The sequence below is a fragment of the Hibiscus syriacus genome, unplaced genomic scaffold, assembly GCF_006381635.1.
Source record: "Hibiscus syriacus cultivar Baekdansim isolate YM2019G1 unplaced genomic scaffold, ASM638163v2 tig00112611_pilon, whole genome shotgun sequence".
In the NCBI taxonomy this organism is placed as follows: domain Eukaryota; kingdom Viridiplantae; phylum Streptophyta; class Magnoliopsida; order Malvales; family Malvaceae; genus Hibiscus; species Hibiscus syriacus.
The window spans coordinates 116,930-189,018 of NW_024063368.1; the positions used below are offsets into that span (position 1 = coordinate 116,930).

Genomic DNA, 72,089 nt, shown 5'->3' on the forward strand with positions numbered 1-72,089 from the left:
TTCCGAGCTAATTTTTCAATCATTTGGTCTATAAAAGGAAGAAGAAAATGATCTTTTCAAGTAAGAGAGTTCAACTTCCTGTAATCAATACAAACTCACAATCCATTTTGAATTCTTGTTCTCCTTCTTGGTTTTCGATCACTGTGACTCTCGTTTTCTTGGGAACCACATGAATCAGACTTACCCAATTAGTATCCGATATCAGATAGATTACATCAGCATCAAAGAGTTTCTGAATTTCCTTCTTCACTACTTCCATCATCGATGGATTTAATCGGCGTTGTCTTTCTCGTGATGGCTTTTCTCTTTCTTTGACTTTGATCTTGTGCATGCAAGTCGAGTGGACTTAATCCTTTAATGTCGGCAATGGTCCATCCTATGGCTTTTTTTTGTGAGAGCGCAACACTACTACCAAAGCTTTCTCTTCTCCTTCGGATAATTTACTTGAGATGATCACTGGTAAAGTTTCATTTTCGCCCAAAAAGGTATATTTAAAATGTTTCGGTAATTACTTCAATTCTACCTCGGGTGCCTGCAAAACAGAAGGTAAAATTTTAGTTTTAGAGGAAGATAAAGATTAATCAGAATTGATTGAATTAATATTTTCAAACTCCCTTTCTTCCTCTTCATGACAAAGTTCAGGATCCTCAAAAAATATCATAAGAAAAATTAGATTCAATATATTCATCAATTAAATGATCTATAACATTAACAAAATTAATTCTTTCAACATGATCAGGGCATTTCATTGCTTTGTAAATATCAGATTCAATGATCTCACCATCAAATTCCATTGTTAGTATACCACTTCTAACATCGATATTTGTATGTGTGTTGCTTAGGAAGGGTCGACCTAAGAGTACCTCAGAATAAGAATCTGACCTATCATGTTCCATGTCAATGACATAAAAATCTGCAGGAAAAAATAATACATCGACCTTTACCAAGACATTTTCTATCACTCCCGCTGGATAGATCACATATCGATCAACCAACTGTATGGTTATTCATGTTTCTTTCAAAGGCTTGTTAGTAATCATTTTATAAATAGAAAATGGCATAACATTAATTAAAGCTCCTAAGTCACACATTGCAAGTTTAATTTTAAAATCACCTATTTTGCAAGATATAGCGAACATACATTGATCTTTCATCTTTGGTGGGATTTTTCGTTGAAAAATTGCAGAGACATCTTCTCCCAAATTTACCTTTTCGTGTCCCATTAATTTTCTCTTTGTAGTGCAAAGTTCTTTTAAAAATTGAGCATACCTTGGTACTTGTCGAATTACTTCAAGAAGAGGTATATTGACTTGAACTTTTTATAACACCTCTAAGATCTCCCTTTCTTCAGCTCTTTTATCACGCTTCATCAACCTTGATGGGAAGGGCGGTGGTGTGATTTCATAAGAAGAAAGAGAAGGATGTGAGTCAGACGTACCTTGTATTTCTGAAGGTGGCTTGTCCTCTTGTTCTTTCTGATGTGCGGCTTTTTCTGCTGGAACTTCGGGTGAGATAACTTTTCCACTTCGAAGTATGATGACACTAACATTCTCTCTCGGATTTAACTTTGTTTGAGAATGTAGTCTTCCTTGTGATTCTAATTTTTCCATAGTTTGAGCTAGTCGACTTACTTAATTATCTATCTCTTGAAGATGTGTTTCAGTTTGGCTTTGGAATTTTTCTTGGGATGCAATGAACTTTTCTTGTGAAATTGCTAACTTTCCTATAAGTTCCTCCAATGATGATTTTTGTGTTTTCTGTTGAGGAGGAGGTCTTGGTTGATAAGTTGGTATTTGATTTGTCGCATAACTGAAGTTTGGGTGGTCTCACCATCCTGGATTATAAGTATTACTGTATGGGTTGTATTGTCTTTGTGGAGGACCTGAAAAATTCCCAACTGCATTGATTTTTGCATTGCCTCATTTTTATATTAGCGGACAACAATCCGTCGGATGGTCTAGATTTATGCATATCCCACATGCTCTTGTTGCTCCAGATTTTCCTACAACAAGTGAATTAACTACTTCGGTTAATTTATCTAACTTATTTTCAAGGGAAAATGTACTTATCTCGTGAACCCATCAGTTGGGTTCACTTGAAAACTGTTGAGAGTTGGCTGTCATGGTTGAAATTAATTCCCTTCCTGTTATTGGGGTCATGTTGACTAATGCTCCTCCACTGGCGACATCTACCATTTTCATCTCCATTGGTAAAAGGCCTTCATAAAAGTATTGAATTAATGTTTGCTCACTTAATCCATGTTGCGGACAACGTGCACAAAGCTTTTTAAATTGCTCCCAATAGTCATAAAGACTTTCTTTGCTCTTTTGCTGAATGGAAAGAATGCTCATTCATAATTCACTTGCTTTAGCTGCTGGAAAGAATCTGTCAAGGAAAATTCGATTCATGTCAACCTATGAATTAACTGAATTTAGAGGTAAATAAAATAACCAATCTTTAGCCAAATCGACTAAAGAGAAAGGGAAAGCTCTTCATTTAATTTGATCCTCAATAACTCCCTGTGGTTTCATGCTATTTCAAACCATGTTGAATTCCAACAAGTGTTTGTGCATATCTTCAATGGACAAGCCGTGGAAGATGGGAAGAAGATGAATGAGTCTCGTCTTTAATTGAAATGAAATCCTGCCACTAGGAAAATTGATACATAAAGGCATCTGAGTGACAGGTGTTGTGGCTAGCTCTCGGATTGTTTGTTCTTTTTCTTTTGCCATCGGAATTTGATTTTCATTGTATGTGTATGTTTTAGAGTTTGTTTTTAGATTTGATTCTATTTCTGATCTCTGCTCTTGTTCTTCTTGTCTTTTTTTCTTTTTTCTCGAAGCGTTTGTGTGTGGATTCTTCGTGCTCGTGCTTCGATCTCCGGATCTAGATTTGTTAATTATCCTGGGTTTCTTCTGGTCATAAATCAAAAACTAGAAAAATAAATCAGTTCTTAATGTTAGTCCCCAAAAACGGCGCCAATTTGATAACCGTCGTTTTGTTATCAAAATAATTTCGGCTTCTTAATTAATAAAAAGGAAAATGTAGTATAAAGAAGCATAGTCGATTCACAGAGATATGGTTTTTTGTGATTTAGTAAAATAATTTCTTGATTTTAGGAAAAAGATAAAATTCATGGTAAAGTTGAAAAGATTTAATTAAATAAAATAAATAATAAAAAAGAAAAATAATAAAATAATAAATAATAGTAATAATAAAGATAAAAAGGGGAATTTTTTAAAAGTTGTTTTTTTTAAATAAAAGATAAGAATAAAAGAAAATAATTAAATAAACAAATTAAAGAGATTGAGATAAAAAGAACTTATTGTGAAAGCAAACTTAGACTTCAGCTTTGCCTCAAATTCCTCGGATCATCGAAACAGATTTTTACTTCAAGATTCACGTTGGCTTACAAGGACAATTCTTCGCTGCCAACTCGGATTGTGTCGTTTCAACAATAACTGATTCCGATCTCAGTTTCCTCTTAGCAAATAATTTTGCTAAGTGTGTTCTCGGGAAGTTGAATATGCTTCAATAAGCAAATCCTTCTTCAAATGTTAACCATAACAAAATACGGACCAATGTCGAAATTATTTTGATTTGAAAAGTAAGCTCAGAAAATAGAGAGAAAAATCTAAAGCGATTTAAGTACCTTACAATTCTCATGCTTTGAATTGAGTATTCGCTTTAGCCCTCGGCTTAAAAGAAAATTAGCTAAGCATGACCAAAGTCATACTTAGCATAATTGTTGAAAACAAAATTTAAAAGAAAAATAAGGAAGTGTGCGAAAATAGAGAGAAATCTAGAGTGAAAATATAGATTTAATTCTCAGATGTGAGAGATATGTTTCTAGGCTTACCCTTATAGGGTACTTATAGCCTTCAAATTCTTAAAAACAAGCTAAAACATCTTAAATCCTAATTAAAACACTTAAAACTATTCAAACTAAAATACCTAAAACAAAGATAAATATAAATAAATATCCTAAAACTTAATTAAAATACTAAAACTATTTAAACTAAAATACCTAAAATAAATATAAAATATAAAAATAATACCTAAAACTTAATTAAAATACTAAAACCTATTTAAACTAAAATACCTAAAACAAAGATAAAATATAATATTTAAAATATTTTACTAAAACTTGAGTTTAATTCAAATCCAAATTCTAGAAACATGCGGCCAATTCATTCGTTCTTCTAGAAACGGTGACTAGATCTTCTAGAATGTGCTGACATCATCGCCTCGTCGGATGTTTCATGCCCGAATTCATGGCCACTAGTTCAACTCCGATTCCGAAAATAAAAGCGTTATATTCATGACGGGGTAGGTGTTAACTAAATTAAGCCACAAAAGCCAATGATTAAGGAGTAATTTAAAAGCAAAATGTTAACTAAATTATGTACTTATCAGATATCATGACGGGGTAGGTGTTATATTCATCTTTGAATAATATTTTTATCTGTATCGATTCTTTCACATGTACTAACTAATTTCCTTTATTTTGTTTTTGTACACTAACTTATTTATTTTCTTTTGTTTGTGTCATTTTTTTGTTCTTCTTTGCATTTCATTGCACTGCATCGTCATAACATAATGCAAAATGTTGATCAGCAAGGGGATATTCAAGTGAAAATTTTCTCAAGAAGATATAAAAAATTTTAATCAAGCAGTCACGTATACATACATGCTTTGAAGGCTAAAAGAAGTTCAGAGTTCTAGAACGAGACTTGCTTGAAGATCGTGTGCAATATTCGAGACTAAAATGATGATCCACTGATACGAGAAGCAATCCAGCAGTAGATTCTGATATACAACTATTTCATCGCTAGTTATCAAGGAGCGATGCACTGACTTCAGCATTATCGGGGAATAAACGGAGTTAGGTTACAACACGCTTGAGGGCATGTCTAAGCGAAGGCATGTCTGTAAAGGGTACTGTCTTGTAATGTGAATGCTTTTATCTCTGGTGAAAATTGTTCTAGGATATTCATCGATGGGATCAATATTTTTGCATCTGCATTTGCATCTTTGCATTTTGCATTTGCATTTCATTTTTAAGCATTTTCATAAAAAATGGAGTTAATTCATGGAGGATTTGAGGAAGTGGTCCTTATCACGTAACACCACATTGAGAATAGAAGCAAGATTGGAATAAATCAGTCGGTGGAAGCCTGTTCAGCTGTTGTAGGACTGAGCCTTTCATAATGATCCTAGAAAAGAGTCCCCGTTCCTTGAGGTCTCTTTGCATTTTGCATTTGCATTTCATTTTTAAGCATTTTCATAAAAAATGGAGTTAATTCATGGAGGATTTGAGGAAGTGGTCCTTATCACGTAACACCACATTGAGAATAGAAGCAAGATTGGAATAAATCAGTACGGTGGAAGCCTGTTCAGCTGGTTGTAGGACTGAGCCTTTCATAATGATCCTAGAAAAGAGTCCCCGTTCCTTGAGGTCCATGACGTCGATATCACATAGGAAGCTCCAGGCTTTCCACTGAAAATTATAAGGCACTAAAGCGCAAGATCCAGAACTTGATGGATTCAAGGGCATGAAAATTTTAAGAAAGAGGGGGCATTGCACCTACCATTTGCATCTAGAGCATTGTTTTGTTTGAACTCGTTTTTGTTCTATCTTAAATATTTGCTTAAATATGTTTAATCTTTTGATGACTGAATTTATGCTACCTTCTAAGGTTGAATAATTGAACAATTTTTAATCTTCAGTTATTTGCATATCAAATGAATTACAGATTCACTTAATTCTTCAAGAACTATATATTTTTGACATATGACAAGATTAGACCTTTATTATCCTGTCTAAAACTCCAAAATAAAATCTCTTGATTCTTTACCCGAAATAATCCATGGTCACTACCAAAGAACCAAATTTTGACATTCTCTCTCTTTCAGACCTTGAAACAATGCATTTATCTTTTTGATACACAAAAAAGTCATACCCATACTTTTATTTGAGCCAATAAAGTAACCATCATCTTCTTAGATGCAAAACCAAAAAAAATTTCTACCAATAAAACCTGAAGAGATTGAGTACAAGATTGTTCGCTTGAACATGAACCTTCTTCTGAGAAGACAACGTGGAGCATATCACATCAATTTTCTGAAGTTGATCTTGTACGATTGAGACATGCTGGGAGCAAGAATCAAAAAAGGAGAATTAATTAAAAATAATTCTATCATGCATTAATTATATTTTTTTCATGAGAATAAAAATTATTCCTGAAAATCTATCCCCTAGGGATACCTCTTCTGCAAAGACTTTTGTGTTTGAAATGATGAATGACATTCTTTCATTATCCATTCACAAAAGGAGAAAATATATATCCCTTGTGTCCCCATTTGAGACTGAAAGGTATTTTCTTCTTATTCAACCTTAACCAAGGATCACTCTCCATACTGGGGGGCAAGGTGAAGTAAATCTGCTCGCATGAGTAAAGACCATCAATTCAGATGAGATACCGAAAGATGAACCAAATGCCAAGCGCGAAGATCCAATAAAGACAAGGAGAAAAGAAGAAAAGAAAAATCAAAGAAAAAAAACAAAGACAAAAGAAGACAAAATCAAAAGAAAAAGCAAAGAGCAAAAAGAAAACAAGAAGCACATGCAAAGATTCCCTCGAGTCAAATGACGTAACGAGCTTCAAACCATGAGATTGATCTAGCACAATCATTCCAGAATCACTTCACTCGAAGATCATAGAGAATCAAGAGAAATACATACGAGCAGATATAAATTAACCAAGACAAGATTGAAGACATCAGAATGAATTGATCCTAGGTTCAATTACCCGCAAACACTTGTTTGGGACTTTATCCATTTCTTTCGTAACCGTGAACCATGGCCTACATCACGTGCCTAAAAAGTCTCTTCTAATCATACATAGATTTCTAAGCAGAAGAGACTATCTTTAGATCTCATCTCGCCCATCAGGATTAATCTTTTATTTACAAAAAGGTTTTCTAAAATCTTTAATGCATGACAGAGAAAAATAACAAAGGGGGTTAAAGACGTAAATTCTTAATAACGTCTTGAAACCAAAAGAGGATTCGAGTTGGAAACCTGAAAAGTCAGCTCGAATATGAAGATTGTATAACTATTACATAGGATACGATCACACAAATCCCTTGATGAGGCATCACACAACCCAAATAAGATCATGAGAGCTAGAAGTCGGAGAACATTTCCTATAAATGAGTACAGAAGCTACTCCATCAGATCAGTGAACAAAAAATAAATGAGAGCACCATACCCTTGACCAAACACAATAACTTGATACTTTTTAGTGTAATTAATTCTTTGATATCCAATGAACTATTGTTTTATGATTTGTTAATTGTGAAACTTTGAAAGGGGGAATATTTTCAAATCTTTGATTTAACATTTTTCAAAACTCTTTTAATTGATATTTTCAGACTTTTTGAAAATACAAGAAGAAGAAAAATGTTTTTAAACAAGATAATCTCTCTGGAGTGGATCTTGGTAGTTGAAATATGGCTCTTAGACATAAAACTCATGCTTAGAATCAGTGTTGAAGCAAGAACGATAAATGATGGAGCATCTTTGGTGATTCAACATCGAATGTTGGGGCATCTTTGGGGATACAACATCCTGATGTGAACAATCAGATCTTCTAAACGCACTTCCTCCACCAGCAAGAACAAGCAAATTATCAGTATCCTTTGAATTGTTTTTTTTTTAACAAATTTTGTCTCTTGAGACAGTTTCTTTTGAAAAAAATATTTAAGTATGCTTCTCTGGAAACAAAGTTTTGTCTCTCTTGAGGTAATTTCTTTTGATAAAAAAATCTTTGAGTTTGTTTCCATTGAAACAAAACAAACAACTTTGAGATCATTTCCCTTGAAACGAATTTTGTCTCTCTTGAGACAGTATCCCTTGAGACATTATCCCTAAAGATAGCATGTCGTCCTCATCACGTAGGAACCGTGTCATTCCCCGACCAAACATCCTCATCACGTAGGAGCTGTGTCACCTCTGATAACCAGCTGTCCTTATAACGTAGGAACCGTGTTATCACCTTCCCTAAAGATGACCTGCCATCCTCATCACATAGAAACCGTGTCATCCCCTAACCATACCTCCTTATCACGTAGGAGTCGTGTCACCCTGATAACTAGTCGTCCTCATAACGTAGGAACTGTGTTATCATCCCTAAAGATGGTCTGTCATCCTTATCACGTAGGAACCTCGTCATCTACGGACCAGACCTTCTCATCACGTAGGAGTCGTGTCACCCCTAGATAACCAATCGTCTTCATCGCGTAGGAATTGTGTTATCGCCCTTCCTAAAGATGGCCAGAACTCTTCATCACGTATGAGCCTTGTCATCCACCGACCAGATCACCTCATCACGTAGGAGCCATGTCACCCTTAGACGACTAGACCTCTTCATCACGTATGAGTCGTGTCATCCCCCAACACAAACACATCAAATTTTAAACCAAAGAAAGAGATTCGAACAATAACTGATTATCTTTTTCGTCTTTGCCCTATTTTTGTTAACACAAGAATGTGCAAAGCTGGGCAGCTGTAGACACCCATTTTTATTCGGGTCTACCAAAAATATTATTATATTATAAATATTAATTTATTATTATTATTATATTAATACAAATGTACATATTTTGTAGGCTTAATTAAAAACCCAATTACATCCCAGTACAACAGCCCACCATACCAGCTAACCCAATTACAAGACTCGGAGTCTAGACCTGGCCCGAAATTTGATCCAGTCCAAACCTAACACCCAAACCTGTTAGGGTTTCATCAGTTTCTACCCAGTCATATCAATCTCAGCCCTTGGATCTGGACCCATCCAACAGTGAACCACCTCTTGGTCTTCCAGTTCCCCGCACGCGTGAACCGACTACTGAGCCACTGAACGTTCCACCTGATGTTGTCACCAACAGCGACAGGAAACCCATCACCAAATCAGTTAGCAAAAACCCAGTTAAAAATATAAAAAAAATCAAATTAAATTGGGGATCAGAGATTTTTTCACTTACCTAAGCTTAGGGAAATGATTCCCTATCAAAAAGCTTTGTCAACTCTATCCACCGAGGACAGATGTAACATAAAAACACATAGAGAAAGGGGGATTGGGGTAGGCATTCGGGTTTACAGAGAAAAAAAAGACCAGAGAGAAATTAAGGAAAGAAACAGAAGAAAAAAAGAAAATACAGAGAGAAAAGAAAGAAAAACGAAACCAAGACTAAACCTAAACTTACCCTTGGATCTTCCCGATAACAACCTCATCAGAACTAAGAGGCCCCAACCTTGAAGGTAAATTTTTTTCCTTTTCTGTAGGGTCGGTTAGGGTTTATAATATGAATAGTTTTTAGGTTTTCGTGTAGGTTGGGGTGTTTTCGAAGAAAAGCAAAAGGTAAAAGAGAGGAGTTTTTTTGGGTGGGTTACTCCCCGTGACCACCGATCTACGGTGGCCGGGGAGTTGGGACTTCTGTCTTAGGCGGAGGAATGAGGAAGTAGGAAGAAGGGCTGCGGAGAGAGAGGGGTTTGAGAGCCTTTTGGCTCTTTGTTTTTAGAGAGAATGAGGGAAATGAAGAAGTGAGAAATCTTGCCGAGACAAGGCCTTTCAGTTGGCCTTATGTACAAGGTCCCAAACGGTGTCGTTTTGGTAGGGATCTGGGATGTAATTTCGGGGCTTGGTTAAATTACATATGGGGGTCTCCATGTTTTGTAAACTTTGTTTATGGGCACTTGTGTTATTTTATTTATGTTGTATTTCAAGCCCTACCTTTGTAAAGCTTATATTTGGGTTACTTGATTGGTTGATGTTTATATTTTGTAAGTTTATACATTGTGCTATGCATTTATGAAACTTTTATTTTGATCACTACTGTTGTATTTTGGTTTAAATATTGATTAAGGTTTGTTTATTTTACTTTCATTATATTTTAGTCCTTATTTTTAGTTATGGGTTTATTTCATTTCCAGTGCCTGTATTATTTAACATTTGTGATTTGGGTTCTACTTTAGTTGTAATTATTTTTTAGCCTTTCAAGTTTCTGTTATTTTTATTTTGGTACTTAATATTATTTTTGGGTGATTTGTATTTTTAGTAAATATTGTTTAATATTTTGTTCTTTGCTCTGGATTATTTTTATTTGTTGTTCAGTCATTTAGGTTTCTGTTACTTTTATTTTGGTCCCTTAAAATCAAATGTGATTATTTATTTTTTTTGTTTAGATCTATTATATTTTATTTTATTTTGGTTTTAGTCTTGCATGTATGTGTATTTTGTTTATTACGACTCTCGGTATTATTTTACATACATTATTAATTTTATGTGTTGTAAATATTTATTTTATAAATTTCAAATTGTATTTGTTTTCATTGTTTCTTTATATATCGATTCGTTTCGAATAATTTCAAGAACATGTATTTGTAGAACGGGCGAGGAAAGTATCGCTTGATCGAAGTGGTACAATCTGATACGACGTTCAAATAAAATGGACTTGAAATAAATCTATTTTATTTTATTAATTAAATATTTTATTTGAATGATTCAATGCATTTTTATTAATTTATTTTATTTTTATGCAAATGTCAATATTCGTTTTTATTTCGATATGCGTTATTCGAAAATAGAATATTCTTTTATGGATAAGAAATAGTCGAAATAGTTTTCCCGATGGAGGATTGCTAATTTCTAGATTTCTTTTCGAGTTAAAAAATTTTCCTTAACAATAATTAATTCGAAGCTAATTAATCAATGTTCGATAAACGGATCATATTTTAACTTTATATTCGATTCACAACTTCCACCATTACGACAACGTGTGAGTGACACAGTACTAATTTTGGGCGTTGTGGGGGTGTTAATCATTCCCCACGCGTAATCGACTCCCGAACCCGTTTTAATTGAATCTTTGTAAACGCATTCCAGCTTTTCGCCTTGAAAAACGATTTTTCTTAAAATTATTTTAAAAGGCTTTTTAGGTATTCGACCTACCTAACTCAAAGGTCGATGGCGACTCCTTTTCCATTTAATTCCAATTAATCTAAAATCACTCAATTTTCCAAATTAAAATTATAATCGTTTTTTAAAATAATATTTTATTGTTTTTTTTAAAATAAAATGGCTGTAACAGCATAAGTGATGCAGCTTGCCTCAAAATCACCAATACAGATCTTCTTCTCTAGTCTTTCAATTCATAAATGACCAATTGATTTCTAAACCTACCCTTCTTCAAACCCACAGTTCTTACACACTGCTAGGCCAGGCATTCAAACCCACCCCGGCTCTGACTCTTTTCAATATCCGTAAGTGTATGGTTAAATTCGGAACCGAGTCAAGCCAGATCGAATTCTATTTTGAATAACATGCTCTTTCGGCATTTATTTTCTACCTAATACATGTAGCTGAAATCAATTGTATATAGCATACCAACAGTTTACTATTATCATCATTAGCACCCAGCTTCAATCATTCAGCCAACATCATGCTTACATGAACACAAGTTTGAAATTTCAAACATATGTAATTGCAATCATCATTGTTTTACATCGAACTTGAGTAACAAAATTGGCTGAAATCACAGTAAACTAGATTAATGGAGAACAAGGTATATACCATGAAAAAGAAATCGTGCCAAAAGAATGATCTGTGGCCTGTGGGAGCAGTAATGTACAACGACGCATGTGGCATTAAGCTGAATCAGCCACAGGGTAACTCTCCTTTCGCAAATCAGTGCAACCAAGCTCTTGTTGAGATCGATTACTGAATTTGCATGCATGAATCACACCAGAAATCACAATAATTACCTGCCAAGTGACAGTTGCCCTTTGGCGGGTTTGCTTATTGACTGATTATATACTTGTTGAGTGCTACAATCTTTCTTGAAATCACTTGACATTCAACCGTCTTTCATATGGAGCTTTATAAGCATTCCCATAGGTGTGTAGAGAGAATAACCACATACAAGAATAGCATATGCTTGAGGGGGTTATGCTATGGGATATCCTCCCAAGTAAGTGATATGGGAATATATGTTCCTATACTTAACTTATAGTCCGTCCATGGTAACCGAGACTAGACATGGTCAAATTATCTGAATTCGATATATTTTGATTTGATTTTATAAAGTTAAAATTTTTAAATTTCGAGTTTAGGTTAAATTTTGTGAAAAACAGAATCAGATCAGATTGAATTCAAATTTATGATGAAATTTTAACATGAGATGACACTATAATTCTCCTTTATATATTTTGGAAGAATTATTACATTGCTTATCTCTCTATTTTGTTGAATAAAATTACATTAGTGTTTGGTTGGGATGAGTGTTTACTTATAAAATTCAGGTCAAATTATATTCAGTTGAAGTTTTAATTTTCAGATATGGTCATGCGGTGAAAAATCCCTCCATAGCCGGCTAATAGGGGGAGCACCCTGCGATTGCTCAGGATACCTAAATTTTTCAAAGCTTACTTTTTACCTTTATAATTAAGCCACTTAATTTTTTTTCACTATCATTATCTACATTTATAATTGAAGCCCATGATTTTTTTTTTAATCTCACTTTTTACTTTTATAATTGAGACATCTAATTTTTAATCTCGCTTTTAACATTTATAATTAAAGCCCATAATTTTTTCAATTCCATAAAATTCTCAATTTCCCATTCGTTTCTCCATCTCTCTCATTAATTCATTTAATTTTGAATTAAATTTAATCATATTTTTCTCTTTTTTCAAATCACATCCTTCAATTTATCAAATATTCTTTAATTCTTAGTATTTTTTTAATCTCAATCTACCAGTAAAATAATACACCATTCTTTAATTTTTTTTATTTATTGGTTAAAATCAAGATCCATACCATACCCACATTCAATTTGTATTTATTTATTCTCATAGTTGCGTTTAAGGTATTTTTTAACAAAACAATGAAATATAATGTTTGACAAAATTTAATTATTTTTTTTATGATTTATTAATGTAATATTAAATTAATTATTCAAAGTAATAGAATATACTTTCATTCTATAAGAGTCTATTTTGTGAGTTTTCGCTTAGATCTTCGAAAATGTCCGAAATAACTTTGTCCCTATTCCTAAGTGAGAGATGAGTAAAAATAAAAAGAGTCAAGATCATAGTCCTAAACGTCCAAACTATATCTAGAGTTAAATGGATCATCATTGGGATGAAATAACGTATGCTAATGGATTAACCCGAGTTTCACAACTCAAATAAGGCCCACGATATATTATTTAAAATCTTATTAAATTGGTCTCATTTTAAAATTATTGAAAAGTCAAAAGAGAAGCAATAAAGTTTAGATATATTATGGACTATTTTTTTAAAAAAAATACAGCTGTTAGAAAAATTATTTTAGAATCTAAATCATTGTTAAAATTATTTTAGGATCTAGATAATTGTTATAATATATGTGGAGTTCGTCGTGTTTACATAACGAGTTTCATAAAATATATTAAAAAATAAAACTCGTTATGTGAATTGGACGAAAATTATATAGAATTCGTCATGTTCATACGACGAATTTCAATTATTTTTATTATATTTTATGAAGCTCATCATTTCTACACGACAAATTCCCAACACATCATAACAATAACCTAAATCTCAAATTAATTTTTCAGTACCTACATTTTCCCAAACTTTAACTGTTTTTAAGTGTATTTTTCTAAAAAGTTTAAAGAAAAAAAAGACGAACAAAGATTGCACATTATGTATTTATTGATTAATGTTTTATAAAAAATTAAGAATACAATAAACATTAAACAAATACATTAATAAAAATATTAGAAATTTAAAATTATTAAAAATCATAAAATATTCATTTTATTATTAAACTTTTTTTAAAAAATAAATTGTTAGGTATGGAAGGATGAAAATCATGTTATCTAGAATGAATTGTGGAAAATGTACCCAAAAGAAGCCGACGGCTGCTGTAGAAAAGTGAGTCAGATTTCCATGTCTTGAAAATGACATGTTTAAATTAAAATGATAAACCATCTATTCAACCACCTATCTACTTTTATAATTTTTTAATTATCTAATTATTTTTTAAATTATTTTGAACATTATAATTTCCTTCTGTTTTAGTCACTTTCGCTAACAAATAGACAGATTTGCTGATACGGTAAATTTGTTATTTTTTTAATGATGACATGCGTTTATTTTATAATTATATGTCATTATTATTATTAAATTTTTAATAACAAATGATTAAAACATAATGTTATATATAATTTTAAATAATATCTAAATGACTAAAACAAAATTATGGGAATAGTGAGTAACTAAATACATAATTTATCCTAAAATATATTATGCATTACAAGCAGCAACAACAAAATACTATTCTCATATTTAATGGGGGTAAGGGAGAAGTATGGTAGTAGGTTGTCCCCAACATCAGATTGAAAACAGCTTTCGTGGAAGACCTCCGGCAGTCAAAAAATTAAAAATAAAAATATAATATATGTATAAATAAATAAATAAATAAATAAATACATAATTGAATCATCTTCCTATGTAATATTTATATGATTTAATATTTATATGATTAAACAGATAACGATACTGCAATTGTACATGAAAAGTCTCGGAACCTTCTTACTGCCATCGTAGAAGGATTGCAATCTATTTAACCATGCCATCTCTGGATTTTTCTAACCCTAAAAGGAATTTGATGAGCAGTCTTGCTTCATTTTCTGCCTGTTTTGTCTGTACAATGTTTCATATTTTGCTTAGCTATGGCTTCCAGGAATCTCACCACCGATCAATCTTCACTCCTCGAGTTTAAAGATCGGATCGTCGGTCCTCAAACTGTGTTGGCAACCAATTGGACGATCTCTAGCTCTGTTTGCAACTGGATCGGTGTTTCATGCGGTGTAATCCACGAAAGAGTCATTGCTTTGAATCTTACAGACATGAATCTTAATGGTACAATCCCTCCTCACCTTGGGAATCTTTCATTTCTACTTTCTCTTGATTTGGGTGGCAACAATTTTCACGGCCATCTGCCTGAAGAATTGGGACAACTTCATCGTTTGAGGCTCATGGACGTACGCTTGAACAGTTTTAATGGCGAAATTCCATCAAGTATAGGCAAGTGCAGCAACCTTCAGAGTTTGGTGTTGTATTCTAATGCGTTCAGTGGGATCATTCCAAGAAGTATTGGGAATTTAACACGACTCAAAGAATTGTATCTAGGATCGAATCCCCTTGGATCAAGTAACCTAAAAGGTATGTGTTTCTCTTAATTTCTTTACTTGAAAACATGTTTTGTTGTTGTTAAATTGTTATTTCCACTATGTTTACAGGTGAAATTCCTAAGCAAATGGGTAATCTTGTTAATCTGGAGATACTATTTATGCAACATATTAAAGGTCTTACAGGTCGAATTCCGACTTCCATCTTCAACATTTCTTCTCTAATTCTTGTTACTTTTTCCAACAATAGTCTATCAGGTACTTTACCTGATGATCTATGCAGTCATCTTCCGAAACTCGAATATCTTTACTTGTATGGTAACAAATTATCCGGCAATGTTCCGTCAAGTATAAATGAGTGCAAAAGCCTTCAAATTTTAGAATTATCAGCAAATCAATTCACCGGTCTCATCCCAACAAGTATTTTTAACTCATCCACGCTTCAAGCAATAGATATTTTTGACAACAATTTAGAAGGTATGTTTTCTTTTCCTTCTCAACTTAAATTCGACTCGATATTCGATCCTGAGTCCGTACTAAAAGATGAAAATTTAACATTCACAGGCAATGTCCCCCCCCCCCCCCATGATCAAGGTTCCAAAGCTTAGGCTGCTTAAACTATGGGGAAATAAACTTAGCGGAAGGATTCCCAACTCTATCTCCAATGCTTCCATGCTGGAGCATCTAGACTTGGGAGATAATTTTTTCTCTGGTCTAGTTCCAGATACGCTTGGCAACCTAAGAACCCTTGAATTTCTCCAAATTGCAAACAATAATTTGACCACAAAATCTACTAATCATGAGTGGATTTTGCTTTCTTCGTTGGTGAACTGTAAGAACTTGTCACGTGTAGAAGTTTCAGCAAATCCAATGAACGCTGTTCTTCCATCTTATTTTGGGAACCTTTCAACATCCCTTCAATATTTTTCTGCTCAGGATTGTCAGCTTAAAGGTAATCTTCCAATGGAAATAGGTAACTTAAGCGGCATGTTGCATTTAGAGCTCCAAAAGAATAAATTGAGTGGGATTATTCCAACATCGGTAGGAAGACTGCAAAATCTCCAAGCTCTAAGTCTTTTCTCCAATAAATTAGGAGGTCCCATCCCTAAAAGCATATGTGATTTGGAGAGATTATATGCCTTGGTTCTCTGATCGAACAAGCTCCATGGATCTATACTCTCATGTTTGGGTAATATGACTTCTTTAAGGTATCTTCTCTTAAGTTCCAACAACTTGAATTCTGCAATACTCTCAACTTTGTGGAATCTTAAAGATATCTTAGAATTGGATTTGTCATCAAATTACATTAACAATTCACATGCTCTTGATGTTGGAGGTTTGAGAAGTTTGCTATATTTGAATTTATCAAGAAATCTACTCACCGGCGATATCTCATCGACGTTCGGGGGTCTTCAAACTCTGATTTCACTAGATTTATCTGATAACAAATTACATGGTCATATACCTGAATCGGTTGGGGGCTTGATTAGTTTGGAGTTCATAGATTTATCCAATAACAATCTGTCCGGAGTCATTCCCAAGTCTCTAGAAAAACTTTCACATCTAACCAATTTCAATGCGTCTTTCAATAGACTTGAAGGAGAAATTCCCACAAAAGGATGTTTCCCAAACTTTTCCAGCACATCATTCATGAAGAACTATGCACTTTGTGGTCCACCTAGATTGCTAGTCCCACCCTGCAAGAGTAGCATTCACAAAAATTCCAAGATGACCAGACTGCGTGCTTTAAGGTATGGTTTACCAGCAATTGGTATTGTACTAGTACTAATAGTCTTAACTATTACGTATGCAAAATGCCAAATTAAAAGTACAACTCTACCGGTTAAAGCTGATTTACTGTCTTTGAAAACAATGAGAAGAATTTCACATGCTCAGCTTTCACAAGCTACCGGTGGATTTGATGAAAGCAATATACTCGGTTTCGGGAGTTCTGGATGCGTATACAAAGCGAGGCTTTCTGATGGAATGGAAGTTGCAATAAAAGTATTCAATTTGCAGACAGGAGCTTTCAAGAGTTTTGAAACTGAATGTGAAACCATGCGCAATATAGTTCATCGCAATCTTGTCAAAGTTATTACTTGTTGCTCAAATACCGACTTCAAAGCCTTAGTGCTTGATTTCATGCCTAATGGAAGTCTTGAGAATTGATTACATTCTGAAAATCGATTCCTCGATTTCTTACAAAGGGTCGACATAATGATAGATGTTGCAACGGCTCTAGAATATCTCCACACTGGACATCCGACACCTATAATTCATTGCGACGTAAAACCAAGTAATATTCTACTCGATGATGACATGGTTGCACATGTGGGAGATTTTGGCATTGCCAAATTGTTAGGAGAAGGTGATGTGATGAAACAAACCATGACACTTGCAACTATTGGTTATATGGCACCAGGTGAATTTCTTATGATTACATTCTATATTTTTGTTTCATGTGCATGCTTTTATATATATACAGTAGGACTAATGATATTCTAATTATGCTTGAAATGCAGAATTTGGATCAGCACGAATTGTTTCTATAAAATGTGACGTATACAGTTACGGGATCGTTCTCATGGAAACTTTTATAAGAAAAAAACCAACTGATGAATTTTTTGCTGAAGAAATGACTATAAGACATTGGATCAAAAGATTATTGCCTAAAGGAATGTTAGATATTGCAGATGTTGATTTACTAAGAAGAGATGACAAGTACTTTGTTGTTAAAGCAAACTGTATTTCATCAATCATGGATTTAGCTTTGGATTGTTCAGCTGAATTACCAGAAGAGAGAAAAGACATGAAAGATGTTGTGATTGAGCTGAAGAAAATCAAACAAAGGTTTCTCAATATCATCGAACAAGTTATATAAAAGTGGCGAGTAATGAGTATGCTTTTGCTTACTAATTTACTCTTAATTTTTTTCATTAACTCCACATTTTGATCCATTTCAGTAAAGCTCGGCACTCATTTGCTCAGTTGTATTAGGCAATGTTTGGAATTCCAAACTCTATTGCACATTCAAGAATTATTTATATTATATTTAGAAGTTGATTTAATCTCTCTACTATATAAAAGAAATATTTAATCCATTATTATACTTTTTTTTTATTAATATGAGGTAAGTACATAGATATCGTACACACATATACTGATATTCATACTAATTAAATTTTATTTTTCATTTTTATTATTTCTTTCCAACAACATATATTACTGTCTTACTTTCATTAGGCAAATCCTCGAATACATGGTGTCAACATACGAGGTAGGATCAACTTCTCTTGTTCCTCTTTCTTTTTGAATTCGAACTCCCATGGCTTAAGTGATCAGTTTTGGTTGAATGATCTTGGTGATCTCTCCTATTTTCTAGGTATTGAGGTCAAACGTCAAGATGGGTCAGTCATACTCAGTTAAAAGAAGTTTGTTTGTTTGGATCTTCTTCATAAGACAAACATGGCTAAGGCTACCCCTACTTCCACTCCTATGTGTATATGTTAGTATTATGAACACGTGCTTATGGATATGTTGTGAGTTCTAGAATAGTTTGTAGTTCTAGAATAGTTTGTTATCTTGTAGCAGTTAAGTTGTTGAGCTACTAACAGTTTGTTGTAACAGCAGATGCTACCATTCTTATCTGTATAAATAGCTTCTCTCTAATTCAAGAGAGCTCAGCTTCTTGTTAATAAAGATTACAGAACATTTTCAGTTTCTTTCTTGCTTGCTTAGATAGCTCAAGTGCTATCTTATCATGGTATCTTTCGCCAATACCTGGGTGTTTTCTTCCGCTGTTTTTACTTCTTTCCAGTAGCTTCACGAGATTAAGCTTCCAGTCTCGTGTGATTCTTGGCATCATGGTTGATTTGACGGTTGATCCAGAGGATGTGTCTCCGAATGCGTCTTCCCTGAGTCCGGGAGCTTCGCGAGGAATGCTTGGTGTTCAGCACATACCAAAGCATGATACGGTTAAACTCACTGAGTCCACCTATCTTCTTTGGAAGCATCAGATAGCTTTGATAATTGATGGTTATGGGTTGTTGAAATTTACTTCTGCTGGTTCTGCTGTACCTGATGAGTTTTTCACAATTACAGCTGGTCAACTTGAAGAAAATCCAGGCTTTACAGCTTATCGTCAACAAGATAAGCTTCTTGCTTCTTGGATTTTAACCACCGTAAGCACTGAGGTTCTTCCCCATTTGACTGGTCTCACAACAGCCTTGTCGATATGGAACACTATAGCACGACTCTTTGGTGCTCGTTCCAGTGCAAAGATCTCTTCTCTCCGGCATAATCTTCATTCTCAACGCAAGTCTGGATTGACTATAAGAGAATATCTTGCCAAAGTCAAGTCTATTTGTGACTTGTTGAATGCTGTCGGGAGTGTAGTTACTGAACAAGAACATGTCAGTGTGTTGTTGGCTGGGTTATCAATGGAGTTTGAATCCATCATTGCAATTGCATCACGAGAAGCATTGTCTCTTGATGTGCTCACTAAGATGTTGTTAGATTGTGAAGCTCGACAGAAGGTGTTCTTGAGAGAGGGTATTTCTGCTAACCTTGTTGTTTGTTCTAGAGAAGGCAGTGCTACTGAAGTCAATACTCGTGGATCTCTAGATTCTGTCGTTGAGTCGTCACAGGGTCACATATCCCGCGGTCAGACGAATAACTATCGAGGTCGAGGCCGAGGGCGTCATCAAGGTTCGAATCGGCCGCAATGCCAGCTTTGCGGTCGCTTTGGGCATGTAGTTCAAAAATGCTATCATAGGTTTGATAGGGAGTACACGGGGGTGTTTGAATCAGATTCATCAATTGGAAATAATTCAAAATCATCTGCTGAGAATTCTACCAAGCATGTACAATCTGGTAGACAAACGTATGCTCATACCTTAACCTCTATGCCTCCACCTTCATCCTTTGTTCCCACACCATTTTATTTTCCTTCTCCGTATGTTCCTGCGTACTATCCCTTTCCTGGTACTTCTCCTGGTTTTCCTCCAGATGCTCCTTGCTTCTCTCATGGTGCATCGTATTCCTCTTTGACTCATGGTTCAGCAGCCTATATTGCTACTGTCCCAACTCCATCGGGCTCTAGCTCCTCAGTGTCTGCATACTGGAGGTAGTTCCTTGCTCATGGGTAATGGTGAGGGAATTTCAATCACGCATGTAGGCCAAGGTTTTTTGAGTTCTAGTAAGAAACCTTTGATTTTGCAGAATATGTTGCATGTGCCTAACATAAAGAAAAAGTTGCTATCTGTTTCTCAGTTCACTCGTGATAATGGTGTGTTCATGGAGTTTCATCCCTCTGAATGTCTTGTGAAGGATGCTCGGACTCAAGTAACTCTACTTCGAGGGAGGCTCACGGATGATGGGTTGTATCAGCTGCTGCCTTGTGAGAATCAAAGGCCTTCTTGCGTGGTGAATAACTTCTCGAAGCCACATGTGTCTTTGAAGTTGTGGCATCAGCGTCTTGGCCATCCATCTCTTGATACTGTTCAACGTGTTTTGAAGTCGTGTAATCTTGCTTTCAATAAAACTGAAGCAGTGAATGTGTGTTCTGCTTGTATGCAAGGGAAATCTCACAAGTTGCCCTTTTGTAAATCATTGACTGAGTATAATGCACCTTTTCAACTTGTTGTTTCTGATGTTTGGGGTCCAGCTCCTCTCTTTTCCACAGATGGATTTCTTTCTTATGTTTCCTTTGTTGATGTTTGTAGTCGTTTTACTTGGATGTATCTCTTGAAACGTAAATCTGAGGTGGCTCAGTGCTTTCTTGATTTTGCAAAATTTGTTGAAGTACAGTTTGGATATAAAATTAAAGCTCTCCAGACTGATGGTGGTGGGGAATATCAACCACTTCGAAAATGGTTCTGTGCAAATGGGGTGCAACATCGTCTTTCGTACCCTGGTACCTCGGAGCAGAATGGTAAGGCTGAGAGAAAGCATAGACACATTGTTGAAACGGGACTGACCATGTTGGCACATGCTTCTTTACGTCAGAAATTTTGGAGCCATGCTTTTGTTTAAGTTGTTTATCTTATCAATCGATTACCCACACCTGTTTTATATGGAAAGTCTCCTTTTGAAGCTCTGCATCATGTCTTGCCAGATTACTCTTTTCTCAGGGTGTTGGTTGTGCTTGCTATCCTTGCTTGCGTTTATTAATCATCATAAATGGATTTCAGGTCAAAGAAGTGGTATTTCTGGGGTATCGCACTACTCATAAGGGATACAAATACCTCGATGACTCTGGCAGAATAATAATTCGAGACACGTTGTATTTGATGAAAGTGTCTTTCCTTATGAAGTGTGTATGTTTCATCTTTTCTACAGATAATGGTGTTTCCCAGGTTTTATTCCTCTTGTCTCCCTGCACAGACAACACATGCTCCACCAGTGCATGCTCCATCACATGCTGGTCCCACGCATGTGGCTACTTCAATGCGTCCAACGCATGGATTACTAATTGCAAACAGTCCACGTGCAGCTGATTCCACGAGTGGTGCTCCACCATATTCAACACATCTAGCGCATGAATTTTTAATTGCAAATAGCCCACATGCTGCGCCATTACCTTTTGCCGTGATGCCTACCGTAGAGGACCAAATATTGGATACTGCGCATGTGAATGCTGCTTGTGATAATGCACATGGGGCCACCTCATTTGGAAATACACCAAGTGATTTTCATAATGCGCATGGGGCCATATCTTTTGGACATACGAAAAGTGGCTTTGATAATGCGCCTGGAGGTATCTCCTTTGGAATTACGCCAAATCATGCAAATAGTCAAACGCATAAAAGAGTTGGGACCACTACATTCAATTATAATGCGCATGATACTCCTAGTAATTCGAGTAGCACATCGGTCCATGGAGCTATGTCCGACCGTGATGATGTGCTTGGGACCATGGCTTTTGGAGCTATGGCCGACCACGATAATGTGCTTGAAGCCACGCCTTTTGGAGCAATGGTTGACCATGACAATGCGCATGGGGCCATTTCAACGGGTAACAATGCGCATGGGGCTGTTTCGGTTCAGAATGCACATCTTATGGTTACCATGGCTAAATATGGCATTCGAAAACCGTGTGTTATGCATGTTGAATATTGTGATGAAGAACCTCGGTCCATTAAAGAAGCTATGAAGATTCCTCATTGGAAGAAAGCTGCACATGAAGAGTTTGATGATTTGATTGCAAATAACACGTGGTCTCTGGTCCATCTTCCTAGAGATCGTATACCTGTTCACTGCAAGTGGATTTTTAAGGTGAAACGTAATGCTGATGGCTCAGTGTCTCGGTACAAGGCTCGTCTTGTTGCAAAGGGGTTTCTTCAACGACCAAGGATTGAATTTCATGAGGTTTTTAGTCCAGTTGTGAAACCTGTAACGGTATGAGTGATTCTTACTCTTGCATTAACAAGAGGTTTGTTGCTGCGTCAAGTAGATATTAACAATGTCTTTTTAAATGGGGTGTTGATGAAAGAGGTTTACATGACTCAGCCTCCTGGGTTTGTGCAAGCTGGTGATGGTTTAGTTTGCAAGCTGCATAAAGCAATCTATGGCTTGAAGCAAGCTTCTCGGGCATAGTTTGAGAGCCTTCGAGAGTACCTGGTCTCTGAAAGGTTCATTTTGTCTAAATCTGATTCGTCTTTTTTTGTTTGAAAGTCAGCTAGCAGTGTTATCTACATGCTTGTATATGTAGATTATATCATCTTGACAGGGAGTGATTCTTGTGAGGTTCAGTGTGTGATTGAAAAATTGAATTCTCAATTTTCGTTAAAGGATCTTGGTTCCCTTAATTTCTTTCTTGGTATAGAGGTGTGTCCTGATGATAATGGTCTTATTTTGACTCAACAAAAATACATTCGTGATCTCTTGCATAAGCATGGTTTTGGTGATGTCAAGAGCCTTCCTACTCCCATGGTCTCCAATTGCAAGTTATTGACTGGTGCTGGTGACCTCATTGAAGATGCAGCCCAAAATAGAAGCATTGTATGAGCTCTTCAGTACATAGTTGTCACTCGGCCAGATATTACCTTTGCAGTGAACAAAGTTTGCCAGTTCATGCAGTCACATCGCAATAGCCATTTTCAGGCTGTTAAGAGGATTTTACGTTATCTTTAAGGAACGATTGATTATGGTCTTCGTTTTACAGCATCCTCTCGCATGTCTTTGACTGGTTTTGCTAATGCAAACTGGGGGTCTGATCTTGATGATAGGCGTTCCACGACTGGCTACTGCATTTTCTTTGGTGGAAATCTCGTTTCATGGAGCTCACGCAAGCAGCAAGTAGTTTATCGTTCCACAGCTGAAGCCGAGTATAGGAGTGTTACTTCTGCAGTTGCTGAGATTGTTTGGATTGAGTCATTGCTTCAAGAGTTGTGCGTGGTTCCACATGGTAAAGCTACCTTGTGGTGTGATAATTCAAGCACTGTTGCGGTATGTGCCAATCCCGTTCAGCATTCTAAGTTCAAGCATGTTGAGCTTGACTTATTTTTTGTACGAGAAATGGTTGCTGATAGTCGTTTACAGGTTAATGAGGTTCCTGCTTATGAACAGGTGGCAGATGTTTTGACAAAGCCACTCTCTTCCCCTTCTTTTCTCAAGCACAGACAGAAACTCTTGGTAATACAGCTAAGAGGTCATTGAAGCAGGGTGAATGTTAATGAAGCAGCCATAATGCTGAGGCAAGTGTTGAAGAAGTTAATGAAGCAAGGTGAATGTTAGTATTATGAACACGTGCTTATGGATATGTTGTGAGTTCTAGAATAGTTTGTAGTTCTAGAATAGTTTGTTATCTTGTAGTAGTTAAGTTGTTAAGCTGCTAACAGTTTGTTGTAACAGCAGATGCTACCATTCTTATCTGTATAAATAGCTTCTCTCTAATTCAAGAGAGCTCAGCTTCTTGTTAATAAAGATTACAGAACATTTTCAGTTTCTTTCTTGCTTTCTTAGATAGCTCAAGTGTTATATTATCAGTATAAGTATCTTCTAAGTTGACACATGATGCAGGGAAACCTTTACAAGATGCTCGTGAGTATCGAAGCATCGTTGGAGCCTTGTTATATGTTTATCATACGAGGTTGCCTTTAACGTGAGTAAGGTTGCACAGTTCATGCATGCACCTTGTGAGGCTCATTTACTTGTTGTTAAGCGCATACTGCGTTACTTTGCAGTCACACTCGATTACGATTTGAATTTTTCAGCTGTGTCAAGCCTTAACATTACAGCGTTTGCCGATGCCGGTTGGGGCAGTAGTATTGACGATCGCATGTCTATGTCAAGCAATTGTGTGTTTGTGGGTGTAATCACTAATTTTTTACCACATCTTTATTCTAGTATATTATTATTATTATTATTATTATTATTATTATTATTATTATTTATCATTATTATCTATTTTTATTGTTATTATTGCTATTATTATTATTAATATTATTATTTATTTATTTGTTATTATTTAGTTTTATTATTTCATTAGTATTTATTTTATATATTAATATATATTATTATTATTATTATTATTATTATTATTATTATTATTTATCATTATTATCTATTTTTATTGTTATTATTGCTATTATTATTATTAATATTATTATTATTATTTGTTTATTATTATGTTATTTTTATTAGTATTTTAGTTTTATTAATTTATATTTATTATTATTTATATTATTTCATTATTATTTAATATTTTATTATTATTATTCTTATTATTATTAATTATATCATTTACAATATATATATATATATATATTGAAACTGAAATACATGAATTAACCCAAATACCGAAGCCCATTGTTTACACCAGTAGCCCATTATCTCAATCAACAAAGGAACCCTAGGGTTTCCTATCCTTTCCAGCAGCCGACGCATGTGACATTTCCCCTTCCACAGCAACCACATGACAAGTGGTCCCAAACGCTCTAGCCTCCACGCTTGCATCCTCATCAGCCCCCATTAGGCTCCACACGAGCACAAGGAGTCCCCAGGTCCAGCCTCGCACACCCAGCAGCAACATCGTAACACACACACGCCAACTAGGCCTCCAGCGATCCCCGAGCCCCCACAGTGGCAGCCCCAAAAGCTCCAGATCAACCACTCTCGTCACGCCAACCATACAGCAGTAAAAAATCGGACAAAGCAATCTGTGTTTTTATTATTATTTTTCCTTTACTTTTACACTTGTAAATGGGATATAAAATCCACAAAAATATATCATTGTAAGGTTACACACAGAGAGAGCAATCAAAGGCAAAAGGAAACAAAAAAGGTCTCCTTTTTTTAGCTCGAAAAACCTCTATTCTTTCTTGATTTTGCATGCAAGTTAGGAAGTAACCTAGAGAGGAAAATAGAAGGCGAGATGTAATATCCAAATTTTGGACGGGTGACTGGAAATTAAATTTAAAAAGTCTAGGGATCAAAATGTAAATTTGTAAAAGTTAAGGGACTAAAATATAAATTTTCAAAAGTTATATTTTGGGATTATAATTGAGTAGTTCAGCCCAATAAAAAAATTATAGTGGGTTTTAGAATTTTGATTTAGAGTTTGTATAAAAGTTTATTAAGCGATAAAGATCGGTAAAATACCCGATAAGCTTTAGAATTTAAGGAATAACCCAGAAAAATTTTGTCATCGCTTTTAGCATCAAATTTGCCAAGATTATCTTTAACGTTTTTTAAAACAAAACATTTACATTCAAAAGGATGAAAATAACTAATGTTAGACTTTTTATTTTTAAAAATTTCATATGGAGTTTTTTTTAAAAAATATGCCTAATCATTACTCGATTTATAACATAACAAGCGATATTTATGGCTTCCGCCCAAAAATATTTTGGCAAATTATTTTCACAAAGCATGGTTCTAGCCATTTCCTCTAAAATTTGATTTTTCCTCTCAACAACTCCATTTTGTTAAGGGGTTCTAGGTGCTAAAAAATTATGGCTAATTCCATTAAAATTACAAAACTCAGTAAATCCAAGATTTTCAAATTCAGTACCATGATCACTCCTAACACTAGAAATGGAGTAACCTTTTTCATTTTGGATTACTTTTGAAAACGTGATGAAATTTTCTGATGTTTCATCTTTAGTACTTAAAAATAAAACCCCACGTATATCTAGAATAATCATCTACTAATACAAAACTATATTATTTTCCACCCAAACTAGTAGTCCTAATTGGCCCAAAAAGATCTATATGAATCAATTGTAATATTCTACTAGTGGATACATTATTAATGGATTTAAAGGAAAATTTCTTTTGTTTTCCTTTTGAGCATGCATCACAGATTTTATCTTTATCAAATTTTAGCTTTGGTAATCCTCTTACTAAATATCCTTGAATTAGTCTTTGTAAAACACTCATGTTTGTATGTCCTAGTCTCCTATGTCATAACCAACTATCATGTTCATCATTAGCAACTAGGCACAAATTAGTCATATTTATTGTATCTAAATGCACCATGTATATGTTTCCTATTCTATGACCAATAAGCATAATCCGATTAGATGCAATGTCAATAACTTTATAACCATTTGATTCAAATAAGACATTGTATCATTTATCGCATAATTGACTAATACTCAATAGATTATGCTTTAACTCATTCACATAAAATACTTTTTTATTTGTATGGAAGAGGTATTATCTATACCTTCAACGTAACCTTTTGAGTTGTCACCAAAGGTTACCACTCCTCCATTTTTGTCGTTAAGCTCTATAAACCGGCTCTTGTCTCCAGTCATGTGTCTTGAGCATCCACTATCAAGGAACCATGAATTTGAACTTGTATTTTGTGCCTTATAGAATGCTCCTTTTCCTACAAACATAGATTAATTTTTTATTTTTGGTACTCAAATTCTTTTAGGTCCATATTCATTAGTCCCTAAAATCCTAGTCCCCTTGGGTATCCATTTATTTAGGATATCCTTATCTTTAGTAGTATTGAGTCCTTTAGGAACCCATATACTTATAACGATTTTATCATTAGAGGTTCTTTGGGGACCTCTATGATTGTAGTTTTAAAAACTTTTTCTAACAAAATTGGATTTTGAAATTTTTCCATTTTCAAAACGTTTTGTTCAAACTTTATTGAAAGAAGATTTAAGATCATCAATTTTCTTTTGATGATCGTCATTTACTTTTGAAAGTAAGTTATGCAAATCAGTATTTTTCTTTTCAAACTCATCTAGTTTGATTTGCAATTCTTTGACCTTACTTTCAAGATCAATGTTGGTTTTGGATTTGAGATCTTTTTCGTTTTTCCAGTTTTGAAATATCTTTCTTGTTTGAAAACAAATTTCTCATAATCCGAAGCCAACCCATTGTATTACTCTAATATATCATAAGAATAATCTTTGAAATCAAATGAGTTAGAGGTTACCTGAGAATCTTTCCCGGTGACCATCAAGCACAAGTTTACGACTTCTTGTTCCTCTTCATTAGATGATTCGTCATCACTTCAAGTAGCCACATGTGCTTTTTGTTTCTTCTTCGAAAAGACCCTTATTCTTCAAATTTGGGCAATCATATTTCATATGCCCAGGCTTCTTGCACTCATAGAAAATGATTGGGTCTTTCTCATTTATGAAGACTTCATTTCTTTTGAATTTTCTTCCTCTATTGGGCTTCATTAATTTTCTGAACCGTTTGGCAAATAATGTCATCTCTTCATCATCGTCATCATCATCAGAATCACTCTCATCTTTTGTGGATTTGAGAGCAACTCCAACATTTTTCTTTTTCTCCATCTCTTTCTTTGTCTCGTCCTTCTTCTCGAGGTCTACCTCATCTTGAATCATCATTTCATGCGTGAGGAGATAACCAATAAGCTCATCGAGAGTTAAAGACTTCAGGTCTTTAGCTTTTATAATCTTCGTTTTCTTTGATTGTCAAGCTTTTGGAGGAGAGAATAAATTATATTCCTTACAAGCTTCTCATTTGAAATGATTTCTCCATATACTTTGAGACCATTGACAATCACGGAAAATCTATTTGTCATAGCTTTGATATCTTCTCTTGGATTCATCCTGAAATTTTCATAGCTATGAGTAAGAAGAATAATTTTTTATTCTTTTACCTCATTGGTGCCTTCATGAGTGACTTGTAGTTTATCCCATATTTCCTTGGCGGTTGTACAAGATGAAACTCTCCCGTATTCATCTGGTCCAAGTGCACAGAAAAGAATATGGATAACCTTTGAGTTGAGCTGAAACATTCTCATCTCTTCTTCACTCCACATATTCATATCTATGGATGGTTCAGAGTATCCGTTCATCACAATTTTCCATGCTCCCATGTCACTAGCTTGAATGAAGTATATCATCCTATTCTTCCAATAAGTATAATTAGCTCCATTGAAGAAATGAGGCTTGTTGATGGGTTGAGAATCAAGAACGAAGTCGAAGTTTGATATAAAGGTCATTGATGACTTGAATATCGATATAACTCTTCCCGAATCGACTCAAGAGGTGGTAAAACCTTCAAATGAGTGTAGCTATGATACCAATTGTTGAGTTAATTGATAGACGAAATAGCCAAGAGGTGGTAAAACATTCAAATGTTTGCACAGCGATTTAGAGTGGTTCGACTTTCTCAACAAAGTCTACGTCCACTACCTTAGCTATCCACACTAAGGATTTTCCACAAATTCACTAATTTGTCTTTCTTTTGAAGACAAAGAGTAACCTTACAACTCCCTCAAGAATTATACTTTAAATTCTTGAGAACACTTTCTCCCAAAGAGAAAATTACAAATTTCGCAAACTTACAGAAAAACCTCACAAGGCAATATGTTTGCACAATTCTAGAACAAAGAAAAACACTCAAGAATGATTACAATTGAGTACAAATGGTGTTCTTGAAAGTAAAATGAATATTGAATGGAAAATAGGCTTGAAATGCTCAATCAATAAGTTTAAGGCTTTCTCTTTGATTCTCTAGCTTCTCTTTGTAATTTTTGTTTATCAATGGCTTCAGAACTTGTTTAAATACACCTTAGATTGATTCTGAACATTGGGGATCAATGGTGAAGTCAATAGATCTATTGTTGTATGTTTTCCATTTAAAAAATCTGTTAGGAGCGTCGGGGTATCGGTACACCTTCAAAAGGTATCAGTACACACAGTGTAAAATTCAAATATTTCGACCGTTATTTGACCAAGTATATCGGTACCTCCTAGGGGTATCGGTACACTAATTACATTCTATGTTTCTCGGAGCCAATTATGACATGAGGGGTATCGGTACATTCAGTTGTGTATCGGTACCCTTATTACATTCGAAATTCAGGGGTATTAGTACATTAGAGAAGTGTATCGGTACACCCCCTACATAAAATTCATTTTTGGTTCGATTAAGGTTCGAAATACTTTGTAAAAATTGTTTTAAAAATATGTTAAGATTGAAACACAATTTTACACTTAAGTAAAGAGTAAAATTGACATTTAAAAACTTGGAGTAATATTTTTTATATTCAATTAATTTAATCGAATATTATTTTTGAAATCGAATATAAAATCTTAAAATTCATTTACATTTTATTTGTTATATCGAAACATCAAAATGTTTTCAACAATAACTTCAATGAAAACAAAGATAATAAATAGTAAAAACGTATATGACATAAACTCATGTTAATACAAGAAAAAATATATTTGAAGAAATCATACAATCGTAAATAACATTGCAAGCATAACAAAAAGGCAAAGACAGACGCAAAGTAAATGTAAACCAAATTAAGAACTCGTAACTTGGCCAAAAGACGATACAAAATACAAAGATCAAGGTAGGCGGAAGAACAAGAAAGGGGACAAAAGCCTATTCAACGGGCCTCCCTAGAAAGAAAGCGACGCGGGCGGAACACAAGCTAGATTAGAGGGGGCATGGTCTTCCTAAAAATTAAAATATTTTAATTTTGACTCTTAAAATTAAAAATAATCAATTTGGTCCCTTTAAATTTTAAAAATTTAAATTATTTTTTTAATGTTCTTAACCATTTTATAATTTTTAAAAGTTCTCATTAAGTCTCAAAATTTTAAAAATTCTAGTTAGACCCTAATTTTTTGAAAAAATATAAACTAAACCCTTCAAAAGTTTTAAAAATCTTCACTTAAACCTCTAAACTTTTTAAAATTTTAAGTCGATCCCTCTAAACCCTATCACTGAGTTCCGACAATGGCCCTTTGTAAGCGGCACTTGCACAAGCACAACAATAAACGCCAACCATCTTCACGTTCTTGGAAGAGTTGCATGTTTAACCGTTCAAACACAGTGGCAAAGCGCCCAACCACGAAAGCATGCATCACAGACCACAAATAGTGTTATTCCTTTTCTAACAAGTTACTCCGGAACTCGACTCGATAAATTTAACAACAAAAAATCGAATTACTTTTTCAAAGTTCTTTAATCATGGGGTTAATTAAGGCTTTGCTCCATACTATAATTTATTCTTAACCAAGATTATGATTTCATTCATTAGGTTTTGCTCTATGAATTTATCTACCTCTTCCCCTAGGAAGATATATCTTTCTGAATCCGTACTCCCATGGCTCTGCATTAAAAGTTCAATGTAGAAAAAAATAATTACATGTACAATTTTTTGTACAATAACTACTTATAAAGGGAGTACACAAAAAATTATCAGAAATGGTACAGCTATTACCCTCCAAGCAGTGACGGACTAGACATTTTGTTTTGGAGGGGCCAATTATTGAAAATGATTTTAATAATAGCTTTATCTATTAAATCTCATATGTGATTTCATTAAACAAATGTAGATTTATAAAGGTTTTGTTTTTAATAAATTCTCCACTAAAGTCTTTTCGGAACGAAAATGAAATGAAATTATAGTAGTAGGTTATGGCACTCAAATTGTAGATGGAACACCTAAAAATTTGAGAAAATTAATAGGAATTTATATGTGAAACTAAAGGTGGAAGCATCGACAACCCTAACGGCATCCACGCCGAAGATCTTATAATCATCGCCTCCATGATGATTCCAAAATGTCATTTCGTGTCTTTGAAGTACCAGGTTCAGACGAAACCAAATCGAAATTGTTCGATAACAAAATTTCGGAAACGCTTTAAAACTTAAAATATTGACTATATTTTAAAAAAAAAACATACGTAGAAATTAAAAACAAAAATCTTGCGCTTCATCATCACAATGATAAAAGGGTTAATTTTATTTCATCCTGTATAGAAATACAAAAACGAATGATTAAATTAAAAAAAAAATCAAAATCACTTAATTATGCTAAGAGATACGAGTGAAACACTCATCTACGTCCTTTTGCAGGTCTATCTTTCAGAATTCGTACTCCCATGTATCTGCATCAAAAGTTAATTATATATATATGATTTTTTTGTAAAACAAACTAATAAGCATTGCAAGAAATGTTACCTTCCGAGCATCATAACCGTTGCTTGAGGATTAGTTCCAGGTGTGACATGAAAGGTAGAAGCGTCGATAACCCTAAGACCATCGACGCCGACGACTCTGTAATCTTTATCCACAACCTTACCCACTTCGCAGCTCCCATGATAATGCCAGAATGTCATCACTGTGTCGTTGCAGAATTTTTCCATAGACGATACGGTGCCCATGCTTCTAGATCTGAGGTTGGTGGGAAGCGCCACCGTCAGCTGCAGAAGAAGTTGTGTGGAGATTGCTGGGTAACGAAATCTCGAAAAGGGTGATGAATCTACCACCTTCAAGACGGTTTCCATGCCTCGAACGCACTGTTTCAAGTCTTCTGGGTCTTTGAAGTAATTGAACGTCACCTTGGGAGTCTCTTTTGGGTTTGTGCTTTTAAGCTCGAGGTTGCCTTTCGAACGTGGACGCCCGGCTTTCTGAATAATTGCGCCGCCTTGAAGTTTTTGTTGGGTGGTGGATCCAACTTTAATCTTTGCTATGTTAAACACCTGCAACCACAACCATTGTTAAACACTAACTTTACATAGTTAATTAGTATATGTTCATCATGTCCTATGTTAATTAAAACCTGGTTGAGGAGTGGGGGCAAGAATCTCAGCATCTCTCCAAGGGGAGGCAAGTTGAGTCCACTCCATGCTTCAATGTAGTTCCCATATTGTGTTATGCCCACAGTGGAAAGCAGTGAGACCTCAACGGGCAAAGGGGAAGGAACACTAACACCGTTCATAGCATTATCGGCCAAGTTTTGGCCAACCATGGGTAGATCCACTAGCACCTGTATGCCGAGTGCCTTGAGTTTATTAGCAGGACCAATACCGCTCAGCATCAGCAGCTGTGGGCTTCCAATGGCGCCCATTGATACGATTACTTCGCTCATGGGGTCTTTCGTCAACAGTGCCTTGTGCGTCACACCCGACGCATCCTCGTATATCACCCCGGTTGCTTTGGGTCGTGATGGTTGGCCGGGCTTATCTTCGGTCGTGAAAATGATGCTAAGCACTGTGGCATGCAAGTAAACCTTGATGTTCGTTGGGTCGGCGTACTCGAGCAAGTCGGCAGCACTATGTCTATGATCGTTCTTGTCGAAGATGGTCGCACCAGTTTTAGTCCCTTTGATGTGATCATACGTGAACCTGTTGTCCGGTGTAACCCCGGCTTGGAGCAACCCGGCCCTCACTGCCGATTGCCACAGCAACAATGGTGCCTCGAACGCCAACTTCTGTTCAACCCACTGATATGAATCTCTTACTAGAGCTTCATCGAAACCAACTTCCTTTATGAACTCCGGGTCAGCATATGAGTAAAACCCTGCGTTGATCACCGAGCCACCGCCGAGCACGCGTGCTCGGTGGCTGAATACTCCGTCCGTCGAATTGAATTGTTGAGCATATGAATCGGGTGAGGAATCGTAAAGTCCGGACAAGAAGTTTACTTTGTCTGTTCTGTCAGGTTTGAGATAGGGAGACCCTCCTCTTTCGAGAACTAAAACGTTGGCCTTCTCCGACAGGGTTGCAGCTAAGGGACAGCCGGCAGTTCCTCCACCGACGACAATGTAGGCATGGTATGAGACCTGAGGAGCTGTAGTTGCTTCACGAACAAAACTATAATTTGGAGCTACAAAATAATGGTTACCTTCAGTATTTGTTTCCATTAATACAATCGAATGGAGTCGAATCAAATTAAAATATAACATTACCTTTCTCAGCATGGCAGAAGTAAGGGTGCAAAGCTGAAACAACAACGAGAAAAGCATTGAGAAACTTCCATGATCCTCTGTCCATTCTGCGTTTCCTTTAGAATTTAATCTGATAATTATGAACACATTCAAATATTATATGAATTCAATCGGAATAAGAGATGCAAACTTGTCTCCACGTGAACAGCAACCAAAAGAGCCTTTAGAAACCTCCTTGATCCGAAATCCATGGTGAATCTCCTGATTTGCTTTACTCCCTAATCCGCGGTCAGTTATGTTTATTTATGTTTAATACTATTTTATTAAAGTTGTAAAAAAGACATTTAACAATTTAAATACAAGTAGATTGGGTCAGGTTTAAGCTTTCATATCGTTATCTGGGTCGGGCTTGAACAAAAATGTAAATATTAGTATATTGTTATTTATTTAGATAAATAATTATTTGATAATTTAAAATGTAAATTATACACAAATTTTTATAAAATATAATAAGATTTTAAAATTTAAATATGAGGTAAACCAACCCTATTATCGTAATAAAAAATTCATTCTAGTCTTAATTAATATTAAGTTTCCAACAATATTTTCCCTCTCCTCTTATGCTATATTATTGTTAAGCGAGATTACGAAATTACTTAAATATATATAAAAGATGAACACGTGTACTTCAAAGCAGGTACGAAAGTTTGAATTCGCAGCCTAACTCTGCTTTACTTCACCTACGGACAAATTTGCTCAACACTTTCCTCTCCAGATGACATAGAGATTATAGCTCTTCACGCTTTGAACCGGCGATGAGTACGAAAATTTCTGGTATTCGGTAATCATATTGATTTCGAATTATAGAGAGCATTGAATTGATCTTAAATAAGTTGAGATTCACGTTATTCTGAAAGGAACTTTACCCGTAATTAATCATCAAGAACAATGAAACTAGATGAAACGAAAGCTGAAATAAGAAGAAGAAAAATAATTTACAGAGCTGAAATTTTCCCCGAAGAAGCAAATCTCAATGTATACATACTATCATATCCCACATCGAAAGGCTTCGACTTATTACAAAGGTTATGGCTTTTCAACTATTCCTCTGTTCTCCTGTTTGAAATTACTATGATTTTAATGATACAAAACCTGTATGATTAATTTCAACAAGCTTTCTCTGTATATATATGTGTGTGTACTACAGCTGATTCTAAAGCTTCCTACTAGCAGAAGGGATGATCTTGATAACAAGACCGGGGAAAACATCATCGGGATCGTGGATGTGCGGGTTGCGCTCGACGATGAAGGGGTCGCCGCACTTGTTGCTGATGGAGTGAAGCGTCTCCCCTTCGGTCACCACATATATTTCATCGCAGGGTCGGTTCACGAGCCGAGTGCCTCTCACTGGTTCTTCATCATCCGATACAGAGCTTGCCCTGATTGACCCTATCAGTATTAAGACCAGTAAAGCTACCGAACAGTACCACGAGACAGCGTCGACCAGCACCGTTGACTTGATTTTCATGGTTTTCCTTGATGGGGAAGAAGAAGAAGAAGAAACCATGGAAAGGATTGAGAAACAGAGATTAGGGTTTCTGCGAAAAAAGATAACTTCGATGAAACAGAGCAAAATGAAATGATGGAAGGATACCACGATAAGGGAAGGAACTGCCTTTTATACACTTTTGCGTTGGTAGGTATTTGAATATTTTCATTAATTACTCATATTTAACAATAAATTAATTCCATAAAAAAATCTTTAAAATCTAAGTATCTTTAACATATGATCAACTTCCTTTGATAGCGAGAAAATTACTAAAATAATTTGCATTCTTAATTATAAACGAATTATTACCTTATACATGATAGTGGGAACAACATTTCATAAAAGTAATGTATTAATATCATATATCTTTAAGTTATATGGAAGCAAAATCTTTGACGTGTCGAGATAGGAAATTCATAGCATATATTACGTGTAATAATTAGCCGTAATTGAAGTTTTTAGTTTCCCAAAACGTGCGTATAGAGTATAATGTTCCCCACAAATATATCAATATTACGCGATTAAGTAATCACTAAATCAAATTTATTTTTGGGTAAAGTACATCAAGGGTTCATAAAATATGATTAAATGATTTTTTTACTAATTTAAATTTCAACAATTATAAAATGATCATTACATTTATCGAACTATTACAAAATGATCATCACGGTGTTATAGATTGATCAATAAATTTATTAAACTATTATAAAATAATCACCAAGACGTTACACAGTGATCACTAAATTTATTAAATTGTTATAAAATAATCATTAAATTTTATTGAACTATTATAAAATGATTACCACAACGTTAGAAAATTATCATTAAATTTATTGAATTGCCATAAAATAAAATGTCGTTAAATTTATCAAATTTTATTATCATTACAAGGTCACACTGTCTAGTTTATAATGATTTGATAAATGTAATGATTATTTTATAATTTTTGAAGTTTAGTGACCAAAATAATCACTTGATTGTAGTCTAGGGACCTTTACTGTACTTTACCCTTTATTTATTTATTCTTTTGCAATTTCTTATATATAAAGGGTTAAAATATGTCATAAGTCTAATACTCTTTGTATATTTGGAATTTAGTCCCTTTATATTTTAGATTTAAAAGTGTAAATTCAATTGTTAATACCGTTAAAATTATTCTATCAAATTCAAGTCTACTAAAATGGGTTTAACAGAGAAATTTAAGTTCGTTACGTGGCTTCCAAATTATTGTTTTTTTTCAAAATAAAATATCAACTAATTTAATATAAAAATATTAATGACAAGGGCAACTGAACCTGAATTATTCAACCTAAGAAAATAATGGACTAAATTACAAATGTACAAAAAACAAAGGGACTTAAAACATATCTTAACCAACATAAAATGCACGGTTGTGGTTGACAATGATGATGAGACTTCTTTCCCCACCAATTATTTGTTTATTGTTATTATTATTATTTTAATAAGATGAGAAGACTTTGTTTAATAATTGCATCTTTATCTTTAACGAACTATATAAGAGATTAGGTAATGTCAACAATTAATAAATTTCGTTCTTTCATATTTATTATTCTGAAGAAAGTCAGTATCTTTCTGTTTTTCTCTCCTAATTTTCCATTAATGGTAGGTCATTTATATCTTTCTTCTTTTTATTTTTGTTAATCAACGAATACACTGATTTTAATATAATTGTTGATTGTCGGTATTTTTTATTTTTCTTTTATTTTATTATATTACATCTTTATTTTCTTTTACTTTTTTAATTTCAATAAGTCTATATGTATAACATGTCTTCATCTACCTTTACGACACGTTTTTTTTATCTTTTTGGCACGTTTTTGGTCGTTTGACCGTTGTTTTCACTTATCTTTTTTCTAAGGGTTGATTTGACATTTATATGTTATATTGTTGATATTCACTGTTTTGGACCCTCAGATTGGATTTAGATACCCGTTATGCTTTCATGGACAGTTTTTATGTCGCTCGAGTCTGATTTTTTGTTTGTCGGTGGTCATTTAGTTGCTTGATATCCTTTGGGGTTCGCTTGTCGATGTGATCAAATATGTTTGTATATCTATCTTTATTTGAGTTTTCTTGGTTAGATTCTAATCTTCTCTTGTATGATCCTTATGTGATCTTAAGTTGTTAGTTTTGTTTCAATGATTATAGGAATTTACCCAAATTATGTGCTTAATTGACGATTATGATTGTAAATCTTTATTATAATTTGAGATATTTTTTATTTTGAATAACATTAGTGATTTTATAAAAATAATAATAATAATTACTATCGTGATTGGTCCGTAAATAGATTTTTAAAGATTTTTCTAATAAAAAGCTTTACCACACAAAATATACAGTATAGTACACAAGGGGTTATTAAATTATGTTCAAGTGATTATTTTGATTATTAAATTTTTAAAAAATTATTATTAAATTTATTGAATTATTACAAAATGATTATTATTAAATCTTTATATTGTATTATAACATCATAATAACAATTTAATAACTTGAATGACAATTTGAGTGTGGGCGTGGCCAATAGCTTAAAGCAATTGTGAGCGTCCAATCTCCAGCATTGGCAAAGTGATGGGCATGGCATGGCGTTTGCATCAATGCCCAAACCGACCTACTAAATTAAATTATCTCTAGGTTTATTGAATTGTTATAAAATAATCATTAAATTTTATTGAACTATTATAAAATAATTACCACAGCGTTAGGAAATTATCATTAGATTTATTGAATTTGACCAAGTTAGGGATGGAATTTGGTGTTTTTGGTAAAGTCTTTATTTGGCATGCAAAACATTGCCAAGAGTCGCTGAATGACCGAGTCCTTCACCCATTTCAATGCTTTTTGGAGGCCATCGTTTTCAAAATTAACCATAGCCCACGATGCTCATGATTCTGTGTTGATCGATGTCTTCGGAATAGAATTCAAATGAAAGCAACGTTGGTGGCCTAGCCGTGTAGGCCGGTCCAAGTTGACATTGGAAAATAATAATTGAAACACACCCCATTGCTAATGTTTTTAGGTTTGCTCTGGATGATCGGTCAAGTTGTTTAATTTTATTCGCTCTTCTTATATTTTTTAGATTTTAAGTTTTTTGTTTTCCCTTGAAATTCTGGATTAGAATAGCTACGCCTATAGAATGTATGTACGTTATCAATGATTAAGAAAGATTAATAACATATACAAACTTTTGCTTCCCATTATTCTTAATTTGTGCGCCCAAATAAGATATTTGGATTTTAGTTTTAAAAAGTTTAAATATATAAAAGGTGTCCAATCTATGCCTTTTTTCAGTTTAATACTTAATGTTTTATTTGGTTACTTAAAATGAGGCAAGTCCTGATAGACCATTAATTTTCTCCTTTAAGGGACACATGTCACAATCTCGTAATTTAAAAAAAATTAAAAAAATATTATTATATTTATATTAAAAACCCTTATTTATTTTAAATTATAAAAAAACCTCAAAATCCCTAAAACCTCCAAATTCTAACACTAACCTGTCGCCGTCGTAGTCCTGGTCATCATCCTAGTTATAAGTCGTCGATTGGTCGTCGAAATCGCCTGGGATTGCAATTTTCATCCTAGGGTTCGTGGGGTATAAAACGTCGATTCGTTGTCGATCAACCGTTGGTCAGTCACGATTTCACATGGGTTTTGGTCGTCTAGGGAGATGAGGCGGTGGAGCTTTGTCGATGGCAACACTAACCTGTCGCCGTCGTAGTCCTGGTCATCATCCTAGTTATAAGTCGTCGATTGGTCGTCGAAATCGCCTGGGATTGCAATTTTCATCCTAGGGTTCGTGGGGTATAAAACGTCGATTCGTTGTCGATCAACCGTTGGTCAGTCACGATTTCACATGGGTTTTGGTCGTCTAGGGGAGATGAGGTCGGGTGGAGCTTTGTCGATGGCAAAGGGTGACAGTCGACGTGGGTTTAAGGGTTAAAATGAAGGTTTTTAAAGTTTTGGGGTTATTTCAAAATTTATGTGATTTCTTTTTTAAAAATATATATACTTTTATATTTTTAATCTTATATAAAAATTTTAAAATTATCATATTGTGACACATGTCACTTAACGAAGAAAACTAACAGTCTGTCGCGGCTTTACCCATCTTGAGTAACGGAATGAAACTCTATACACCAAACTGGAATGAAATAAATGTTAGACACTAAACTGAAAAAACAGACATAGGTTAAACACCTTTTGTATATTTAATCCTTTTAAAATTGAATAGCGATTTATCATTTAAACTGATAATTAATAATTTATTAATATTTTTGTTTAAATTCTATACGAGTTAAATTAACTAAATATAACTAACGGTATGCAGAAAATCTTCGTAGGGAGACTCACTCACTAAAATCAAATGTGCGACACAAATTGATCCGAATTAATCAAGATGACAGCGAAGGCAACTAAAAACAATTAACTAAATAAATATATGCATATATCACCTGATCGATGAAGATAAAGTTCATTTTTGTCATTTAAAGTGGAAATTAATGGTCTAAGCAAGGGAAGTTTGGCGATTATCAATTGTCCATAAATTCATATAATAAAGTCCCCCTTATCTTTATTAATTCGGAATTACTTAGTATTTATATCCCTTAAATGTAAATATTAACAGTTGACGGGATTGCTTAATAAAAAATCATAGACAGTTACTATAGGGTAATTTTTGTGTGTGTGAATTATCATTGAATCCGGTTGCTTTTGGCCATTTAAGCACACAAAAATGTGGTGAAGGGTCTCAATATAATAAATAATTCGATTGAAGATAAATGTAGTAAAATTTACCAACTATTTAAGAAAACAATTCGAAACGAAAATCAGAAAAGAACAAAAGATAAAGATAAAACAAAATAATTGAGACCAAAATGAATAGACGTAAGGCATGTGCTAACTCTATGCATGTCAAGCAGATAACTACAACCGACAACCCTCAAGATTCAGCCATTCAAGCTCCCTCCTCTTGGTATAATTCTCATTATGGTTTTAGATGACAACCCTTTGCTTGCTTTTGTTTATTATATATTGATTGTTCATTTTCTGTGTCCTGGGGAAAATTTGTATTCAAGGACCCCATGATGTGAGAGAGAGGATGAAAGCTGTTGGCATCTGTGGAACTGATGTTCACTTTCTCAATGTAATTTTTTTAAAATGATTCATTATATTTAATTGTGTAGACATCAATTTTTTTTTTATTTTAAAATTTATTATTATTATTATTATTATTATTATTAATATATATTATTTATTAATATTACAAAACCCAAATCGAGGCCCAATTACAAACTTGGTGGCTCAGATCCAGAAGCCCATAACAAACCCTAAACCCAATTTAGGGTTTGTATCATCCAGCCGCCTCTTCAACTACCACGCGGCGCCTCCTCTGCTGCCAACACCACTGCCGACGTTCCACCAGTGCCACGCCTCCGATGAAGACTCCAGAAGACTCAGAGCAGCCGCACACGTTGAAGTCTAGAGTGAGTCACCACTATAGTTTGGTGACTCACTAAACTTTGCCCTATTATCCGGTCCGAAGAAGACACTGTGGTGGCTATAAAAGCCACCATCGAACCTGCAAAAAAAGGAGGAGAGGAAGGACCGGAGATAACAAACAACAGCAAGCCAAACAAAACCCATAGCAACAAATCAAAAAGCAAAGAGAGAATAGAGTGAGAAAACTTACCACCGAGGAAGCTACGCCATAGTCAGAACCTTCGCACGCCGCAAAAGAAATTGAAATACCGAGAGTATTTCTATAGATCTAGGTAACTACAAGGCTTTTTAGAGAAAAAGGACACCAGATTCGTCTTTAGGACATTCGGATCTTTATTTTGGGAAATTTTGAAATTTTCCGGCCACCGCTGCCGGTGGCCGGTGGTGATTGCCGACGCCGTAGCACGGCTGCCGGGCGGTGGCCTCTCTCTCAGTTTTAGAGAGAGGCGAGAGAATTTTGGTTCTCTCTCAGTATTGAGAGAGAAGGGAGAAAAGAGAATGAGAGAGCTGGCCCTTCGGGCCAGCCATTTGGGGAATTTATACCCCTTCCCGAACGACATCGTTTTGGGAAGGGGTATATGCGTAATTTACATGTATGGCTAAACCCTTTCCGTAGCCATCCGAGTTTTATAATCATTCATTTTAGTCACTAAAACTAACTTCTGAATGTTCTAATTCAGTCTTCGAATTTTATTTTATTACGTTTTAATCCTTACCAATATTAAATAATATATTTAGGATAAATATCATATTTAGTCCCTATTAATTTTAATATTTCTATTTTAATCACTGATTAAATAAATAATGGTTAATTACACTACTAGTATTATTTTATATAAATATATTTATATAATATTTATTTATTTATTCTATTTGTTTATTCAATAAAAATCCTATTTATAAATTTAATTTTATAAATTACTTTTAAGAAAAATAAACATATTTTGATATGTATTTATTATTTAATATCTAAGAAAAGAGCTGTCTTAAAATACCTAGAAGTCCTTTTCTGATATTCTTAAATAAATAAATGTCCTACTTTTATAAATTGTATATATTAATCTATTTTTTAGATAAATGTTTTAATATTTATTTATTTTTTTAATATCAAAGGAAGGAGCTGTCTTAAAACACCTAGAAGCTCTTTTCTGATATTTCTAAATAAATAAATATCTTATTTATATAAATTAATAAATTTACTTAAAATTATAGTAATAAATTTAAATTAAATATATTTTGAATTTTTAATTTTTAATAATAGAGACAATTTATAATTAAAAAGTACCAATTTTGGGCGTCGTAGGGGTGCTAATCATTCCCTAAACGTAACCGACCACGAATCCCTTTTTATTATTAAAAAGAACGAATTTTTGGTTAAAACGCATATCAGTTTATCTTTTAATTGATGTTTTCTTAAAAACTCTTTTAAAAGATATTTTTTAGGTATTCGACCTACCTGACCCAAAAGGCCGATGGCGACTCCCAAATTATTTTCAAAACCATTTATTCACATCACTTTTCCTGTCAAGTAAATATTTCGTGCCCGGACGAAAACCGGTTACGACAGCTTGGCGACTCCGCTGGGGAACTGGTCAAACTTTAAAATCAATTATAAATTGTCTCTATTAATTAAAAATTAAAACTTCATATATTTAATTTTAATTCTTTCTTTCAAAATTTTTATATTTACTTATTATTTTCATAATATTTATATGTTTCATTTTACTTGTAAGTATTTTATTTCGTTATTTATTTTTCTGTCCAAGGTTTGAACATTTCTCCTCACACACAACACTTGCATTGCATAACATAAAGTTCTATAATTGAGTTTGTCCCTTTTAAGTGGGAGTGAAAGCGACATCTTCGTGAGAATTTATTCTCCGTGTCAAACCTAGCAAGTAACTTTCGGGGTTCATATACTTTATGTCTTCGTGAGAATTTATTCTCCGTGTTAGTCATAGAGAAATGTATCCCCTCGAATTGAACTCGATCCGTTTAAGTCTGTAATGGACTAGGATTGAGGGTTTGATAGCCCAAGGGGGCATCAACAAGGACAGTTCGAGTACCTTTACTCCTAGAACTGAAAACCTGCATATAATAAACCCTAGAAACTCTCCCGATCTGAAACCATGCCGAAATTTTGTCAGTAGGTATACACAAAGGAGAAATAAGCTCTAGCTTTTAATTTATTTTATTTCCTTTTCCTGAATAAATGCATGCGAACTAGAAATCGTGCGGTTAAGTTAAATTTTCCAAACAAATCATGGAACTAGAAAACATGAGGTTAAGATTTATACATTGATAAATAGATTTTTTTAGTTGGTACTAACTATTCTATTTTTTTTCATGCATATTACATTGCCCTAATATGTTCATATTGATTTCTTTTGTTTGCATTACATGATCATGGCATAACCAAAAGGTGTTGGCTTGAAAGACTGTTCATCATATTGGAAAGAAATCGTAAATGGACAAAAAGTTTTATGATCAAACAAAATATGATACGACTAAGGAAAGACATCCTGAAGAAACTACGAGGATCGAGGGAAGTTCTGCACACAGAGAACCGGTTATATTAATACCAAAAGTAATCCATAAAGATTATGCCAGATTGATACCAAAAGCAGTCTATGGTAAGAGTATCAGTCGGGACATTCAGAGTAGTGGAGATTTTTATGAAGCTCAAGCATGTTATTTGAAGGACTTGAACGACCAAAACGAGAAATTGAGCACAGAAATGAAAACCATGCATGAAGATTTTCAGAAGATCAGTCAAACCTTTCAAAATGATGGCCTAGGAAGTACCCCAGAAGAATGGATAACAGGGGTCACCAAGCTGAAAAAGAACTGCAACATATATGAAGATCTTGTTCAAGAACTTCTTGGACAGAAAAGATCTCTTACAAGGGAAAATGAGCAACTCCGAGAAGTGACACAGAAAATGAAAGAGAATGTCATGGAAGAGGTTGCAGTCCAGACAAGCAATATGTCCCTTAAGTTGATAGACTAATTTGGCTTTGGATAAGTTAGGAATAAAATATATCCCTATATGTAAAGTTTTGTTTGATGTACCGAAACTTTTGCGTTCAATGAAATCTATTCTAAGATGATCACTCTTGAGTAACACCTTTTCATACATGCATTTGTATTTTGCATTTGTATATTTTTACGTTTGTATTTACATTTACATTTTTAAATTTACATCATGCATTAAAACATATTTAATTAAATAATAATGTTTATTTATTTTCAATATCAAAGAAAAGGGCAGTCTTAATATAACTGGATGTCCTATTCTGGTATTTTAAATAATTTACATTTTTACATTTGCATATTTACATTTGGCATCTTTGCATTTGTATTGCACAATTTGTATTCTTGTTATTACATTCACATATTTACATTTGCATTTGGCATCTTTTCATTTTTTATGTCATAATACATTAAAACATTCATTCATTAAAATAAGGATTTCAAACGAAGTGATCTTGGTTTTTCCTTGAAGCAAGAACGCTCAGCACGACACAAGAAAAATGTCTAAAGAAACTGAAGATAGGCTAGCCAAAAATACAAGAGGAATTGAGGAGCAAGTTGGCACAAATCGAAGCTAATTCTCATATCGATCTACTGAACAATATGAAAGAAATGATTGATAAGCATTTGACTGCTGGAAAGAGTCTTGTTGAAAACCCCACAATTCTTTGGGTGTTACACCTGTTCATATTCCTGAGTTCACCTCTGTACCCCAGGAAATTCAGTCACCAATTTATTTTGCTGTTAAGAACTCACCATATCAAGCTGGAGCATCGTTCCCCACTGATTGTCCTACTACTTCTGAGTTGAAGCCTGATGAATTTTGTAATGAGGTCCTTGACCTAAACAAATCAGTTGAGAAGGAAAAATTCACTCAACTACTGGAAAATATAGAAGAGGTGATAAAATCTATAGAGACAGTTGAGACATTTTATGGGTTTGACGCCAAAGAACTAAGTTTGGTCCCTGGCCTGGTTATTCCATCAAAGTTCAAGGTTCCAGATTTTGAGAAGTATAATGGGACTACATGCCCTTCATATCATATCACTATGTATTGTCGTCGTATGACTGGCTATGTAGAGAATGAAAAATTGTTGATCCACTGTTTCCAAGACAGTTTATCTGGGTCTGCATCCAGATGGTATAATCAGCTAAAACGTACTCAAATACGTTCTTGGAGGGATTTAGCTCAAGTTTTTTTGGGTCAATACAAGCACATGACTGATATGGCCCCTGATCGAACAATGTTGCAAAGCATGAATATGAAGTGCAATGAAAGCTTTCGACAATATTCACAATGATGGAAAGACGTTGCTTCTCAAGTACATCCACCATTGACTGAAAAAGAGTTCACTACTTTGTTCATCAGCACATTAAAATTTCCTTATGTTAATCACATGATAGGGGTTGTCCCTAATAATTTCTCTGACATCATCATAAGTGGAGAAATCATCGAAATGGCTATCAAGAATGGCAAGATAAGAGGCTCTGACAATACTAAAGTCAAGAAAGAAGCTGGGGTTAATACAATGAGGTCTTATTCAGTTAAACATGGTGCCAAACCTTATAGAGTGATCAAGAAGAAAAAGAATGTGCAGGGATTTCAATTTCCTCCCTTCCACTGTTCGAGTGAAAAATTGCATCCAAAAATGCTCTCAGCCAGATCAATTACTCCACAACTTGATCAATTACAATTGCCTCCAAATGAGAATTGGACCTATAAGGAAGTTATTTGGATAAATCAGACTAGAATTCCAAATTGTTCAGCTAAGGTTCCTGGTAACCTTAAGGGAAATTTCCAAGACCCTTTAGAGCAAGTAATTCAAAAATGCAAGATAAAAGAAGGGGTTAAGGTTCAATGTTCAGAAACCATTGTTGCAACAGAAACTAATATAACCAAATCCTACGAAGAATATCAGGCACAAGAAAATGGGAAAAGAAATCAAAAGGCTCTCATGGATGTAATTCGAGATTGGCCTATAGGTCTAAGAAAGAATGAGGCAGATATAACCCAGAAGACACCTCAGATACCTATATCAGATTTTCCGAAAACCAGTAAGGCAAGGGGAAACTTAAGGAGTCTGGTTAATACTACCCCAGTTATAGCTGAAATGAGCATTCAGAACCCCTCAATAACATGAGAGCATTCATTCGTTCAGAACGATCAAAGAAAGTGATAGCCTCGCGAGCAAGAAAAACTCTAAAGGTGTTTCAAGAATCTATCTCAGACCTGTACCCTCATTTTGTTAAAGGTCAATACATTACACCAAGATTGGTGAAGGTGTCACCAAGGCCTTATGCTCATTGCTATGATCAAAATAGCTTCTGTAATTTTCACTTAGGAGTATCTGGACATTCAACAGGGAATTGTTGGTCACTGTTAAAGGAAATAGAGACGCTCGTCGATAAGGGAGTCTTGACACAAGAAATGATCAAGAAATGGGGAGCAAATAAGGATAAAAATCCTGGGCCAAGTACATACCCAACAATAGAGGAGTGATGAGTCATGATAAATAAATAAATAAATGGAAGTGTTATCTACCACTATAGTACTTTTCTATTTTCAGCATCTTGTTTGAACTTGTTTTTTTTGTTTCTTTCTCCGCCTTTTGTGCAAAAAAAATAAATTGTGTTGCTTTTATGGTTATGAGCAAAGAATCAAGTTTTAATCTTGAGATTATTCTTTTAAATTTGCAAGAGTTATAGATCTATTGGCAAGTGATAAAATTATATCTTCCATATCCCATCCAACACCAATTACTCGACCTTTACCAAAACCAAATCCTGACACTACATTTATCTGAGACTCTGAAGAAATGTCTCTACCTATTTTTGAGACACAAACTCTAGATGTTTACCTTCTCGGGTAGAGTCGATTGATTGATGATACTACTTTCCACCATATACATGACTTTATAAGTCACACATTTTTCCTTCCAAATACAAAACCATCATAAACCAAAAGACCTCAAAAGAACCAAACTTTCAACTATTCGTGAATTTTACTGCAAGAAGAGACGAGATGAGGCATCATGGACCAACTCATTGATGATAATTTCGAGTGATTAGGGCATACTCAAAGAAGAAGGGGAAAGTGATTGATTGAAATAAATATATCATGCATTAATTACATTTTTTTTCATGTAAATAAAGTTAATCTTGAATATTCATCCCCCTGTGGATACCTCTTTTTACAAAGGTTTCTGTGTATGAGATGATGAACGGCATTGTTTCATTTATCCTTTAATATATATATATCCTTTGTTGTCCCCATTTGAGCCTGAATAATTTTTCTTCTAATTCAACCCTAACCAAGGATCACCCTCTACATTGGGGGGCAAGGTAAAGGATATTGGCTCACAAGAATAAAGATTGTCAATACAATTTTATTACGAAGACAAGTTTCCATGAAGTCATGAAAGTTTTGAACTACAAAGTATGTCAAATACAGAGTGCTTGAAGATCAATCCAATCAAGAATAATGGAAAACCTCCAAAATGCAAAAGGAAAATGAGGTGCTCAAAGCAATTGAAGTATTATACTCATCCAGCAAAGAAAGAAAGAAAAAAAGAAAAAAAAAAGGAAAATTGAATCAAGATGAGTGACTTATTGAGCCTCAAGTTACAAGGTTGATCAAGTACAAACAAGAAGAGCAAGAAATGCTGGAGATATGAGAAAATGGAAATGAATCCAAAATTTGGCAGTCTAGAGGGATCCAGTTGATGGAAAATTCCCCAGCAAGGCAGATCCAAGTCAAACAAAACAAGATTGATGGCATCAGAATGAATTGATCCTTGGTTTGATGACCCTTAAACACTTATTTGGGCCTTTTTATCCCTTTTTTTCATAACCATAAGCCATGGCCTACGTTACGTACCTGAAAAGTCCATTTTAATCGTACATGGATTTCTAAGTAAAAGAGAATATCTTCATAATTCATTCCGCCTCTCAAGATTGATTTTTATTTGCAAAAATTGGTTTTTAAAATCTTTAATGCATGATATGAAAAATGATAAAAGGAGGGTTCAAGATATAAATTTTTAAAAAAACATCTTTGAAACCAAAGGAGGATTCGAGTTGAAAACCTGAAAAGGCGGCTCGAATATTGAATGGTGCAACAACGACATAAGAGACGATCTTAAGCTCTTAATGAAGCACCACACATCTCAAAAACGTTCCTGAGATTCTGGAAACGAGAAACATCTCTACAAGATGAGCATAACAACCATTTCTTCAAGTTAGTGGAAGCCCGAAGCGACATACTGAACCAACTTGAAAGAACCTACTTTACCAAAATCAACCTACACCTCAAATCAGTCAATAATTTTGACACTTGCCATATGACTATGATTTTTGAATGATTTAAAAGTGTAGTTGATTTATTTGATATTCATTAAACTCATTGTTTATGATTCGATTATATTGTGAACCTGAAAGGGGTAATACTTTGCAAAATTCTTTCATTCTTCAATAAAGAAAGGAGAAAAAATATTTTCAAACAGTACAGTCTCAAATGAGGAAGGTCCTTAAAGCAATTGTTGCTTATTCTACCTCTGTTGTAGAAAAAGAATGAACGAAGCCAGAAGAATAAAGCGCTTCACATTTTTGAAGGCAAGTGGTCCAAGAAGCCAGAAAGTCTAGAGAATTGAACTTGTGACACTCTCCTATGACATTAGCAATTCATCAAGAAAGATTATCGTTTATCTCATGTTGAGGGCGATAAGCATCACCAGACAGATTATTTTCCCCAACCATCAATTCATGTTCTCTAGAAGATTACATCATAAAGCCATGAACAAGTCACTACCTGCACTCTGGTTATACCGTGATGCTGGCTCAAGTCTTGATACATTATTGCTACTTCTTCTATGCTGATCATTTTCTTTGTTAAGATGATATTCATTATGTCCTTCAGAAGATTGTTGAATTTGAATTTGAGGACTTATGGCACAGAATAAGACATTGGAACAGAATCTACCCTTATAGGCCTTTTATATAGGGTAACATTGGTTACAGGATTCCAAAAGTTGAAGATGACAAATTTTACTGTCAACTAAACCGTTCCATAATTCGAAAAGAGTGGGATATATTGAAGCAGCAGAAGAGACAGTTTGTTGTAGCAATCGTTGCAAGTAAACGCACCAACAAAAATCTTCAAGCCCATCACAATGATGTTTATTTCTTCCAGCAAGATTGTTACGCTGGATGCCACTTACAACAAGGTCGAATTCGACAAAACTACTCATCAATTGCTCCAACCGATCATCATTCAGTTCTTGCACATCTATTTTCAAAAGTATGCCAAGACAGTAAAAGGCAACCTCTGCATCATTAATCCCAGAGAAAAGAGACAGGACTTTGATACCACCATGGAACATGTCTCTATACAGATCCTTGTGTATGGTTTTTAGGGAAACCTAGAAGCATTTCCACCTCATCAGATTCAAGTGGAACAATTTTATTCTTTTCAACCCATACCAGATTCCATTTTCAGCACTCATCAAGAACATACTTCTGGACACTCGAAGGTGGCTCATTGTCATAAGCTTCAAGAGCCTTACAGATCCTTTCTGTCAATTTGGCACTTCCTGTACAATGTTTGTAAACAGTTCAACTTTGTTCTTGGATCCCATGAAGGCCATCATTTCTTTGTCAATGGAAAAATACCATGTATAGTGCGTGAAGAAAACAAGATAAGAGGAAATCTGTTCTCAATTGGCAGTTTATGAATATAGCTTATTCTCAGTGTAACAACATGAAAATGCTTCGAATCTACAAATTCTGGCTCTACATCGAATAAGTACTATGATATCCCAGTCCAAACATTAACTGGAACAAGTGCCATGTGCTCATAGCATCTTCTGGAAGTGTTCTTTGAGTTATCATCTAGTTTGGTATGAACCCCAAAACCCCATCATTGGACTTGAAAGATGAGTGTGCTCATAGCATCTTCTGGAAGTGTTCTTTGAGTTATTTGATCTGGTTTGGTATGAACAACAAAAACCAATCATTGGATTTAGAAATATGAATACGCTCATAGCATCTTCTGGAAGTATTCTTTGAGTTATCTGATCTGGTTTGGTATGAAACCACAGAACCAATCATTGAATTGAAAGATGAATGTGATCATAGTAGAAATAAGAAGACCCAATAGCATCTTCTGGAAGTGTTCTTTGAGTTATCTGATCTGATTCAGTAGGAACCCCAGAACCGATCATTGGAATTGAAAGATGAACTGCATGATCATCTTCATTAAGAAGCTTCTTTTCAAGCTTCCTATGCTTCTTCCTTTTCCACAAATCATAGCCCAAGTTTCTCCTTTGCTTGTAATTGGGATCATTGCATAATGGCTTCCTATCTTCTACCATAAGAAGTGCATCAGTAACCTTAGCCATTTGATCAGCACATATAAAATCTTTCAATTCTGCAATTGATGAATCTGAACCACATCTCTCCATGGTTATTGAAGCCTCAGCCTCTGAGAATCCCATTTTTGTCAAGTATAACAGTTTACTCTCCTCATCAGAATCAGAATTCATGATTTCCTCGATATCAGAAGAACTATCAATATCTGTGAAATCATCCTGAAAGATCGCTTCATAATCAGATGAGTTGTTATCAGGATCAACATGTTGCATGGGTGCGGATTTTTGATGAGCTTGTACCATTGTATATGTAGTCTTGCCATTGCATCAGATTACTGTTTGCATAAATTGGTTTCTCTCCCACAGAAAAGTATATTTCAGAGATGGCCTTCACTGAAAGATGATAAGCCACTGTGTCAGCCTGGAACGGATTACCAAGCTATTTTTACTACTCTGTCCGACTAAATCCCTCCAGATACAAAAAATGGTCACCTCATTCAAAAGACACATATCTCAGACGTTTCTGTCAGAATGATTGAGTACTTCTTAAGTTTGTGACAATATCAAGAGAATTTCTCCAGTTACTTGACAATATTATTGTTTAGTGACACCAGAATGAGAGTATTCAGGATAAACATATTTGGAGCACGAATAAAGCCACAAGTATCCACCACAGTGTATTGTCAAAATTGAACCTTGTAGGGATCATGATATTCAAGTCAAACAGACGTCGAGAGTAAACCAGAAATAGGAAATTGAGGCATCTAGAAAGCCCAATTTAGACAGATCTAGAGGGACATATTGAAGGCCAATTTCAACCAGAAATAGAATATTGGGGCATTTTGAAGGCTCACAGCAATATGAATATTTGGGCATTTTTGGAGGCTCATCTCAACAAGAAGTAATGTTGAACACACTTTTAACATCTGTATCAGCAAATGTTGGGGCATTTTAAAGGTTCCTTCAGACAGATCCATGTGGGCATTTTGAAGGCTCAGATTAACAAGAAGCAAATATCGGGGCATGCTGAAAGCCCATTTCAATCAGAATTAGGACTGTTGATGCATTTTTGAACGATCGTATCAGTAATTGTTGGGGCATGCTGAAGGCCCACATCATCATGTGTCAAGATCATTGATTTGAACAGATATTTCCAATGAGACAGAAAGGTATGAAGAATGAAAATGGTGAAACAATGACAATGAAGCTGACTATACATAATTGCTTCATTCATCAGGAAGTTACATTATGATTATGTTGTTGAAAAAATATCTACTCAGCAAATATGTTTTCAAAATACCCAATCTTCTTAACCATGTGTCACATGATAGCGTGTTCCTTGTTAAGCTACATCACAATCGCATGAATAAAGATGGTCCCTTTGTAGACCATTCGATCCAAGGATTAGTTCCTCGAGACCTCGAAATTTGAATTTGGCCTTTTGTGTGTCGGTGATGATTGGAAATATTTCTTTGAGATTCCTAGCAGTTAGTTTCAACCATAATGTTGAGATTATGAAGCTGTTTTTCACATCAGTTTTTTGCTTACTTGATGACATTGAAAAGGGAGACTCGACTCTCCCTTATATTACTGTTATTCCCGTTGTTATTGGGATCATCATTGCTAGCCAGGGTGAACTGAGTTTTCATCTATTTTGGTTTTATCATGGGTGTTTCATCCCCAGCGGCAAGAATTCCATGAACCTCTTCCTGTACATGGCCCCTATAGCTGATATGTTTCTAATTCTTACAACGCTCATTACAGAAGAAAACGTGATCAGTATTATATTTGCCTTTGCCCGATATGAAAACGTGATCAGTTGGTATCTCCTATTCAATTCGACACTAGTACATTTTGTGAATTTGACTAACTTTTTGGTCATACTAATATCACACTTGAATCTTCACTGAGTTTTTCTCTCAAATGGTCTTATGACATCATTCAAAAGCTTTGAACACTAGGCAAAGAGCTTCAATGATTAAGAAATCTTGGCAGAAGCCACAGAAAAGGATGAATGTGTTGTCAAACGCTTTATGAACGTCTGAGCAAAAACCACAAGAAAGGATGAATGTGTTGTCAAATGTTTTACAAACATCTGAGCAGAAGCCACAGAAAAGGATGAATGGGTTGTCAAGTGTTTTACATCTCGACAGAAACCACAGGAAAAGATGAATGTATTGTCAAATGTTTTATGAACCAGTGATTATGGTGCTGAACCAATGTTGTGATCATATGGTTTCCATTTTTGATCCAAGATTAGAAGTTGAGATATGATGAAGATTTCTTTCCACAGAAGGAGAGCTGAAATTTTAACAACAAGAAACTATTGGAGCCAACTAAGATCAAACAATAGGTTGTTGTTAAACATATTTACATGATATGGTTTGAGTTGCTTTGTTCGAGATCCAATTAGATGTGGAGACATGAAAGGAATTGGAATAAATCCTCCTTGTGATATGTTTCAAGAGTCAAATCAGAATAGACTCTACTCTCCTAATTAATCCCTGCTGAGTCAGGCATATCTACATCTACACTCTTCAAAGATGATAGATTCTCTTTTTAAAGATGACAGATTCTCTTTTCAAAGATGAAAACTTTATGGGATTTCTACACAAGTCCAAACAAATAAAGTTGGTTTTATCCAAGACAAAATGGGGCATTAAGGTCATAATTCTGACTACGACAAGAGTTCCACAAATGAAACAATTCTTCTGAGACTTTCATGAATCAAAGAATACATAAAGATACAAGTTGATCAGATGGTTCTTCAGAAATGCAAGCTTGATAGCATAAGTTGCTACACTGATATCCAGAGGTGACTCTGGCAATAAATGATGAAGTGAAGGAAAACCGAGTTCACCATTTTGAAGTCAAATGAAGATTGCATCAACATTCATGCATCATATTTAGACATTTGCAAAATAGGAGCATTTTCATTCATTTTATCCATGTTGAATATTTGACAGGAATTTCAAAAATTTTAGCAAAGATTCAAATCCATCATCTGATGGATCAGCTTTTCCAGAAAAATTTCATAATGAGAATAACTCATCTGAAGAAGGAAGAAGAAATTCATAATGAGAAGAATTTGTTCAACCTTTTGCTCAAATCCGTCATCTGATGGATCAGCTTTTCCAGAAAAAGTTCATAATGAGAAGAACTCATCTGAAGAATGAAGAAGAAATTCATAATGAGAAGAATTTGTTCAACCTTTTGCTCAAATCCATCATCTGATGGATCAACTTTTCCAGAAAAAGTTCATAATGAGAAGAAATCATCTGAAGAAGGAAGAAGAAATTCATAATGAGAAGAATTTGTTCAACCTTTTGCTCAAATCCATCATCTGATGGATCAGCTTTTCCAGAAAAAGTTCATAATGAGAAGAACTCATCTGAAGAAGGAATAAGAAATTCATAATGAGAAGAATTTGTTCAACCTTTTGCTCAAATCCATCATCTGATGGATCAGCTTTTCTAGAAAAAGTTCATAATGAGAAGAACTCATCTGAAGAAGGAAGAAGAAATTCATAATGAGAATAATTTGTTCAACCTTTTGCTCAAATCCATCATCTGGTGGATCAGCTTTTCCATAAAAAGTTCATAATGAGAAGAACTCATCTGAAGAATGAAGAAGAAATTCATAATGAGAAGAATTTGTTCAACCTTTTGCTCAAATCCATCATCTGATGGATCAGCTTTTCCAGAAAAAGTTCATAATGAGAAGAACTCATCTGAAGAAGGAAGAAGAAATTCATAATGAGAAGAATTTGTTCAACCTTTTGCTCAAATCCATCATCTGATGGATCAGCTTTTCCAGAAAAAGTTCATAATGAGAAGAACTCATCTGAAGAAGGAAGAAGAAATTCATAATGAGAAGAATTTGTTCAACCTTTTGCTCAAATCCATCATCTGATGGATCAGCTTTTCCAGAAAAAGTTCATAATGAGAAGAACTCATCTGAAGAAGGAAGAAGAAATTCATAATGAGAAGAATTTGTTCAACCTTTTGCTCAAATCCATCATCTGATGGATCAGCTTTTCCAGAAAAAGTTCATAATGAGAAGAACTCATCTGAAGAAGGAAGAAGAAATTCATAATGAGAAGAATTTGTTCAACCTTTTGCTCAAATCCATCATCTGATGGATCAGCTTTTCCAGAAAAAGTTCATAATGAGAAGAACTCATCTGAAGAAGGAAGAAGAAATTCATAATGAGAAGAATTTGTTCAACCTTTTGCTCAAATCCATCATCTGATGGATCAGCTTTTCTAGAAAAAGTTCATAATGAGAAGAACTCATCTGAAGAAGGAAGAAGAAATTCATAATGAGAAGAATTTGTTCAACCTTTTGCTCAAATCCATCATCTGATGGATCAGCTTTTCCAGAAAAAGTTCATAATGAGAAGAACTCATCTGAAGAAGAAAGAAGAAATTCATAATGAGAAGAATTTGTTCAACCTTTTGCTCAAATCCATCATTTGATGGATCAGCTTTTCTAGAAAAAGTTCATAATGAGAAGAACTCATCTGAAGAAGGAAGAAGAAATTCATAATGAGAAGAATTTGTTCAACCTTTTGCTCAAATCCATCATCTGATGGATCGGCTTTTCCAGAAAAAGTTCATAATGAGAAGAACTCATCTGAAGAAGAAAGAAGAAATTCATAATGAGAAGAATTTGTTCAACCTTTTGCTCAAATCCATCATCTGATGGATCAGCTTTTCCAGAAAAAGTTCATAATGAGAAGAACTCATCTGAAGAAGGAAGAAGAAATTCATAATGAGAAGAATTTAGTCCCTATTAATTTTAATATTTCTATTTTAATCACTGATTAAATAAATAATGGTTAATTACACTACTAGTATTATTTTATATAAATATATTTATATAATATTTATTTATTTATTCTATTTGTTTATTCAATAAAAATCCTATTTATAAATTTAATTTTATAAATTACTTTTAAGAAAAATAAACATATTTTGATATGTATTTATTATTTAATATCTAAGAAAAGAGCTGTCTTAAAATACCTAGAAGTCCTTTTCTGATATTTTTAAATAAATAAATGTCCTACTTTTATAAATTGTATATATTAATCTATTTTTTAGATAAATGTTTTAATATTTATTTATTTTTTTAATATCAAAGGAATGAGCTGTCTTAAAACACTTAGAAGCTCTTTTCTGATATTTCTAAATAAATAAATATCTTATTTATATAAATTAATAAATTTACTTAAAATTATAATAATAAATTTAAATTAAATATATTTTTAATTTTTAATTTTTAATAATAGAGATAATTTATAATTAAAATGTACTAATTTTGGGCGTTGTAAGGGTGTTAATCCTTCCCTAAACGTAACCGACCATGAATCCCTTTTTATTATTAAAAAGAACGAATTTTTGGTTAAAACGCAGATCAGTTTATCTTTTAATTGATGTTTTCTTAAAAACTCTTTTAAAATATATTTTTTAGGTATTCGACCTACCTGACCCAAAAGGCCGATGGCGACTCCCAAATTATTTTCAAAACCATTTATTCACATCACTTTTCCTATCAAGTAAATATTTCGTGCCCGGACGAAAACCGGTTACGACAAATTGTTTAGGGTTATATAATTATATTGGATTAGATGTTTTTTTTTTGTAGACATTAAGGGTTGGCGATTATGTGGTGAAAGAACCGATGGTGACGGGCCATGAGTGTGCCGGGATCATAGATGAGGTCGGGGTCAGCTGCTGGCGGTGTGATCTTTGCAGGGAAGGTCCATACAATCTATGCCCTGAAAGGAAGATACTTTCTATGCCACCGGTTCATGGTGCTCTTGCCCGTCAGGTGAGCCCGATAAGCAGTGTTCGATTCCTGGTCCTCGTTATCTATCTGCATTAATTGACTAGTAATGTACATGTCGGCTTCCGGTGTAGATAGTGCATCCTGCCGATCTGTGCTTCAAATTACCAGACAATGTGAGCTTTGAAGAAGGGGCAAAGTGTGAGCCCTTGAGTGTAGCGGTTCATGCTTATTCTCGAGCCGATATCGGTCCAGAAACCAATGTATTGATCATGGGGGCAGGACCTATGGGTCTGGTCACATTGCTGGCTGCTCGGGCTTTCGGGGCACCTAGAATTGTCATCGTTGATGTGGATGAGCATTGACCATCTGTTGCTAAGTGTCTCGGTGCTGACGGAATGGTTAAAGTTTTAGCAAAACAATGTCAACTGCTCTGAGTGCCACTAAAGCCGGTGGCAAGGTTTGCCTTATTGGACTTGGCCACGATGAGATGACTGTCCCTTTGACTCCAGCTGCAGCCAGGTTGTATCGATTTGTTTACTTGTTTGTTTAAAGCACTATATTTGGTTTATATTTGTGATGGATTTTTCCGAACCAGACGAGAGACAATACTCATTGGCTCGTGGATTGTTTGCGGGGAGGTTGATGTCGTCGGGTGTTTCACGTACACAAATACTTGGCCTCTGTGCATCGAGCTTCTAAGAAGCAGTAAGATCAATTTGAAGCCGCTGATAACTCGCAGGTTCGGGTTTTATCATAAAGAGGTTGAAGAAGCTTTTGAAACCAGTGCTCGTGGTGGCAACGCCATTAAAGTTATGTTTAAGCTGTGATCTCAACCATGTAGGTTTGGAAGCAATAAAACTGATGCCTATTCAGATAGTATATACTAGACTTCTTCAAAACCTATGGTTGTTTATGTGTGTAACAATTTTGATGCTTTTTAACTTTGATCGAAAAAACGGGTTACGGATACGATCACAATTACAATCAATACATTCGAATATATCAATCGTTTCGAATAGAACTTACACATAAGACAAAAATGGATTCCAAAGCTCCCAAACCAAGGCTTCACTTTTTATTCAAGCATTTGGCGAAGAAGATAACAATTTGATCAGTTAATTCATACTCTGACAGTTTTGAATAACATCAACTTTGTCTGAAATACAAAACTCAAGACCTGCTAACTCTATTCTCTATCCTCAATCTAAAACTTCACATCCTGTAAAATTACAAGTCAATTTGGCACTTAACTACTAATCATTCGCAACGAATACGGAATCGTCAGCGAACAGACTGCTGCATGCAGTGTGTTATTTCTGTGAGCTTTATGGCACACATTAAGGTGATGTGGCTCAGTGCTAAACATTCCACCAGGAACCCAGAATTGTTTTCTCCGGACCACGATTTCTCCCGCGAACTTGAAAACCTCCCCGGAAGGAAGAACAAAATGAAATAATAATACAAAAATACATACTGATGAATGTGTTATAAAATGGTGCAAGGCATCAGGATATGGCAACTGGTTCTGCCCATTTCCACACTTTAAAATCAGTTCCATCGCTGGTGAAAAACAGACCGCTAGGACCTACTTCAACGGCTCAAATCTCCTGCTTAGCAAAAATCTTACCCCTCTCGGAAAACCTTCAATCATAAGGAAATAAATAAAAATGATATTCGCGTAAGCAGCATGAAAGGACAGAAGAGATGCAAAAACAATATGTGCAGTAAGCTAAATGCAATTCACTGTTAAAACATACGAGGGCAGATCAAAGAGCCGGACATAACTGTCATTGCATGCGCACAGCAAGACAGGCTTGGATTCCAAGTCAGTCATTCCTCGAAGATTAAGCACACCCTGGAAACAGAAGCCGATAGTGCAAGTGTTAAAACATTTCACAAGATGCTAGGAAATGAAATTAAACTGCTGATTGAACTGGGACCATTTACGATTTTGTGTTTTTACATGAAAATCTATCTAAAAATGCATCTACTGCAATCTAACAGAACCATGAGATATAGACAACACCTTCTCTCTTAATATCCCTTCCTTTTAGACACATCAATATGAACTAAAAACATTTGCATATTGCAAACAAATCAAAACTTTCACAATGATCAATATCCAGAACAGATGCAGGGACATTGAAGATCAAGAAATCTTGACGATAGCTAATCCGACTAGCTTTCAAACCCAGACCCCACGTCACTAAAAAAACTAAACTTTATCCTAGGTAAGATCATCTTACAATCTACATTCAACTAGTTTAAGTTGAAGTCATACTTTCAAACACTTGTATTGGTTAGAAGTGAACTTCTTACACCCACTGTTTCTACCACCTGAATTAATAAAAATTCCTAAGGCAAATTTTTCGGTGGAATGAAAGTCCAAAAATCAGTTTGGGTCACTATACCGGTCAATACATGATCATACTTGAAGCTTGCAACAGCATGTTCAATCATTCATGTTTCTCAACTTTGTTGCTATGATCACCAAAACTAGATTATCTCTACTCTGAAAAGCAGGAATGAATTCCCAACATTCTCAACATATTTCTGAAGTCTTTAGGCTTTAACCTCACAACATCTAAATCACCGAGCTTTGGAAAAGCCATGGGAGTTGGAAGGAAAGGATGAGGTAGCAGCTAGAACACAATTTGGTAATATCTAAAAGCCTATCCAAATTTACTATATCCACTTATCCATCCCAGTTGTACTCCCAAAAGCTCTGCCCTGTAAGGAAACTTCAAAAATGCAAAAACAAAGCTAAATAGCATTTTGTCCCATCAATCATCATCTTCACTTTCAATAACAACCCACCACAGCCTCAACCTCCATTCTTATGTCAGTCACCTCTACCAACTAACATAAACTACAAGCAAAGACCATTAATGATCTCCTCTCCTCTACATTAAGTTTTCCCTTCTCCCATTCTGTCTTCAAACCCATTTTCCTTACAACTAAATGCATTAAATAAAAAAAACGGCATGAATAATCTATTAATACAACATACATTCTCTTCGTTGTGAGTGTATGTTACTTCCAGGTTTCCATTCTCAGTAGTCACCCACACCTGCAAAAAGTAAATAAATAAAACCAAACAAATTTACCTTTAATGGAAGGAAAATCTAACAAAATAAACATGATAAAATAGCCACAAAATAACACTAACATTAATGGTCTTGTCCAATGAACAAGACAAAAGAAACTTATCCCACCAAAGGAAGGACATCACGACATCATTATGCTCGGTCAGAGTTTGTATGCACTGCAAATTTTCCAGACTCCAGACCTGAAGAAAACAAATAGTATGTTGGTAAAACTGAAAATCCATTAATGTTGGTTTGGAACTACAAAGTTTCTCAATCAGCAATATCAAAGACTTAAAACAACCTTACCTTTATAGAATGGTCCAAGGAACCTGAGTACAGTCTATTAGCTCCAACAATTAACGATACAACAGGAAGGGTATGACCCTTAAGTGATGCTGCTGGTTCAAAGGTGTTTGTGACAGCATTAAATTTCCATATCAATATACCTTCCTGCAGAAAACAGATATTCTTTACTAAAGATCACAAATATAGAGCTAGAGTAATAGAGATGATTAAAGGTGACCGACAGTGACAGTACACAGAGAACATTAGTTTCAAATGAAATGCACAAAAATGAGACCACAAATTAATATTCAAAACATTACCTGTGTACCAGCGAAGAGCAAATCATTAAAGACAACCATAGCATAAACTTGTCCAGCAGGTCCACTAAGAGTAAGCTCTTGGTTAGTTTGGGTGTTCCATACATACAATATGATTGTTATTAAGTTAAGACCAGTAATGGAGAAAAACATTGTTCTTCTAAGTTCGTATCAGAGAACAATGTGGCAGAGAAGAAACAAACTGATAGAGATATGCCTGAAACTTACTTTGACATCATTTGGTATGCCAACAAACAGCCAAGGACCTTCACCGATCATGCAACCTACTTCACCACCAAGATTAATCACACCCGTACACTACACAAAATGCCATAAAAATAATCAGAATATATATATACAGACACAAACATGTACATATATAATTGTATTCCCCAGGGATATAACAACTAAATTAAAGCTACCAAAATTAAAGAAAGAAACAGAGGTACATCAGTACATCACTAACCTGACCAGAGTTAGTGTCCCAAACCCTCAAAGTCTCATCTTTACTTCCCATAAAAAGCTTATCCATACCTGCTGGCAACACGATTCCACTAACAAGCTGTTCACAAAACAAACACATCATCATCATCAGAATCACATAATTTGATACTTCCAACAATTAACACCCAAGAAAAAGGAACTTACTTTCTGGTGCCCATCAAGGTGATTCAACATATTAAAACCTTCCCCTAAACTCCATGAATGTAACAACTTACACTTGTCTCCATAACTACAGTTACCTCGAACCCAAAAATTACATACTTTCTCCGTTTTTCTAACCACCTTGTTCGCTCCCATTCTCCCACAACTATTATTATGCTTATTTTTGAAGTTCGGGCTTCGGCGTGGGAGCTGACCCGAGAATCCGCAATCATCGGCGAAACGTTTGGGCGTACCAGACCCATTACCGGTGGCGGAGGCGGCGGAGCCAGAAGGATAAGCCGGTTCGCTGTGCAAGAAAGGGCAAGGGAAACGGGTGCACTTACAGGCCCGCCAATGAAAACAGACTTTTTGGTTTTTGGAGGAGTCTATTCCTGGCCGTTTGTAGACGCGCCTGTTGCCGCCTCCGTCTGAATCCATAAGCGCTTAAAATTAGTATAAGTAACAACGGATTGCGTTGATGAAGCTTCAGTTTTAACTGAGTTTGGGAATATGAAGTTGAAGAGAAAATCTCGGTGGGAAAGAATAGGATCACGAAAGAGATCGCCGGAATCGTAACCTGAACGGATTCCGGTAACGGCGTATAATACGCTGATAGAGAGAGGTTGATGCAAAGAGAATATGGTCTAATGGGTAGGAATATGCCTGCTGCCTACGAAGAACCGATCGGCAGTCGGCAGCAGATTTCATTAGTTGATAGTTATGGTTATTAAGAACCTCTAAATTAGGCTTAATATAAAAATAAATAATTAAATTATATTATTTTTCAAAGTAGTACTCAAACTTTTTTCGATCAATTTAGAGATTTAGCATTATAAATATTATTATTTTAGGTATCTCGATTGTAATAATCATTAAAAAATTTATTAAGTGACACGTGTCATATTTCGATAGTTTAAAAAACTAATATTATTATATTTAAGAAAACCTTAATTTTTTTAAATTATAAAAAAACTTCAAATCCCAAAAAATTTTAAATATTTAACCCTAACTTGTTATATCATCCTTTTAGGCCATGGTCATTACTGTTGATGTCATCATTGTCATCTCCCTAGTTAGGTGTCATCGATTGGTCGTTGGGATCATATGGAGTCACGATTTACGGCGTCAAGGTTTATCGAGGGTTGCATCGATTGGTTGTCGATTAGCTCCTATTCCAGTGGATTTTCATGAGATTATTGGTTGTCGAGTGGAGGTTCGACAGCAGTCAACGTGAGTTTAGAGGTTGAAATTAGAGTTTTCAAAATTTTGATATATTTTTTAAAAAATTCAAAAATTTTGAGATTTTTAATATGATTTTAATTTTTTTATTTTAAATTAAAATTTCAAAATTATCGGAATGTGTCACGTGTTATTTAATGGGATTTTTTAACAATCGTTACGAACAAGGCACCCAAAGTAATAACATCTGTAACGTTAGGCACCTAGATGAACCGAAAAAAATGTTTAAGCACCACCACTTTAGGAAAAACGGTATATTTTAGACACTTATTTTTATATTAAGACTTAAATTTACCCAAGTAAAATTCTTTATTTTTTTAAAAATAAAATATATTGTAGTTTATATTGAATTTATTTTTTTATTAAAATTTTTATTGGATTTTAAAATTATCTTAATACTTGTAAATTGAAATTTAAATATTATGTTTCAATTATAATTTAAAATAAATCTAAAATTTAATATATGTGTGTGCATGTGTGCGCGTGTATGTGTGACATTTAATAATTTATTTATTTTTTAACATTTATTAATAAAATAATAATATATTTCCCCTTTTATTAAAAGATAAAATTTATTAAATTATATATAATTAAAATGATGATAAAATTAAAATAATTTGTTTGAATTTATTGAATTATAATTAAATTGATAAAATATATAAAATTTAAAATTAAAAATATTATTATATTAGATCATATTACCATATTCGTTAAAACTTAATAGTACAAAATCAAAATAAAATAAAAATATAATCATAATAATCAAAATGTCAACAAAAAGAATCTACAAGAAAGAAAGAAAGAAAATCGAAGTGAATAAGAGGGTGAAATAAGGAGAGGCCTTCGAAGCTGACAATCAATTAGAATTATCATTCAAAGTTTTGAGATAAAAAAAACAATTCAACTTTTTTAAATCATAATTTGAGAAAAGAAAAGAAACGTTTATTTAAATATCATTTAGAGTTAATGTAAAACAAAAACCAAAAAGATACGTTCATTATGATAATCGAAGACGGGACCAAAACGAAAACGATCAAAGCCTTAGATAAGGTCAAACCCTTTTAGTAGTCCCTATACTAAGTGAAAGATGTGGACTTAGTCCCTATATTTCTAATTTAGTCATTTTGAGTCCTTGTGCTCTTCAAATTTTGAAATTTCAATCCCGACTCAAACAATAATTGTTAAATATACTAGGTCAAATTCTACTCTTAGTTCTTGTAATGCATGTTGAGTCAAATTCGACCTTAAATGGAACAGAAAGCTACCATGATTGAAACAAAAGAAACCTCAAGGAACCAAGTCTTGAGCACTTTGTGCCTCTAATGAATAGCACACATCTTTATATATGCTTCATATTTGACAGATTCAAGAAGAGTACACAAGTCAGCAACTGCAAGACTACTACTGCAGTCTCACCAGGTAAGTCCCGGAACAGCGAAAAAACCGCATTCAATTCAGTACAATATTTACCGGAAGAGACCTATGTCTGAAATCACGAAGTTACTAGCTTCACAGCATAACAATTAGGTTAATATAATACATCAAATCATTTTGTCTGAGCTTCAACGACGTGTAAGAGAAGAATAGACTGAAACATATCTCGTAATGGGAGAGATTCGAGAGGTATATAAACTTGATACTAAGAATTAAAGTCAACCACAAGGATCGTGATAAAATGGGTATAATCAACTGGCAAGCTTAAAAGCATCAATGAAAAGTCCATAAGTGAAACCCATCTTGAAATTGTTAAGAAGAGCAATGGGGAAGGTTACCTTGGACGGCTGTAATAAAACCTTGTCACATACTCTGTCAGTAGCACACATACAACAGCTGCAATCACATCATTTACTCCTAAAGCTCCAAAGGACAGAGAGATTGTTTGTGCAACGTAAAAACCTCCCAACAGGGAGATTCCACCAAAAAGTGCCCTTCGAGAGGGACTTCGAAAGTAATTCCTGGAAATGTCTGGCACAAGCCTTATGATGTCAACCAGTCTTCGAGGACCTCCATTCTCTTGCACGGCTCGGATTTTAAGAAGCCCTGGTGATGATCGAGTAGTAAAAGACTTTTTACGTGAAAGTCTTGTTTGAGGAGTCAAACCGAATTTGAAGCTTGCATAAATCAAACTCATAAGTGTCGTTTATAGTTTTTTTTTCCGTCAAAACTGTTCAAATGGGCCGGACAGGATGCCTCTCCTGGAACACAGGTAGACGATAAGGTTGGAGGTGAACCCGTGGATGGTGGAAAATAAAATCGTGAACAAAACTACCAAAACAAAGGGAAATTGTGCGAGTGCACATGTTTGTTTTGGTATAATAATGACACACAATAAAGTTTTTCTTTATTTTCAACAGAAACAGCCAGAGAGTGAATGAACTGCAAGCATCCAAGATATGTCGTGGCTCAGTCGAAAAATCTATGGCATTTCAAATGCAAATTGTGTTAACATTATGAGCAGCCAATTTCTACCTCTAGGCCAAAAAGAAACGCCATTGTTATCCTTCACCTATATGCTCACATGATCCAGCTAACTCGTTTTCTCCTATTCATCTCAAACTTCATAAGTAAACAAAAACTCGTTCAACTACAGGATACTCTCTGTCTACATTCAACATTGACAAAATTCACACCCAAAAAAAAACATTGACAAAATTCAATTAATTACTTCAACAAATAATAAACAAAAGATATCAAGGACAAAACCCAAATCCCAAATCCCAACTAAACCATACCGATGTTAAGAAAAACGGACAAGATAAACCAGCAGAACGGTTCTATTAAGAATCGAAGGTGTTTTGAGTATTTGTATTAATTATTTACCATAATTAACATTAAAAATTAAACATTTAGACTGCCTTTACAATCGAATCAGCCAATTAACTCGGTAATCACAGTTTCCACCATTGATATTCGACCTGGCATTTTAACACTGCACTCTACTATCCAAATTGAGCTAATTTCGAATCTGTGCTTAAGATGAAAAACCTATTCTTGAATGCCAAAATTGGGTCATACAGCAGCTTATGACGACCTTTGCTCAGACAAACATTCCAGCAATAACAAACAATAAAAAGAACAAATCCAAAATCCCCATTTCCACAAATTTGGTAATTGTATGCACCCAACTTAGATTGTGTGAAAGAAAATGCAAAGTTTAAGGTCGTCATATGATTGGCCCTTTGTCACCCAATCAGTTCAAAACCTCAAAAGCAACCACAACCCATCACCTAAAAAGCCATCAAAAATCACAAAACAAAAGCAACATTCAACAAAAACTCATAAAAAATCCACCTTGAAACAGAGCATTCCCAGATCCAAAATTGTTCATTTCCACGAATAGAAAAAAAACCCAGTTTAGAAATTCAACCATCGACCCTAAAACACTACAAAAACTATATTGAGAGAGAGATACAAACCTGGCAAGAGATAAACAGATAGAGATAGAGCACCACAGAAGAAGAAGAAGTTCGTTGGAGCAGTGATAGACAGCTCTTCCCAAGGCAGACCTGTCTCTCTCTGTTTCTGTGCGCTCTTTCTTTTTGAGTCTATCTTTTGTATAAGTTTTGTTTTTACTTAAATTTATTTAAAGGGGAATGGAGAGGCTTTTTGAGCGTTTGAGCGTTTTGTATAAGCTAGAATTTATTATTCAAAATTTGTGTACTCTTCATTAGAAGCACAAATTGCTCAAGACTTGTGTACTCTTCTTGAATCTGTTAAATATGAAGCATATATAAAGATGTGTGCTATTCATTAGAGGCACAAAGTGCTTAAGACTTGGTTCCTTGAGGTTTCTTTTGTTTCAATCATGGTAGCTTTCTGTTCCATTTAAGGTCGAATTTGACTCAACATGCATTACAAGAACTAAGAGTAGAATTTGACTTAGTATATTTAACAATTATTGTTTGAGTCGGGATTGAAATTTCAAAATTTGAAGAGCACAAGGACTCAAAATGACTAAATTAGAAATATAGGGACTAAGTCCACATCTTTCACTTAGTATAGGGACTACTAAAAGGGTTTGACCTTATCTAAGGCTTTGATCGTTTTCGTTTTGGTCCTGTCTTCGATTATCATAATGAACGTATCTTTTTTGTTTTTGTTTTACATTAACTCTAAATGATATTTAAATAAACGTTTCTTTTCTTTTCTCAAATTATGATTTAAAAAAGTTGAATTGTTTTTTTATCTCAAAACTTTGAATGATAATTATAACTGATTGGCAGCTTCGAAGGCCTCTCCTTATTTCACCCTCTTATTCACTTCGATTTTCTTTCTTTCTTTCTTGTAGATGATCGTGTTTCTATTCTAATCACTCGATTCTTTTTGTTGACATTTTGATTATTACGATTATATTTTGATTTTGATTTTGATTTTGTACTATTAAGTTTTAACGAATATGGTAATATGATCTAATATAATAATATTGTTATGCTGTGAAGCTAGTAACTTCGTGATTTCAGACATGGGTCTCTTCCGGTAAATATTCTACTGAATTGAATGCGGTTTTTTTGCTGTTCCGGGACTTACCTGGTGAGACTGCAGTAGTAGTCTTGCAGTTGCTGACTTGTGTACTCTTCTTGAATCTGTTAAATATGAAGCATATATAAAGATGTGTGCTATTCATTAGAGGCACAAAGTGCTCAAGACTTGGTTCCATGAGGTTTGTTTCGTTTCATTCATGGTAGCTTTCTGTTCCATTTAAGGTCGAATTTGACTTAACATGCATTACAAGTGTTGTGGAAGACGGCTATCGAATAGAGTAAAATCGCAACTGATAATTTGAAAAAATAAAAATGAAGATAAAGAAGACACAAAATTTATGTGAAAAAACCCTAAATAATATAGGGTAAAAACCACGGGCAACGGTAGAAGAATTTCACTATGAGAAAATAGGAATTACAACCTCTCTCGATCTACCAAGGAGAAAACAATGATAATTCTCTCTTGATAAAAAGGAGAAAACAACTCTCAAGAAACTCTCTAAATTCTCTCTAGTATTGGAAGAAAGCTAGAATGCTTTGGGATGGTTTTGAAGCTAAATGAGCTAGGGTATTTATAGTTGAAGCTCTAAGGACTAATTTGTAAATACTCTAAATTACAATGGCTAAAATTGAGGTTTTACCATTGTTGCAAAAATCAACAAATGCTGCATCCATTTAATTCCACCGAAAGCCACCGAATTTGCCATGTGCAAAGCCACCAAAATTGATTTTGTGCAATTTGACTTTCAACAATCTCCCACTTGAAGATTTGATTGGAACAATCATATCTTCACATCATTCTTTCTACCTTGTACCATCATGTTGCTTACGTCTCTGACAGGCCACAAGAGGATCGACACCAAGTAAATTTATTAGCGTTGATCGCATTTGTCATGAAATCTGCTATGTTGTCTTTGGTATGGATCTTCTGCATATCTACCGTCCCTTCTTCCACCTTTTCACGAATGAAATAGTATTGAACTCGTATGTGCTTTGTCCTTGAATGAAATGCTGGATTCCTTGCTAGATGCAAGGCGCTTTGACTATCACAAAACAGAGAGACATACTCTTGATTGTGCCCAAGCTCCTCCAATAGTATTTTCAACCAAATTGCTTCTTTACTGGCTTGTGTAGCTGCTACATATTCTGCTTCTGTTTTGGATGTAGCCACAACTGACTGTAATTTTGAAACCCAGCTTACAGCTCCACCAACAACTTTGAACACATATCATGTGGTAGATTTGCTTTTATCCAAATCCCTTGCATAGTCAGAATCGACATACCCATTTATAAGTAAGTTTGATCCTCCGTAACATAATGCAATATTTGAGGTCTCTTTGATGTATCTAAGAATCCTCTTTACTGTATTCCAATGCTCTTTGCCTGGATTCGCCATGTACCGACTGACCACTCCCACTGCTTATGCAATGTCTGGTCTTGTGCATATCATACCGAACATTAAACTTCCCACTGCCGATGCATACGGTACTCGAGACATCTCCATCCTCTCTTCTTCACTGCTAGGACTCATACTGGAGGATAATTTGAAGTTATAGGAAGAGGGGTAGAAATTGGCCTACAATCTTGCATGTTGAATCGTGACAAGATCTTCTTTAAGTAATTCTTTTATGAAAGCCAAATCTTCTTATTACTTCTGTCTCGATGAATTTGCATCCCTAGAATCTTGTTTGCTGATCCCAAGTCATTCATTTCAAATTCCCTAGCCAGTTGTGCCTTCAATTCGTCAATATGATCTTTGTTGGGTCCTGCAACCAACATGTCATCCACATACAACAGCAATATAACAAAATTATTATCACCAGACCTCTTGAAATAAGCACAAGGGTCTGCATTAAGTCTGTTGTATCCAAGGCACATAATGAAAGAATCAAATCTCTTATACCAACACCTCGACGCCTGTTTTAGACCATACAGAGATTTGTTCAACCTGCAAACCAAGTTCTTCTTTTCTTTTTCTTCAAAACCTTCAGGCTGGAGCATATAAATTTCTTCTTCAAGATTTCCATGAAGAAAAACTGTTTTAACATCTAGCTGCTCTAGATGTAAGTCCAATGTAGCACACATTGCCAAAACTACTCGAATTGTTGTTAGTCGAACCACAGGAGAAAATATTTCATTGAAATCAATACCTTCTTTTTGAGCATATCCTTTGACCATAAGTCTTGCACGATACCTCTCAACTTGATCGTCACCATTTCGCTTTATTTTGAAGACCCATTTGTTACCAATTGGCTTCCTTCCTTGTGGTAGTGGCACAAGGTCCCATGTATTATTTTTATGAAGGGCTTCAATATCTTCTTGCATCGTCATCATCCATAATGAAGCATTTGAGTTGTTTATTGCCTCCTGGTATGTTGATGGCTCACCGTCCTCCGTTAAAAGGCAATATGCAATATTACCTTCTATAACATAATCTGAGTGCCAATTGGGACATCTTCTCACACGATCTGATTGACGAGTTGTTGGAGCTTTAGAACTCTCTGGTTCTTGTTCATCATGTGCTGGTTCTGCTTCAGAAGAATCTCCTTGTTCAAACTCTTTTTCCACATGTATCTGAGTAGTCTCTGACTTTTCAGTGCTATCATCATCTTCTTTTCTTTGTAGTTTATCTTCTACAAAGATAACATCCCTGCTGATGACCACTTTGCGGGCAGTGGGATCCCACAAGCGATACCCCTTGACTCCATCAGCATACCCCAAGAATTTGCATTTCCTGGATTTTGGATCCAGCTTTGAGATTTCTTGGGAGTTGTACATCAAGTACACAATACTTCCAAATACATGGAGGTTTGAATAATCAGCTGGTTTACCAGTCCACATCTCCATTGGTGTCTTCAGCTCTATTGCAGTTGATGGAGCTCGATTCACCAAATAACAGGCGGCATTGACTGCTTCTGCCCAGAATGATTTTTCTAGGCATGCATCCCTCAACATTGCTCTTGTTCTTTCTAACAAGGTTCTGTTCATCCGCTCTGCTACTCCATTTTGTTGAGGAGTGTTCGTCACTGTGAACTGTCTTTTGATGCCTTCTTTCCTGCAAAAGTCATCAAATTCTTCGCTTGTGTATTCTCCTCCATTATTTGTTCTGAAACACTTGATCTTATTTCCAGAATCAAGTTCCACCCGCGCCTTGAAGTTTTTAAAAGTTGAAAACACGTTTGACTTCTTCTTGATAGGGTACACCCAACATCTCCTGGAGTAGTCATCAATAAATGAGACAAAGTATTTTGCTCCACCTAGGGATGTAACTGGTGCTTGCCATACGTCAGAGTGAACCAATTCTAGAACACTTTTGCCTCTAGAATTTGATTTGTTGAATTTCAACTGATGCTGCTTACTTATTATGCAATGGTCACACAAAGTAAGTGATACCTTTGTTAAGCCTGGAAGTAGCTTTTGCTCCACAAGGACTTTCATTCCTTGTTCTTGTAATACCCCAAAAATCTAGATGATGACCAAAATGTAAATTTTGAAAGTTTGATGGTCAAATTAGAAATTTGAGAAATAAGTTTAGGGAATTAAGTGATAATTTCGTAAAAAGAATTTTATTCCATAAATAGATGGTCTACTCTTGAGAGTGGAGTTTTATGGAAATCATATTGTTGGATTTAGAATTTAGTAAAGAAAGAGTTAAAGCCGGTAAGAAATCGGTAAATTCTGATCGAATCGGAATTTTACAAAAATTTGAAGGATGTTATAAAATGGTTGGAAATATTATTGTAATATTTTGGATCAGAGAAATTTGGTTTGGAATTGTGCAATTTTTCAGATTAAAGTGAAACTGTGGAATTTAGTGACTAAAACGTAAGTTTTGAAAATTTTAGGGCATTTTCGTAGGTCAAAGTCAAATTAAATTATATTTGACTTTGTAATATCAGATGGCTTGGTTTTATGGTGATTTTGGAGATTCATTAAGGGTGTTTTGGTCTTATCACAATTAAATGAATAATATATTCATTTAAGGTGGAATGAAATGTAAATGAAGATGACATTTCAACCAAATGTGTTCATCTTCTCCTCCAAAGCTGCGTGGGTTTCTTAAAAGATTGTGATTGATTTGTAATCGAAGCAAATCAAATATAAAAAGGGCTTATGGTGGACCATAGTGAGGCTTATATATTTTGAAAGACATAAAGTGTCAAGGTGAGTGCAATACATGCATGAAATTACACATGGATGTTTTATACATCATAAGGAAGACTTGCGATAAGTCGACCTTGTTTATATCAACATGATATTATGCCATGTTTTTATAAATTGACATGACATTGAAATGTCACGGTATGAAATCAAAATGCATTGATTATGAAAAATATGATATTTTACCATGAATGTTTTCGGGTATGAACTGCCCAATGTTAAATATTGATAATATACTTTGCCATGGATGAATTGAATAAAATAGACTATATGCCCAAGTAAGTCATTGAGGGACAGGGTATAGTTGGCATGCCATAGAATATAGTAGCTGCAGGTTTATAATACACTTTGGTGTATATGGTGGGCACGACCTTATGTGTAATACACTTCGGTGTATATGGTGGGCACGACCTTATGTGTAATACACTTCGGTGTATATGGTGGGCACGACCTTATGTGTAGCACTACGGTGCAAATATTACTCGAATACCCAGGGTCCTCAAGGTTTAATATGGGCTATGGCTATGGATTATGTTTTATTGGTTAATAAATGGTAACCATGCAAATAAGCTTATGAGCTTACGGAATAATGGCAAGTATATTGAAAAAATAATAATAAGCTTACGAGCTTATGGAATTTAAATGGTAAGTATTTTGATAAAATAAGCTTACGAGCTTATGGGATAAATGGTAAGAGATTTTATATTATTTTGATCATGGTAAAATATTGGATATGTTAGTAAAATGATTTTATGGAAGTTTGATATTTGATATTGAAAATCATGCATGAATTGTATTGCACTGTTAAATGTTTTAATTGCCTCACTAAGTTTATAATTAGCGTGTGATGATTTTCACGCGTAGGAAAAAAAGCAAAGAATAAGAATAAAGAGTTCAGAACGACATCAAGCATCAAGAGGTATATTTCAATATCAGTAAGACATCCTATTGTAAAATTTGATTTTTGATAGTGACATGTAATTTAAAAATGTTCAATTTATTTGTTTAATTAATTTTGGAAATTTTTATAGTGATGAAAGGTGAATTATTATGAATTTATATGTAAATTTTCGGAAGTTACTGTAGCATGAACAGTAACCCCAATTTTTAAGCAAAATTTCCAGATTGTTAAAGGGGTACCGATTCCCCTGCTACAGGGTATCGATTCCCCCACTGTTCACTGTTACTGTTCACGGGTACTATTCACTATTCATATAAAATAAATGTTTTGAATTAAATTGGTTACAACGAAACATGATTTATATGACATGGTATTTTTATAATATTATTTACTATTTCAATTAAATAAATTTTAAATCGCTCTCAAATTATGAAATGGTTTTAGAAAATTCGGGTGACATCCGTAATCTGTATAGGTATAATTATACGGGTTATGGGTGTTACATTTATTGGCATCAGAGCTACAGGTTTAGCCGATTCTAGGACTAAACCGAGGTTATTTTGAGTTAAAAAGTGTATACATGCCACTAGGATGTCCAAAGTTACTGATATTTGTATATATACTATGATGATGCTTATTAAGAGTAAAGTTACTCTTTAATAATGTATGATGATTCTGACTATGTTCAAATATGGAAAATTAAAGACAAAGGTAATAAAGTCAAAATGGTTGAAAAGAATGTCCAGATTGAAATCGACAAAAAGGGAACATATATGACTTATATAAAACACCTTAGAATGGTGGATTGTTGTAAGGGATTTTTCTCCATTTTGTGCAAGAATGGATTAAAAAGTTTGAATGACTTACAAGAAAAGTCGAATCGGATGAGGATCCAGAGAAGATATATGGATCTAGTTAATGATTTTGAGGTTCTCCAGGTAAGCTTAAATAAGTGAGAAATATTTAAGCTAATCATTAAATTGTTTAAATCATTGATAATTTGAGTAAGAAGAAATAAATAAGCGGTAATATGATTTCCGCTAAACGTTTAAAGAAAGTTGAATTATTAGTAAATCAAATAATTATGAGTTGGTTTGAGAATGGATATCAAGTCCATAAAATTGGATAAAGTTAGCTTGTGAAGGTAAATATGTGAAAATGGATTGTCCAACTTTCCACGCTACAATGTATTATTGTTTAGATTGAGATGGATTCTCAAGAACTTTAAAAGTGTCAAGTTCGTAATGATAAGAAAATGAGTAAATTTGTTTACTAGTGTGATATTAGCATTAACTGCTATGAAGTTATTGCTACAAATTTATCAAGTTTTCTTATTGAA

General features: G+C 34.5%; 5 protein-coding genes and 2 pseudogenes across 5 annotated transcripts; 3 read left to right on the forward strand and 4 right to left on the reverse strand.

Moving 5' to 3' along the window:
• The first annotated feature begins 14,781 nt into the window (after nt 1-14,781).
• LOC120181961 (receptor kinase-like protein Xa21) lies at nt 14,782-16,392 on the forward strand. Its single transcript, XM_039186982.1, has 3 exons — nt 14,782-15,274; nt 15,352-15,578; nt 15,805-16,392. The coding sequence occupies exons 1-3, from the start codon at nt 14,782-14,784 to the stop codon at nt 16,390-16,392; spliced, it is 1,308 nt and encodes a 435-aa protein (XP_039042913.1).
• On the forward strand, nt 15,366-18,175 carry LOC120181951 (annotated as a pseudogene).
• Nucleotides 18,176-31,486: 13,311 nt separating this feature from the next.
• LOC120181948 (protein HOTHEAD-like) lies at nt 31,487-33,485 on the reverse strand. The gene is made up of 4 exons (XM_039186973.1): nt 33,392-33,485; nt 32,264-33,309; nt 31,663-32,183; nt 31,487-31,589 (listed from the first exon to the last, which is right to left on the reverse strand). The coding sequence occupies exons 1-4, from the start codon at nt 33,474-33,476 to the stop codon at nt 31,538-31,540; spliced, it is 1,704 nt and encodes a 567-aa protein (XP_039042904.1). The 5' UTR covers nt 33,477-33,485; the 3' UTR covers nt 31,487-31,537.
• Nucleotides 33,486-34,530: 1,045 nt separating this feature from the next.
• LOC120181955 lies at nt 34,531-35,008 on the reverse strand. The gene has a single exon (XM_039186979.1). It carries the CDS (start codon nt 34,935-34,937, stop codon nt 34,584-34,586), a length of 354 nt encoding a protein of 117 aa, XP_039042910.1. The 5' UTR covers nt 34,938-35,008; the 3' UTR covers nt 34,531-34,583.
• Nucleotides 35,009-39,866: 4,858 nt separating this feature from the next.
• Nucleotides 39,867-56,459, forward strand: LOC120181962 (annotated as a pseudogene).
• Nucleotides 56,460-57,024: 565 nt separating this feature from the next.
• LOC120181954 (zinc finger CCCH domain-containing protein 48-like) lies at nt 57,025-60,652 on the reverse strand. Its single transcript, XM_039186978.1, has 9 exons — nt 59,972-60,652; nt 59,790-59,885; nt 59,552-59,641; nt 59,327-59,428; nt 59,028-59,171; nt 58,802-58,921; nt 58,643-58,702; nt 57,390-57,487; nt 57,025-57,273 (listed from the first exon to the last, which is right to left on the reverse strand). The coding sequence occupies exons 1-9, from the start codon at nt 60,404-60,406 to the stop codon at nt 57,231-57,233; spliced, it is 1,188 nt and encodes a 395-aa protein (XP_039042909.1). The 5' UTR covers nt 60,407-60,652; the 3' UTR covers nt 57,025-57,230.
• Nucleotides 60,653-62,627: 1,975 nt separating this feature from the next.
• Nucleotides 62,628-64,760, reverse strand: LOC120181946 (uncharacterized protein ycf20). Its single transcript, XM_039186971.1, is given in 3 exon segments — nt 62,628-62,984; nt 62,987-63,402; nt 64,624-64,760. Coding segments are annotated over 2 exon segments (444 nt in total). The 5' UTR covers nt 63,339-63,402; nt 64,624-64,760; the 3' UTR covers nt 62,628-62,892.
• Between the last annotated feature and the right edge of the window lie 7,329 nt (nt 64,761-72,089).

Bases quoted from the DNA above. Each gene is read 5' to 3' on its own strand.
- LOC120181961 (XM_039186982.1), top strand. From the start codon at position 14,782: ATGGCTTCCAGGAATCTCACCACCGATCAATCTTCACTCCTCGAGTTT. The intron at 15,275-15,351 runs GTATGTGTTTCT...CTATGTTTACAG, and splicing joins TGGATCAAGTAACCTAAAAG to GTGAAATTCCTAAGCAAATG. The intron at 15,579-15,804 runs GTTCCGTCAAGT...TAACATTCACAG, and splicing joins GTAACAAATTATCCGGCAAT to GCAATGTCCCCCCCCCCCCC.
- LOC120181948 (XM_039186973.1), bottom strand. From the start codon at position 33,476: ATGGACAGAGGATCATGGAAGTTTCTCAATGCTTTTCTCGTTGTTGTT. The intron at 33,310-33,391 runs GTAATGTTATAT...ATTATTTTGTAG, and splicing joins CTTCTGCCATGCTGAGAAAG to CTCCAAATTATAGTTTTGTT. The intron at 32,184-32,263 runs GTTTTAATTAAC...TTGTGGTTGCAG, and splicing joins TGCCCCCACTCCTCAACCAG to GTGTTTAACATAGCAAAGAT.
- LOC120181955 (XM_039186979.1), bottom strand. From the start codon at position 34,937: ATGGTTTCTTCTTCTTCTTCTTCCCCATCAAGGAAAACCATGAAAATC.
- LOC120181954 (XM_039186978.1), bottom strand. From the start codon at position 60,406: ATGGATTCAGACGGAGGCGGCAACAGGCGCGTCTACAAACGGCCAGGA. The intron at 59,642-59,789 runs GTTAGTGATGTA...CATTTTGTGTAG, and splicing joins GGGACACTAACTCTGGTCAG to TGTACGGGTGTGATTAATCT. The intron at 58,703-58,801 runs GTTAGTGTTATT...TACTTTTTGCAG, and splicing joins CATTGGACAAGACCATTAAT to GTGTGGGTGACTACTGAGAA.